Source organism: Protopterus annectens, chromosome 5.part1, assembly GCF_019279795.1.
Source record: "Protopterus annectens isolate FY-2018-M chromosome 5.part1, PAN1.0, whole genome shotgun sequence".
In the NCBI taxonomy this organism is placed as follows: Eukaryota; Metazoa; Chordata; order Ceratodontiformes; family Protopteridae; genus Protopterus; species Protopterus annectens.
Genome location: NC_056736.1, coordinates 460,620,944 through 460,693,032, shown reverse-complemented (window position 1 = coordinate 460,693,032; position 72,089 = coordinate 460,620,944).

Genomic DNA, 72,089 nt, shown 5'->3' with positions numbered 1-72,089 from the left:
GCTGCTATGGACCTTTCCTATACCCTTCCTGCACATGCCTAGCTATATTCCCTACTGTCTTTCCCCACTTTCCTATCAACCCCTTTTTCTTTTATTTCAAAGATATTAGTGCGGGGGTAAGTGGCAGTCAGCACTTTTAAGCAGTAGTAAGCGGGTTTGCGCGGGCTTGCACGGGGGCAAGCTATGCCTACACAGGTTGAAAAATCAGAAGCCAACTGACTGTACGAAACCATAAGTGGAGGTTTGCAGTGCTAACCGTCGTGCAAACCCGCAGACAACTGCATAAAAGTGCCTTAATCCCTCTCTAGCCAACGTCCCTTGTTCTGCCCAACAACAAAATGTAATGCCTCTCCAAGGCTCGAACCCAGGACCTTGCAATCCATACACAAAGTTATCTACCACTAAATCATGGCAGATATAATAACCTGATGTTTTCACAAACATATCATCCAGCACAAGCAGTCAACAGTACAGAAAATGTAGTAATATCATACCACACAACACTTAATGCAAGAATTCTGGACAAAGTGTGCCAAAATGTGGGTACAAGTAGGGATATATGGCAAATACTGCTCTAAGACACCTAAAATGTTGCTAGTCACACAGTGATATGTATTAGAACACATATCTTGAAGGAGATGAAGTCTGAAACACAAATGTGTTGGCACTAGTTACTGACTACAGTCCTGTGATCATCCATGCCAGTTGCCAACAGAATGAGGTACAGGCCAAAAATATGATCCGAACATGCATGGACATATGGACAGATATATATCTGGAAATGTAGACAGATAGTGATATGTATATATTTATATATATATATATATATATATATATATATATATATATATATATATATACAGATATAGCTATCCACAAATATATATATATCTATATATCTATATATATATATATATATATATATATATATATATATATATATATATATATACACACATATATATATATATATATATATATATATATATATATACATATATATATATATATATATATATATATATATATGTACGTATAAATATTTCTATAGATGTATATAAATATAGATACAGATATAACTGTGTATACCATTACTACATGGGAACAAACACCTGAACCACTCACTACAACATAACAGACCATATGCACTGTTAATAGAGGTGGGGGCTCAAATGAGGGATACCTGGTAATTAGTGCTATGTTACCCCCTCCACAGCCCTAACGGATATGCTATGCAATCCAATACCCAGCACATGCATATTTTGGCTACAGGACCCTCCACGACACAGCCACAATGCTTTCACAGTAAGCCAATGCACCTGTAAATGTCAGGGCGATATCTGTAACATAACATGCAGAAAAGTCATTCTAACGTAGGGAATGTATAATGTGGAAGGGGTACACATCACAATGGTTCAGATATGCACACACAACTATACATTGACAAATATGTTCGGGTATATATATATATATATATATATATATATATATATATATATCAAGATATATATATAGATATATATATATATATATATATATATATATATATATATATATATATATATATATATATATAGGTACATACACATATACACAGACAAAAGGTATTAGTAACCATACATATGTAGGAGTAGTGTAGAAGTACTGGGTACAAAGTATATCCCTCAACCACAAGCCCTGTAACTGGTACCTGTGAAATGTGTAGTATGGCAATTATTCCCACAAATGAGAATAGTTACATTAAACATATACCCACTCACAATTCAAAGGGCATGACAAGACACACAGGTATGCATACACAAAAAACCTTTAATGTGTACTATACAATAATGTATGCCATTATTTACGTAGGGAATGTATAATGTGGAAGGGGTACACATCACAATGGTTCAGATATGCACACACAACTATACATTGACAAATATGTTCGGGTATATATATATATATATATATATATATATATATATATATATATATATATATATATATATATATATATATATATATATATATATATATATATATATATAGGTACATATAGGTACATACACATATACACAGACAAAAGGTATTAGTAACCATACATATGTAGGAGTAGTGTAGAAGTACTGGGTACAAAGTATATCCCTCAACCACAAGCCCTGTAACTGGTACCTGTGAAATGTGTAGTATGGCAATTATTCCCACAAATGAGAATAGTTACATTAAACATATACCCACTCACAATTCAAAGGGCATGACAAGACACACAGGTATGCATACACAAAAAACCTTTAATGTGTACTATACAATAATTTATGCCATTATTTACGTAGGGAATGTATAATGTGGAAGGGGTACACATCACAATGGTTCAGATATGCACACACAACTATACATTGACAAATATGTTCGGGTATATATATATATATATATATATATATATATATATATATATATATATATATATATATATATATATATATATAGATATATAGATATATATATATAGGTACATATAGGTACATACACATATACACAGACAAAAGGTATTAGTAACCATACATATGTAGGAGTAGTGTAGAAGTACTGGGTACAAAGTATATCCCTCAACCACAAGCCCTGTAACTGGTACCTGTGAAATGTGTAGTGTGGCAATTATTCCCACAAATGAGAATAGTTACATTAAACATATACCCACTCACAATTCAAAGGGCATGACAAGACACACAGGTATGCATACACAAAAAACCTTTAATGTGTACTATACAATAATGTATGCCATTACTTACAGCACATGAAGTCTGATATATGTAATCAGTGATGAATGCAAGGCCCACACAAAACAGTACATGCAAGCAATGTGGATATATAACATATTATGCTGTCCAGGCCAAGGCCTTCAATTAGTACAATAGTAGACAAAGGATTTGCCTTCAGGATAGGTAACAATCAACAATTACTGATGTATTTCAGCAGCCTCCAATTACACCCTGTAGTCAAGCCCTAGAGGGGGAATGTAATAGTTGTGGTAATGTCAATGTATCGGTCACATGTATGGACCCTGACCAACATATTTTGTGGGAGTCAACGATATGACTGGGATGGTAGCAGGAATGCTAGCAGTAAATAATGATAGGCCATTACCCAACAACCCCTAACTGTATCACAGTAGAACAAAGCCTGCCATATAAGTGGAGGCCAGAGGCAGGCACACAGGGCCATACTTGCAATATTGCTGTTACACATCCTGGATATTGCTGGTGTTACAGGATTTGTTGAAACATACCCTTATGCAGGAATAAGACATCAGAAACACAAATGGATGTAGCTATGTACTGATAGCATGCAACAAACAAACTGCCAATGATATATGTAAGGCAAGACCTGTGTAGTGCACAGACCAAACCAACCACACAATCCACTGGTCATCATCTGGATAGGCCCACAATTGAGAGCTATGTAGACAGACTGCATTCCATCCTAAACAACTATGTACACACAAACACTGCAAGACCAGCAAAATACAATGCACATATGAACACTACTCACTCTGTCTAAAGGTCTGGAACCTCCTATAAATGTGTAATTGGCCTCTGTCTGCAATTCCTGCTGTAAGAGGTATTGCAAACTGCTGTCTGTAACACTGCTGCCCACATACAGGAAGGGTGTCCTCCATACTGGAAAGGTTAAGGGACAATGCCGACATGAGTCAGTATTTTATAGTACTGGGTTGCCATGACAGTGGTTATCTGAAGTACTGGACAGCAGGCTGCATGCAATTAGCAACTGTTGCACACTGATTGGTGCAGAGTCCATCACCTGATCATGTGCATCACTTACAAAAGCCATGCTGCAATCCATTCAAACCAGCTCAATCACTCTAGTGGAGAGAGATAGAGAGAGAGAGACACAAACACACACACACAGTGAAAAGAAGAAAATAAAATAAACTTTAAACAACAACAGGCAGTCACAGATGTTAGGAAAAAAATGACAGGTATGTAAAACATATATGTATATAACTGAAAGTAGCTTGTGGTATAGAATAATAGGAAATATGGTGTGGAATGTTTATATGTGCCATCTGTAGTTGTCCCTGTAATGAAGTTCTGCTGAACAACTGCTCTGGACATTACTGTCTGTCCCTTTAGGCATTGGGACATACCCGCTAACTGTTTCAGATCAGCAAGGAATGACAAAGATTTAAGCCATAATATTTGTGTTTGGTATGTTAGTCTGGGCAATAGCTGGTGGTGGAAGTACTGCCATCATGATAGACACATGGGTGTCAGAGCACACCACATGCAGGATAGTCATGTTAATGTCTAATGCAGCATGCACAAATGCCATAGGTGTATAATAGGCTTACCAGCAATCTCTCACCATATATACCACCCTAATGTTAGTCTGTGTTCATATGTGACACCTGGCTGTGTTGCAGTAAGGCAGAACAGTGCAGCTGTGAATGAAAGTCAGTTACAGAATGTGGACTAGATGTCTGTATGCACCCCACAAATAGATAATTATCTGTGTGATATATAATTAGACAGGTATGTCTACAGATATACAGCAGTCATATAGATGTAGGTATATAAACACCCACAAGATATATCTACACATATATATATATATATATATATATATATATATATATATATATATATATATATATATATATATATATATATATATATATATATATATATATATATATATATATATATATATATATATATATATATATATATATATATATATATATATATATATATATATATATATATATATATCTATATTGGCAATGAAAATGGCATGCAGGTGAAATAGTCTGTAACAGGCCAGCAGAGATAGTGTCCCAACAGGGAGCATGGCTACCAACACATAGCACAAAGTATGGCACAAACACATAGCACAAAGCTTGGTATAATACAACATATGTCCCAACGGTAGGTAAGCAGCCGATATACCAATTGCATTCTATGAACGGTTTATTGTAGTTGATATGGTGGGGGGAGACAAAGATGTGTATTAAGAACTATGGTAGCCCTGCTGTATGAGTTGCACTGACCTGTTTCCATCTTTATGTCTTCAAGGGAGGATGCCCCATATCCGTCTGCCAACCTACAGTGCTGCAGAGACAGATGTCATAGTATCACATTTAGTGCAGCACTATGAACAGCTGTTTAGACGGACAGCCCGAGATCAGCAGGAGAGGACCGCCCTGTGGAATGAACTAGTCCACAGGGTCAATGATATCGGACTGCATAACCGCAGCTATGAGTAGGTCTTGCATCATTGCAGCGATCTGCTTCTCCGTGTACGTCGGCATGCTACTGCTGTATGGAGAGACCACCTCACAATAGGGGGATCAAGCCGTCCATCCACCCCTCACCTGTGTAGAGGAGCTACTCAGGAGCCTTGTGGCACCTGCCCACCTGCAGCACCAACAACTGACAGGGCGCATTGTGGAGGTGGGTGCCACCAACACACTGGTTGAGGAGCATGCAGGTAAGGCCCCAGGGCACATCAGTACACCACTCATGTGTATGCATCTGCATCTGTACAGGTACATCATGCAAATCTGAGATGTCATATACATAGTCTGTTGCTGTGTAGTAGTAATAAACAGATGTGCATAAGCTGTAGTATTGTGGACCCCTACTGTAGATGTAACTTAATATTGCAGTCACCCTTAATGAATGCCACAGCTGTGGCCACTGACAACAACATTCTCACACTCTTATGTAGGTCCATCCGGGATACCACCACAGCAGCAGCCTGTAGCCGGTGAGTATGGTTCATGTTCATGCATGACAAGATACTGTGCATGTAATGACTATGGGATATTCCATGCACACATCTAACATATCTACCCATACTGCATGTTGTACACATTCACGTTTTGTTGTTGTGAAATGCATTGCATCACAGTAGTGACCATGCTGGGGTATTGGAAGGGTACAAGAGACACATGCAAGATACCTAACATCCTGTCATTATGCAATGTGTCCACAGGGATGGGGAGTATGGCAGGACACATGGCCTACAGTAGGGACATGTGTGAAACACCACCCTCATGGCTGTAACTGCACACAATCAGGTTATGTAACTGTAGCAGACGTAACCCTGACCCAATAGCAATAGTGACAGGAGTGTGTGCACTCCAAGGAATGTGCACAGGAGTAGACTTTGCAACCATGCAGAGCTCTGGGACATGTGTAGGGTACCCCCCACAGCCATGGTGAAGTCTGGTGGGTGTCAGTGTAATAGTCCTGTACTGGTCATACATGCTGATGTTGTGATCTGTAAAGCAGACATCAGGCATTCACAAATTATATCCATTCACATATCATCCCAGGTATGAAGTGCTGTAACACATAGGGGCTGTGAGCATTGGAGCTGACATAACAGACACAGTACTACACAAGCAGCAATGGTTTGTACACCTGTGTGGTATGGTACACAGTACAAGGCAGGGTGCAGAACAGGTCGACAGTAACACTTCGTACATGGGTGCAGTGTTAACAAGGGGAAGGGCCATCACCTACCACCACAGCCCATGTATCACACACACATGTATACTGCCACTGTGATGAGGTCACTATGGTTGCACTGCATGCTGTTTAGCACCAGATGTAATGCATGCTGACAGAAGGGTAATGGGAGGACTGTGTGTACAAAAGGTGTGCAACGCCACACGTAGGTGTGTTTGTGTGTGGGGAGTGTTGAATGTGTGTGTAAGTGCAATCTGGTGGAGTGTGGTTGATGCATGTCTCATGTGTGTGTACATGTGTGTCTGTTTGTGAGGGTGTCCATGTATACACAGGCAATAGTGGGATTGATTACATGGCAGTACTTCTCCTTGGGATTGTGCTGTAGATGTAGTGACATATGAGACACCAGGACAGCCTGTCCGATATGTGAACACAGGACAGTTGATAGCATAACAAGGTCTGTAGCACAGAACATGCATTGCGAGGGAAAGTACATACCAGGTATACACATCATAATGCCAGCAGCAGATAGATAACCGGCTACCCACGTATGCAGCACTACTAATGCAATGGAGAATTACCAGACCACATCAGTGAGTGTATCCAGGTATTACTGGTGTCCGCATGATGGGTTGATTGTTCAGCAGATGTGGCATGGACTGATCAAGACTGTAGTATGAGGCTCCGTTGTGTGACATATGTAGTGAATGTAGCGGCTCCAACCATATAGGGGCCATGTACACCATGACTGGACATACACAGGGTATTGCTGGATGAGAGCAGTGAGGCCATGTACTACCTCTTCCACCAAAGTCAGGGAGGTGATGGAGTAACAGGTCATGTGTTGTGATCACCCGTGTACGTATGGAGAGGTATGCTATGTTAATGGGTAGTATTAATGAGTGTATGTTAGCAAGTGCCATGCAGGAGGGGGAACATCTGTAACTGAATGTGGGACTGTCTGTAAACCCAGGGTAAGGGAGGTAGTAAGGTGGACTGTCAGTGTTTGTGGATGTACATGTGTGTCTGTGTCTGTGTGTATGTGACTGTGTGTGTGTGTGACTGTGAGTGTGCGTACTGTTATGCAATTCTGTACAGGTCGTAACGTGTGTGTTTGTTTCCCCCACAGGTGGCGAGGTGGGTCAGGTTCCCTCCTGCATGCAAACTGAGGTAGGTGTCCGTACAGACACCTATGATGATAATGGTACTGGTGAGGCACAGGTGGGGTTGTCAGAGGCCGACACTGCGCCTATTTGTGTCATCACCTTCCAAGACACCCCAAGCCCACACACAGTTACAGTGCCCCTACAAACCCCATCACATGTGGCCATAGCAGAGGGACAGTTGGTGGTTGGTGCCAGTGACCAGGAAAGTGTGGTGTCTATGCCAGCTGTGTCGGGTCACAGTTGGCATAGCCAGATGTCCAGCAAGCCACCACATCGGCAGATGTACAGTGGTGCTCATGGGAGGGTCACTGGTCATCATGCCCCTGGCAGAGGTGCCACAACTGGTACCACCAGGAGCATGTTTCAGGCTGTAATGGAGGCACAGACACGTATGGACATGCACACCAGACAGGGCCTGAGGCTGCATAGGGCTGCTTTCTCATTTATAAGTGGCACCCTCCATGACATTGCTGCTGCCCTCCATGAACATTCCGAGGTCATGGATAGACGGTGGGGTGAGATGGTGGGCCTCCTTGACTGCGGAATGTCCGTGCTTGAATGTGTGGTGGGAGTAGTGAGACATCCGCGTGGACGTAGACTAGAAACACCAGCAGCTAGTGGTCAACATGGACATGCCAGGACACCAAGCCACTCCCGTAGTGGCAGTACCAGCCCCAGCACACCACTGGGTGTGCTGTCCCCACCACACCACAGCAGGCCTCGTGCATGTGGCCCTAGCCAGTCTCAGGTGGGACATGGTTCCAGCGGACATCTGTCATCATCGGGGGGGAGTAGCACCTCAAGGTCTGTACCTGCACGTGCCCATGGAACCCCTGGAAGGTACAGTCAGTGTGTCCGTGGCCAGAGGCACTGAACTGCACACCCTGCCAGGAATGGTCTGTAGCTGTCCAACAACACCTGTTTAGGGTGGCCACATAGCAGGATTATGTGCATGCATACCCACACACTATGCAACCACATTTAGGGTGCCCCATACCGACACACACCATATCACCATGCCCCAATCATTGAACCAAACCACTCACCCACAGTCATGGTGACACATGTATGGACCACCCTCAGCCTCTGGCAAACCAGCAACACACCCTGTGCATATGATGATACCTGTGCCATATCCCTGTCATCCATAACATTGATGCAGGGACAGGCTAATATGGTTCTAATGCACACGATGACTGTTATAGAGTGCTGTAATGTACTGCAGTGTAAGATGTTGTCAGGGGTAATGTGTAATGCATACATGTCAGATAGTGTAGCCATGCAGCTATGATGCATTTCATCTGTCAGTAACAGTGATTGTTATCTCCATAATGTTATCCATTTGTGTTGCAGGTGTACATGTGTCAGCAGGAGGATGGTCTGCAGTCATATTTCACAAGGCATTGTGGTGACATCACGGTGACTGCCCACGGGTGGTAACCTCAGTCCCACTGTTACCACTAGGGGACTTGTGGGCTTCCGATATCTCAACACTCCTCCCCATCAAGGTGTTCACCCCCACATGTGTCATATACCGCCCCTGTATGCATCTTCTGTGTCATGTCTGTTAACCTACCCATCCTCCCTCCCCAAATATACCCACAGCCCCTCCCCAACATCCCACTCCCACCTGAAAAGATAATGGAAGGGCAATAGTTTCCAACAAAACAATCTTGCCCCATACATGGCTATCCATTCCACACATGTGTCCACTGGACACATGTAATCTGGTCTAATTGGCATCACAATGCATTTATGTTGTCCTCACCCCTCTCCCAGGTATTTGAGGGTCCACATCTACCTCCAACTTCAGTGTTTATACATAGCTGTTGCTGTAGCATAAATGGGCAGCTATGGACCTTTCCTACACCCTTCTTGCACATGCCTAGCTATTTTCTCTACTGTCTTACACACTTCGTGCCCCTTTTTCACCACTTTCCTATCAACCCTTTTTTCCATTCCTTTTAAAGAGGTTAGCATGGGGGTAAGCGAGAGTGTTCTGGAACTAACAAAATAAACTGCCTCTGCAAGGCTCATACCCAGGACCCTGTAAACCATACACAAAGTGATTTTTCACTAAATCATGGCAGATATACATAACCCTGATGTTTCCACAAACATATCATCCAGCCCAGTCATTCAACAGTACAGAGAATGTATTGCAACATATAGATGTATGTGTGTGAGTAAATTTATTTATGTCTAAACAGGTACAACATATTGATATATGTATGTATATATATATATATATATATATATATATATATATATATATATATATATATATGGATATATGCATATATAAATATATATGAACATATATACATGCAAATGCCTACATCTATGGATATATATATATATATATATATATATATATATATATATATATATATATATATATATATATATATATATATATATATATGTCTACATCTACATGTGTAATTATACAGCAGGTCATGTATATGTCAGCAGATATATACATGTACATATATAGGTGTATATGGACAGACATCTGGTGATAACAATGGGGATATAACAAAAACATATATGTCCTTATGCAACATTAATGGCGTTCAGAGGCCCCACACATTATACGTCTGGTTCGAATAGGTATACCCCCCCAGCCAAGCATGTCCCCCCTGTAATACAGTAACAAGAGTTGCAGATCCCATAACCAGGGCCACACATGACATGACCATCCTAGGATACATATAGACAGACAGATATATGCAAATACAGGCAAATATATAGATATATATATATGTAAGTACACAAACACACAGAGATATGTACAGTATGCTACATATGAAGTACGTGCACACAAATTGAGCAGCCAGTATTCCTAGAGTCACCACCTTACCAACTGGTGACTGTATATGCCACCCATACAAACACATACCCACAGAAATATCAAAGGGTATAACACCACACACAGGTGCCCATAAATGAATGTGAAAGCTATATTTGTGTACTATGACAGTTGTGTATGCCATGTCATATAGCTGTTTAGACAATGACATCCATATGAACAGTGTAATGCAATTGTGAAACAGTTATACTGAGATAGTAGTCTGGTAAGGTTGACACATGTTGCTCTCCAGGCGGATGTCTTCTAGTAGTACAATAGTAATGACAGACTGGCCCACAGCATACCAGGCAATCAACAATACGTAATGCAGATGTATAGGTCAGCAGCCTCTATCTACACTCTGTACACAATCCCTAGGGGGTACAGACCCCAGTTAACACAATGATATGTATCTGTTTCATAACAAGACATAACTGACACCATCACAATCACACTGACAAACAGAACAGTCCATATAGCAGGAGGCAGTAGGCATGCATTTACCCATGGTGGACTGTATGGTAATGGACATCCAGATACCTTAAGGCAGCTTACCCCAGATACCCACACATGTTGTTACAGCCTAAGTTAGTCATGGTGCACCCCCCCCACACTCACTACTACTTGGCCATATACTATGGTTATGTACACTGCCCTCTGCAGTGCATTAGGGCACACGTGCATTGTGTAGGTGGAGCCACACATATATGGCCCCAACCCCCCAGTATGTGTGGGGGACACAACAGCAGTGGAGGGATGGCAGGAATGACAGCCTGACATACACACAGCCCACTACATAACAAACCCTGACAGCATGTCACATGTGCTACGCCAGGTATGTAGGTGGAGGACAGAGTCTGGAACACAGGCACATATGTGTACAACTGTTGTCATACAGTAAGCAAGATATGTAAATATGTACATATCTATATGGATATATGTATAATGATATGTATATATATGTTTGCCATATGTCCTGCACATGGAGTGGAGCCCTACCTCAGCCCCAATAGTCCCAACCTCTCAGTGCAAGGGGATGTCATGTATGTATTGCAGGTATATTTGTAGACTATTGCTACTGTAATAGGGATCATCTTCACAGACATGGTGCGTGTGGGAGGCCACATCTGCTGTGGACATGTGTGCCTTTGGCTACTGACAGACATCCTAAGGTCATCATAGTACAGTACCACTGCTAGCACAGTAATGCTCCTGTGGACTACAGCTGTGATACGCCCAATATATGTGGACAGTCTGACACATGCTGGTCAGTCCAGGGGTATACACAGAACCCCTTCATGCAAGACATGTGGACCAGGCCTGTCAATGTGGATGTTAACAGCCATGTAGATGGGTATAACACGTAAATACTGGTATACATTTGCCCCCATAGGTTATGCATTCATACACCCCTGTCTGCCCTGACACATAATAACCACTGGTACAGAGGTGCCATGGCCACATACTACCCACTAGTTAGTGACATACATCTGAACAGCATCCCATTGCTTTGTCTGACATACATGACTGTCATGGTGGCCCAGCAGAAGTACATCAGGCAAGTATCTGGACATGTCATCTTACTGGATAAGTACAGTAATGTGCTAGGCATGTAACAAAGCACAGTGCAAGCTTCAGGCAGACTGACTCAACACTGGGCTACATCTCCCATGTGGGGATACACATGTACCTGCATAGATAGCAGGCTCTACAGGCATGTCACATCACAGAGTAACAGACACCTGTGTGAAAGTGCATAACCACAACCAATTTGAACACAGCCACAGCCAGCTATGGTAAGCTAGCGTACTATTACAGTATATGAACTATCTGACCTACACCATCCTCATATGAGCCACTCACACAACACCCCTACATATACTGGGCCACTGGACAGTGTGGTCCGATGCCTATTTGTGGTATGGGACATGTGTGTGTTCGCCCCTACAAACATGTAAGCTGTGACATACAGAGGAGCAGCATGTAACATCAGATAGAACAGGACTAGGAACAATGACATCTACAACAGTTTCTACACAGGCCAAGGTACATATTCACTATACACACACTGTCGACAATTACCAGACTTACACATACCTCAGTACTGTACACACAACCGCACAACACCCAGGCTATGTCCTCAAGTATAACCCCTACTATACATAACATGTGTAGCAGTCTGATATCTCATTGATTTGTTATCAGATATGCTGTCAATGACTATGGAGTACAGAACATATGCACTCCCTACTGCATGACATATGTACAAAGGTTGACAGAGTTGCGGCTGGAGGCACAAACACAGGGCCAATATTGACATGTCGCTGTAATACCCTCATACATATACTGTCATAACAAGGTTTGTTGCACCATATGGCCTATGAGGGATGTGACATCGGTAATTCTCCTGGCTGTCACCATCTACTGACTGCTATCCTCACACTACCTTCTGCATTCCACAGATAGGTGCACCATAGCTGACACATGAAACCAAAGGCACAACACTGCCCAGTCTGCGGATGACCCCTGCGGATGGGGACCCCTCATATACATAGGACTGACATGGCAGGTATTGCGACATGTATGACAGGCATATCCAGACAAACACTGTTACACCAGCAGTACTCCACATGCAGCATAGCAGCACTTAACAGTCTGTAGTCAGGTCAGGCACATCCCCCACCAGTTTGTTGCCCTCTTTCCACAGTGTATATTGTTAGAGGTAAATCCCCAATCCATCTGAGATGCTGTTTGCCAAACAACAGATCGAGTTCCTGCTCACAGTGACTGTAAACGGCCAACACCACCACCATGTTGTTCCTTGGTACTGGATTGTGTTTCCATGCAATTGGCTAAGGGACTGTTACCACAGCTGTTCCACATGCAATCAGCTAGGGGAGGGCTGCAATTTGTTCAGAGGCCATCAGCTGATCATGAGCATCACTTAAATTACACATGCTGCTGCCTAAGCATAGCAGGTGTGGGTCTCCAATTCCACTGGAGATGGAGTGGGGGAGGCAGACAGAGGCAAATATATGTCAGGGAGGGGTGGTAGAATAAAACAGAAGCATGTTTGTGTCACACTCCTACCAGCACAAGGTATCAAACCCCTGACAACTATGTAGTGCTATCACAGTTCAATGCACTTATTGGATGCGCCACATGTGTGACCTAATGTGGAGCACTCAGAGCATATTTGTGATGATGAGTGACATCTGCAACAGGGATACGGTAGATATATGGTAGGTGATGTACACATGCCTGTCTGCATGAACAGCTGCCAGCGTCAACACAGGCACACTCACACAGGGACGCACACACATTGACACACTTGGCAGGGCCAGGAGTGCTACTCATCACTAATGGGATTGCCACAACACATCAATGTGCAGGTATCACATGCACCACACAGGTCATACGGAGGTTGTATGGGCATAGAGTATGATGAGGTGTCAGACATCAAACAGCATGCTTCAGTATGCCCTGGGGGGTTATAGTGAGTATGGATGTGGCCAGATGCACCATACAACACACATATGGACACACAGGGTGCCAGTCCTGACATGCATGGGTGCATGTCTGCATGGGAGTGTGGTGGTCAACTGTGCCAGCAGGCTGTACAAGGGTAGGGGATGGGTATACCTTGGCATCAGGCCACATGACGATGGTCTGCATTGTGCCTCAGGCCTGTGGTTTCTGCATCTGCCCACACAGGTGGGTATTGCATCCCCCATCCAGTCACCTGCGTGACTATTGTGTGTGGCCAATGCTGTGCATCACTTGCCATATATATGTTCCTTACTCCATGACATGGATGGTGTCTGGGATGTGCACACCTCCCACATGGATGTACAGTGACATGTGGAACTGTACCTGGGGTGTCTGGCCCATGTTGTGAACACAGATTATCATTGAATGTGCCAGTCTTGCCCACCTGTGGCAGGACCTGGTAATGGGCAGCAGGTTTACCCTGCACCTACATTAATAGTATGCTAACAGCATTCCCTGATATCAGTGTCATCTGTCCATACAGGGCATGTTATCAGGCATGGTATGTCCGTTGGGTGCCGCATGTGAAGGTACCACGGGTGGTGCAGGTGTCCATTTGGGAACATGGTGGAGGTGCACTGTATGCATGTACATGCATATTGGACAGATGGGCAGGGTAACATGCCCTCTGTAGCCCACTGCTATCACAGCAGAGTTACTATCAGTGGCCAATATGCAGTATACTACCCACATATTGGCTGTTACCTAGGCATGTGTGTGTGCTCTGGGTAATAGTGGGGTTGCTAACTGTGACTGGCTGGCCTTGATGTCACATGTCTGGGTATGGCTTTGCACCCCAGCCTCTCAGCTAATTTACATCTGGTATCTCTGTATAGTTGACATGGTGATATATATTTGGGCCACCATAAAAAGAACTGAGCAAAACCCCTTCGACATTGGCCACAGGTGTCACACACTCACAGCCACCTCTGCACAGGATGTGTGTTACACACGCACACCTGCCATGTCTGGGAGGAGAACCCCTATTTAACTAGTTTCTTACACTACACAGTTATAGTATGCACTACGGGCATTACTAGACTATTGCTTCCCCAAAGGTGTATTTCACAATGTAAGACATCAGCAGGGTTACCAAAGTAGGGCATTTCAACTGTACAGCGAGTGACTAGCCTAAAACGCATTGCTCCCTACACAGACAGTGAGACACACAAAAAAACATCCACAACTGACATGTGTGGGTATAGAACCCCTGACAGAGGTCTATATCACACTACAGCATGGGGCTGTTATAGGATGCACAACAAGGATTACAGATGAACTGTCTCCCCAAAGTTGTATTTCATGATGGGTGACATTAGCAGGATTGCCACAGTAGGGCATTTGAAATATACTGCAAGTGAGTAGCCTATAACACATTGCTCCATAAACACAGATTGAAACCTACACAAAACATCCAGAATCGCCATCGGTGGGGATAGAACCCTTCCCCAGTTCTAAATCACACTAGAGCAGTACGCAATTGCAGGACGAGCTACGGAGATTACTGGGCTGCTCTCTTCCCAGAGGTGTATGTCTAGGTGAATGACATCAGCAGCCTTGCCAAGGTTGAGTATATGAATTGTATGGAGTGTGAGTAGCCTAAAAAGCGTTGCTTTCGACACAGTCTGACACACACAGCTGTCATGTCTGGGGTTAGAACACCTACCAAACTACTTTATAACACTACTGCAGTACACAGTTACAGGATGCACTACAGAGATTACTGGACGTGACATTCCCAGATGTATATTTCTAGGTGAGTGACATCAGCAGGCTTGCCAAAGGTGAGTATATGAATTGTACAGAGTGTGAGTAGCCTAAAAAGTATTGCTCTTTACTCAGTCAGATACACACAGATTCATACACTTGGCAGGTCTGGGGTTAGAACACCTACCTAACTACATTATTATATTACAGCAGTTACAGGACACATCACAGAGATTATTGGGCTATAACTTTCCCAGAGGTGTATTTCTAGGTGAGTGATATCAGCAGCCCTGCCAAAGCTGAGTATATGAATTGTACAGAGTGTGAGTAGCCTAAAAAGCATTGCTCTCTACTCAGTCCGACACACACAGTTGCTAGTTCTGGGGTTAGAACACCTACCTAACTACATTGTCACACTACAGCAGTATGCAATTACAGGACATGTCACAGAGATTACTGGGATCAAATTTTCCCAGAGGTGTATTTGTAGGTGAGTGACATCAGCAGCCCTGCCAAAGTTGAGTATATGAATTGTACAGAGTGTGAGTAGCCTAAAAAAGCATTGCTTTCTACTCAGTCAGACAAACAGTTGCCAGGTCTGGGGTTAGAACACCTACTTAACTACATTATTATACTACAACAGTATGCAGTTACAGGGTGCACCACAGAGATTACCAGCCTCTAACTTTCCCATAGGTGTATTTCTAGGTGAGTGACATCAGCAGCCCTACCAAAGATGAGTATATGAATTGTACAGAGTGTGAGTAGCCTAAAAAACATTGCTCTCTACTTAGTCAGACACACACACACAGTTGCCAGGTCTGGGGTTAGAACACCTACCTAACTACTTTATCATACTACAGCAGTACGCAGTTACAGGACGTGCAACAGAGATTATTGGGTATGACTTTCCCAGAGGTGTATTCCTAGGTGAGTGATATCAGCGGCCTTGCCAAAGTTCACTATATGAATTGTACAGAGCTTGAGTATAATAAAAAGCATTGCTCTCTACACAGTCAGAGACAGACAGATACACACACAAACACACACTCACACAGTTGCCAAGTCTGGGGTTTGGACTACTACCTAACTGATTTATCACTACAGCAGTACGCAGTTATGGAACGTGCCATGGTGATTCCTGAGCTACAGCTCTCACAAAGACGTATTTCACATTGGATGACTTCAGCAGGCTTGTCCTAAAATTACTATGGGGTGGGCAGTGTGTGCATGAGCCAGAACCCATTCATGTAGGGGTTGACATGCCAGATGCGGGCACACATGGGGACATATGTCACAGGTACGTGTATACAGCTACTAGATGACTACTTCCTTGTGCAGTCATGCCGCACAGCTGGCACGAGCACCACATAGTCTGTCATGCCAACAGATGCTGATGGCTAGTATCTGCAGTGAGTGCATCTGCACCTCATGTGGATGTGGGCCTTTGGCTGTGTGCTGGGTGGGACAGTCCCGGATGGGTCCTTGTCACGGTGACCCTGCTCCACACATCTATGTCCATCTACATTTGGCTTATTATAGTGTGTTGTCCTTACATATATGTCTGTATTCCTATCCACTGTGTGTGCAAGGCAGGAGTGGTGCATGCTAACATGTGTCTGCACTAAGAACTGCGACTGCCAGATATGTCTGGTCCACTGGTGTTTGCAGACATGGCCTTCATGTGTTTGTGTGAGCATGCCCAGTATGACCTTTCAGTATGCTATTGACTGACGTTGTCTTCATTCCTCTAAGTGAGTGAGTATGCCCAGTATGGCCATCTGTATTGCATGTGTGGAGCATGTCCAGGTTGTTTGTATTGCGGTGCTGACCTTTGTGTTGTAGCATGCTGTGTCTGCAGGGTATCCATCGGTCATTTGGCATGTACTGTTGCTACATAGCGTGGGGGGGGACACCTGACTGTTTCTACATTTCTACACAGGAGTGTGGGGACACACACCTGACTGTTACTATTAGAGTACGTAGGATGGGCGGGCACACCTGGCACTTCTACACATTTGCTAGGACTGTACTGGTATGTCGGGTACACCATTTCAGTCTGTAGTCTTGCCTATCGTGCTGGCTAGATGCATACCAGTGTACTACAGATCCTAGCTTTCACTGCCTACATATTAGTTTCAGACTTCCTAACCTTCACATCTTACATCCAACTGCCTGGCCTGCTGTAGTCTGTCTGTGTAGGCCTGGGGGGGGGTTACACATAGGGCTCATTCAGAGGCCATAGTGCAGCATTGTTTTGTGTTTGTCTGCACCTATCCTGCTGACTGTAACAGTTGTTGGGTACGTGCCCCCCCCCCCAACTGGCATGTGTGAGTCACTTACCTTGTGGGTGTCCCAGTATTGAGGGTGTTGTTGCAGAGCTGCCTATGTTGGATGCACAGAGTGCGCTCCCTATATATGGTTGAGCACAGGTAGTGTCATGTTTGGCATCCCTTTTACTGTATGTGCGAGTTGGAGAGAGGTGACATTCCCTGGGTCCCTACTGTGTCAGTGCATGTGCTATGCATTGCCTCTATGCCAGGGCCAGGGCATACTGGGCACGCCTCCTTCTGCCTATTGGGGCAGGCTCAGGTTGCTCCTCCTGCAAGTCACTCTGTGCCTGTGTAGGCCTTGGCAATGGTGGGGGACTGTGTGGCCCTGCCCCATGCTGTTCCTGCTGCAGCTATTTCCACAGGATCATATTGTGTAGCATGGCACATACGAGGACAATTTGGGTACATGTAGTTGGTGTGTACTGCAAGGCTCCAGCAGATGTGTCCAGACAGCAGAACCATGACTTGAGCATCCCAAACACATGCTCTATTATGATTCGTGTTTGTGTGTGCACTTCATTATGGAGTTCTTGTTCGGGTGTGTGTGCATTTCTGATGGGTGCCATCAGCCATGGCTCCAGTGCGTATCCAGCATCCCCCACTAGGTGACCGTGTGGGATGTCCCCATTGGCAAATCTGTGGTACAGCTGCGTCAGATGTCAGGTGTGGGAATCGTGGTAGCTTCCAGGGCAGCCAGCACACACATTCATTATTATGCCCTGGGCATTGCACATGATCTTGAAGTTGATGGAGGGGAAACCCTTGCGATTGATGTAGACCCTACCCCGCTCACCAGGTGGTGCTTTGATATGTATGTGCATGTAGTCTATTGCACCCACTACTTCGGGATATTCTGCTATTTGATGGAAAAGACGCATATTGCTGGCCAATGCCTCATGGGTGATGGGGAGATATACGTGCTCAACAACATGTGCTGACATGGCAACCAGGAACTGGTGGAGTACCCTGGATGCTGATGCCTGTGATATCCCCAGCATATCCCCAGTTGGCCTTTGGAAGGTACCTGTAGCTAGTATTCATAGGCTACACATACCTTGGTATCCACTGGGTTGGGTTCCCCTCTGTTAGTTCTGTGTGTGATACGTGGCCAGCACAGCTCAACAATCTGCTGTGGGAGGTCCCAGTCCACCCTATAGCACTCCACTATCTCCAGCACATGTTGCCCTTGGTAGGTTACCCTTGGTCTGTACACTCTTCTCCTTCCCCTCACTGTGGGTTGCTCAGCAGCATTCACATCCTCACCACCCTCAGCCTCTTGCACATGCTGGTTTATGATAAAAGCAGCCCCTAACATTGTTTCTCCTGCTTTCGTTTTCTAAACTTTCCCCATTTGTATACACCGGTGGTGCAGCGTTATTAGGAATAAGAAGGGGGAAAGGTTTTTGCATAGTTTATAGTGGTGTGCTAGGCTGGGCTGGCCTGCTGCCTGTGTGATTGGCTGTTTCTGATACATTTCACATGTCAGCTAAGCTAGTTCACCTTGATTACCTTCCTACTGCTGTTTTTCCTTCCCATTGCCTCCCTGTTTAAGCCTGTGTGCTAGCCTCACAAACAGAGTGCTCAAATGTGCACAGAGCTGCTATTTCCTGGTTTAACTTCCTTTTTCTTCCTGTGAAACCTGGTTCACGGCACGCACACCTGCTTACACTTTGTAAGGAGTGCTAGGCAGCTTGGACACACCTCTAGCTTAGCTGTGCTAAGCTAGGAGCTGTCCCAAGCCACAGGGCTCCAATCCACTTACAGTATTCCTAACATACACCCTCATGATGTCACCTATATCCTAGTCTTGAACCCAACTATTTATAGTCTTACACTCTTGGGACCTACCTCACACCTTGGGGAAATCTGGGATTCACTATCCTTCCCCTCATTTGCATAGGATTGCCTGCTAATGCATAGTTATATGTCCCACACTGAGCCTTCCCCCTTAGCAACCATTTCTCACTGGCCAGGTTGTCTTATGCCTGTCATACTGCTTTTAGTTAGAATGCTTATTTTTGGTTTATTTTATTATTTTCTCACCGATCCCATTTGCACGCCACTGCCCTATGCTTAAACAGGCAAGATCGGCTAAAAATTTTAAAAGTTGTTTTTTTTTTTTATTTTTTACACATTTTTCAATGCCAATGGCCTTCTACTTGGCCATTGGCATGCTTCATCAATGATATGGAGCCTTTATTTGGAGCTGTCATAGCTTTGTTTTGTAGTTTGCAGAAATGTACTTGGTTACTAACCGAGTACATTTCTGCAGACTGCATTCGTCCTGCACTGACAGCTGCCTGCTTCCCGGATCACAAATTACTCTCATTTGCATGGTTTTCACCTGCAAATGAGGGTAATTTGCATACAGGAGCTCAGTCTGTGCAGGATTAGCCAGGAGCTCATGTGCACGTCCCGGGTGCTCGTTCCTGGATCGCACATCAGCCATATTGCCGAAAATAGCTATTAAACTAATCTTGCACGCTATAAAGAACTTTGTAAATCTGGGGGTATGTCAACTTTTCTTTTATCTCTCCTACTTTGGCTAATTACAATGATTACATTTTTTTAATTCCATACTTTGATGCCAAGAGTTTATAGATGTATATAATGTATAAAATCATAAATGGAAATAAAACATTTCTGCAATGGCATAGAATTTTACAAAGAATGATGTGAAATGGAAGTATAAGTGATAACAGCATTATCTCTGAAGCTTTACAAAGTTAAACTTGGCTGTAGTTGACTTGATTTACTCTTATGCCTAAAAAAACATACTAAAAGGGGCAAGATATTAATAATCAATATGTTGTACAATTATTTAATATATAAAATATTAAATGAAGTATATATAGGTAAAGGAAAGAGGTGAAGCTTATCATTCTTATTCCAGTTTTCTTTTTGCTGATATTTTTGGTAATCATTGATAAAACTGGTAACTGAAACTACTAAATAGTTAATAATTACTACTGAAAATGTTTGCTTGATTTATTGTCCTCTTTATTTGTGTGTTGTAGCATCCGGGGCTAGAGGTATTATATAATAGATAAGCAGATGTAAATTGATTAGGTTAAATGGTAGTTTGTTTAGGGGGCCTTATGCAGATAGAAACCCACCAGCAAATATGCTTTGGGTTAGAGTAATAGGATTTTTTCCTGTAGTTGCAAAGACCATGAATCGGGGGGAGCTTAAACTCTCCATGGAATCCATGGAATCATGTACCTTTGTTTCCCTCCCCCACATGGTTGTCCACATATGGTCTAATACACCAGTGTTCATCCCAGTAGACCCTCCATGGTTTGATACTTCTTCTGTACTACCACAGTCACATCTTCCTTTCTTTCATGCATTTTGTTTGCCCTCTCCTTTGTGGTCATTCAAAGGGGGTATAGTATACATCAGCCATGGAAAAGACAGTGGACAGTCTTAACATCCTTGCCAGGGGACCACCTACATTTACCCCACCAAAGCTTTTTATATTGGCTAAATCTTTTTCCACCTCTTTGGTGTCTTTTTAGGTGACATCAGTCTCCTAAAACTTCCAAAATAACAAAAGAGAATCCTGATAGCATTAAGTTATTACTGCTCAATGCCAGAAACTTTAACAACAAAAAAGTCCATTCCCCTACAAGCATTCCTAGACCGGGAAAGCACTGATATATGCATCATCATTTTGACCTTGTTCAAGACCAATGAGATCCCTCTGTTACTGTAGGCATTCAGTGCCTACCTTCTGTCCCACTGCACTAGATGAAGGAAATAAAGGTGGTTACATCTCCACATTCTTCAAAATAAATTTCTCCTCCAAACTTGTTAGATAAGATAATGACCTGGAACTCCTCCGTGTCCACATTACTATCAAAGAAAACCATTATGATATCATAGGTAACTATAGAACCCCTCTATGGCCCCCTTAGCCCTTACATCATGGCTAAATAGTATGGAATCCCTATGCAATAAGCTAAACACCATTCCCCTTGGTCAATTCAACTACATCCCCTTCAACTTGGGAGACTTACTCATCCTCAAACATGTAGAAATTTCTGGACATCATCAATACAAACTTGCTGGACAGACAGTCTGCTCCCACAAGGGCGATCAAATCCTAGACTTGGTCTGCACCAATAATTGCAACTTCCTCCTTAGTTAAATTGGACTACAAATCAGTAAGATTCACCATAAGACTGAAGCCAGAGACTTTTGCCAATAGCTCAGTATTCAAAGACTATGCTATGGCTGATCTACTAAAACTGAGTGATGACTTGGTAAAATTCAAAATTCCCTTCCAACCTAATGACCCTGCTGCGTATTACTGGCTGTGAGCTGTAGTTACTGTGGTACAAAGTTTGATTCCTTCTATGCTCATTTGCCTACTGTGAGATCTTGATCAAGTCATTTAATCAGACATTATTCCCAGGTCACCCCTGAAAAAAGACTTTATGTCCAATGGGCCTGTCTGGTTAACAAATGGGAATTGTTACTATTACTGTTATTACTGTTATCCTTTACCACCAAATTCAACGTACATGTAAATAGCTGCATAAAAGCAGCTGTCCCCCCTCAAAGCAAATACAATGCCAAATTTAAAAAATAACCACCTATGATGGAACACAAATATAAATAGGTTCTGTAATTAAAGAAAAAGAAAAACAATTGTTGCTAGCAAATGCTTTTGCTAAACTTAACAGGGAACTCTGGACCCTAATCAAATCATCCAAAGCCAAATTTAAGTTATAAAGTAGTCACACAGGTGACATATAGCTACAAATCTTTCTCAAACTATGTTAGAAACTTCAAAAACAATGCACAGCACTGCAAAAAACTAATAATAAATGATATCACATGCTGATATGCACAGGACATAGACAATCTACTGGTAGACAAGCTCAGCTCAGATTTTAACCGCCCCCACCCCCACTCCATGTTGCCAGATCACATATCTGTATGTACAGGTTCCTCAAATCTCCCAATATCAAGTCCTCATGGCACTATCCAAGTCCAGGGACATTACTTTCATGGAACCAGCTAACACACTGGATAGCCTGAAAAGGACTTGTCAGACCCCCTACACTCACTATTCAGTATAAGCCTTCAAACAAACTGTATGCCAGATGAATGGAGGACAGCAGCAGTCATGCCCTTGTACAAAGGTGGGGTGTCAATGGACTCGGGTAATTATACATCCATAAGCTTGACCAGCTTCATCTGTAAAAATTAGTAAATGGGGACATAGGTAACCTGCAAACTCTTAACCCAAAACAGTTCAGAATCATTAATGGCAGATTCTATCTACTTAACCTGGTCACCCTCTTTAATGAGGTTACTGAAGCAATGGATGAGGGCAAATTAGTACATATTGCATATCTATACCTTGCAAAGGTATTTGACATTATCCCACACTCAGGAATTGTAGATAAATGCTCCCTGCTAAATATAAATCTTTATGTAACTTGCTGGATGTCTAACTGCCTCACAAATAAAACTGAGGAAATTAGGGTAGGCAGATGTACATCCTCCAAAAGACCTGTTATTACAGGAGTATCAGACTGTTAAGTCCTTTAGGAATCTCATCTTTGGCATTTATTTCTCAGAAGTTAAAGCCAATGTTAAGGATTTATGGCTGGCCAAGTGTACAGATAACTGTAAACTTGGTGCTGTCATCAGCTCTACAGAGGTCACCAACATTCTCCAAAAAGGGCTTTCTCAAACAAAGCAGCTGTTGTCAAAGTCTTGGACTAAAACTAAATGCCAAGAAAAGTAGAAGAGTATCCTTCAGCAAGCATGACTTCTCTTGTGACTATCACATCAACAATACCCCCCCCCCCGAAAGTTAATACTGTAGTTAGGCATCTGGGAACTTATGTAGGCAACAAACTGCCCTTTAATCACTACATATTCACTATCATAAATGAGTCATTTTTATCACCTAGCTTTTATTTAATAATCTGTATGGTGTCCAGGTCCAAGTCTGTAATAATTCTACTGCACTCAGCTCTAATTAGTCCAATCATTGATTCTAATGCCCCTTTCAGTAAGCACCTGTTCAAACACCTGTCAAAACTGGAAAAAAATAACAAAAAAAAAACAAGGGCCTAAATCATAAAAAATTATACAGACCATCTCAACATCTTGTCCCTCTTCTCAGTATCATACAAGCTGCTAAGAGGTAACCTCTACCTTGCACATAGAGGTTTAATAGACTCTACCCTTTATAGCCTGTTAAACATTTGCAAGTCAGATGATTTTATTATCACCCACACAGGGGGAATTCAATCTCTATTGCAACATAAATAGGACATGTTGGAATGATAACTATGTATCACAGAGGATAACTCTTCTGTGAGCTGTCTTCCACTTTTCATAAAACAAAGCACTTCTCATACTCAATTCAAATGTAATTTGGCTGAATGGATTTTAAACCACAAACTAACCACTAGTTTATCACCTATGTCCCTCTTGGATGAGGCAACAGGTAAATGTCCCAGCATATCCTTGTTCTGCCAGCCTCTGGATTAAGAACATAAGGTCAGGCTGCTTAAGATCTTCACAGTTCAATAGTCTAGTAAGTACCTGTAAAACTATGAACCTATGAAAGACGATCAATGGCCTAGCAAATACCTATGAAACTATGAAAGACATTGAAGAATGGACACATGAACATGTGCATGCTCCACATAGCAGTGGTTATGTTTTACCATATGTGTGTATAACACTCTCTTCCTTATTTTAATGATTGTCACATGTTGCTCATATCATCCAATCCACTTTGACGGTGTAATGAACGGTATTGGCTATGACTGTGTTTTCCCTGCAATTATCATACCATGTGGAACAAATCTCACACCCTGATATTGCTGTCACAGATGTGAACTAATGCAAAGGGAAATAATAGTAAGGTGATTGGAGCAAACTGCTGCTGAGTACACCAAATGACAGACCTATAAACAATGACATAGCATTTTAGAATATGACATACTGCTTATGTGTATCTGCATAAATATCAGTAACTCTGATAAGGGGACTGCCAACCAGCAACAGCAGGAGTACATAAGTAGGAACCCTTAAAGCTTGGGGTATAAAACGTTGACATACTCTCATCATAATCTCTTAATCTCCCTACCATGGCACAATCCAGGACAGTGATTTGCAGAGGTGCATAACAAAAATACCCATTTGATTCACTTAAATATTATGTAAAGGACAATTACGTTTTAAAATGAAATCATTTCACGCAGGTGTTGCCAAATATCTTTTCTTTATTCATTTATTTGTATTTGTTAAATGAGTAGAGCGTTGATTCACATTTACTCAGCATGCAGTCAAAATGACCTTTAAGAAGTATAGCTGAAGCAATCGAAAATACTTGTAAGTGTATGAGCAAATTAATCAATGTATTAAATACATCAGTCTAAGAGAGCCCCTCTACATAATGCATACCCCAGGAATGAATTTGCGATTACCCATCCAATCACATGAGCCACAGCCAGACAATCAACCCTTGATTGGATCCTAACATCCCCTCCAAACAAAATCTCATCCAATGGAACTCTGTCATACATCCAAAGTGATCACTTACCTATTTACATCATAAGGTACCAAAGCAACAGTCCCAGAACATATCATTACAGCCTGGTAAGAAAACTTAAGTACTTTTCATAAAGACTTTTATTAATACTCTACATTGTCATAACTGGGAGTCATTAAAAAGACTCTCCCTATAGATAATGCAGTCTCTGAGTTCAATAAAATCATCCTAGGTGTTCTAAATGCACTAGTCCCCCGCAGAACAAATGGAGTCAAAGCCAACCCTACCCCATGACTATCCTTATCAATTAAACAACTCATGAAACAAAGAGACAAAGCCTAGAAGGCCTGGACAAACAGCTCCAGCTTTACTAGCTTATAGGCAAATAAGAAATCTAATGAAACAACATATCACCAAAGATAAGAAACCATATTACTCAACCAATCAAAACACACACACACATACACACACACACAATCCAAAACTGTTCTGGACCTTAGTCAATAAACTATTAAGCCCAGGCAAGCTACACAGCTAACACCAAACACACAGGAACAAAATGACACCATAACCAACCAGTTTGGTACCCACTTGTCATTAACTAACCAGGCTACTAATCAAGTTCTTGATATCCCTACTAAAGCAAATAACTTCCTTCAGCATTTCTCATTCCAACCAGTTAGCAGCAATACCATCATAAATACCTCAAAAATTTGAAGACTATTGCAACTGCATCTGATAATTTACCTGGAGAAGGAATATCTTAAAATAACAACTGTGGATATTGTATATCCTGTCTCAGTTCTGATAAACTGATCCATATCAGAATATAAAGACCCATCACCATGGAAAAAAATCCTCCATTATTCTGTTGCATGTGGGTGTAATCAATATAGATCTTTCAAAGTACAGGCCAATTGCCGTTTTATCTTCCCTGTCAAAAATAGTATAAAAATGCATTCATACATGACTTCTTAAATATCTATTGCATAGCCAGTTTCTGTCTTCACTCCATGGCATCTGTCCTCAGCACAACACAGCTACTGATTTGCTGAATTTTATCAAGTATTTCAACACCCATAGAAATGCCAGAAGCCTAGTCTGTACCATCTACCTAGACTTACCAGCAGCTTTTGATACTGTCTCCCACCAGAAACACTTACTTAAACTCCGATCCTTAGAGCTTTTCAGCTCTTCACTACAATGGATTCACAGCTACCTCTCATAAAGGGCACAAGCAGTGAAATGGAAAAATGCTTTCTCCACTTTTTGCCAGTAACTACTGGTGTCCCACAAGGATCTATATTAGGCCTCACACATTTCAACATATTTATCAATGACCTCTGCACTGGTATAAAAATGCTACCCTAATTCAATATGCTGAAAACACATCTTAATGTGCTCTGCCAAACCTCTCTCAAAAACTCTAACTTTACACAACAAGCCTACTTATCAATCAAAACATGGCTAAGTAATTCACAACTATTTATAAACCCTAAAAAGAATAAAATTACTGCTCTTTACCTCAGAACACATATCTATCAAAACAATGCTCTTCACTGTCACCTCTGTCAACAACCATGACAGAATAAGTAAACCATAGAATATTACTGGGTGTCATCATAGATGACCAGTTGAAATTTGGCCACCATGTGTCACGTGGTTAAAAAAAATCATCAAAAACTAGGTACCTTATACAGAGTGAAAGTAACTTCCACACTAACATGATGAGAAGATGTACAGCTCCTACTTTCTTACTGCCATCTCTTCTCTGTGGTGCCCCAATCTTCACTAACCTTCAAGTTTCACAACTATCTAAACTTGCACAAAGTTATATAGCCACATTATTTAACAACAGAACACATCACTGCCTAGCACTCAGAGAATTAAACTGGTAAGAACTAACACACTACCTTGAACTTTCTCAGCTAACTAAACATAGACTCCTATATAAGCAAAAAAAACTGCTCAGCCCTTAATAACATAATGCAGTACTACTCCCCCAGTGGCATTTTCTGAAATAGAGAAAAATCACTAATCACTAAAACCAAATCATCTAATACTGCAGGTGACTCTACATATTCAAATACAGTAACTAAACTATGGGATTGCATCCCATGACCACAAAAATTATTTCAGAATGTAAACTCATTTCAAACACAACTAAAATGTTACCTATCATTTCAATGGATCTGCTGCTATATATTGCAGGATAAATGACACTGTAATCTTCAGCTTGCCATATAGTCAAACCATATCATATCCTTCAGAATTCTATGTCCCAAGAGCTATTTTACTAGTATCTTTCAAATAGATATATAATTTTGTCAAACTGTTTGCCCCTAGCTCTTTGCTTCTAACCTTATGATGCTCATATATAATTGAAAGTGAAACTGATGAATATCCCACATAGTAACTACAATATTAACATATCCCTTCCCTCATGTCCATTTCTTTGAATCTCTAATCTTTAATTCCAAGATCTATTACCTATTTGACAAACCCAATAATATATCATTACAATACAGGCTGTAAACACACCTTCTTTGCAAAGGTCAACACATGGAACCTGTATGTCCACTAAGCAATCCTACTATGTGATATGACCTGTGCTGGATATATTAGAAGATGAAACAAAGACTACATGGTAAAAAAATATATGGCTAATTAGTCCCTAACGAATCCAGCAACATCTGTAAACCTTTTATAGAGTATCAGTTTTGATCTAATATGCCAAAGCATGATATTTGTATGGCTGCAGTAGCCATAGGATGATTCTGAGAAACCAGAAGGTTATTCTGTATCCAAAGATAAGCAACAGCACAGTGATCAATGATTTGGGGAAGTGATTATGCATGCATGACATTTTGTACACAGACCTACAAAATGTAGCACATATGGATAACCTATGCAATGTTTCTTATATAATATACCACACTATGCGTGCTTAGATGCATGGACCAAACAAATGCAACTACCATGGCATAAACCAAAATATGGGTATTTTTGAACAAATGCAGACAGTGGATATACCAAAACCATTTTGTGGCACATCTATATACATAGAATGGACAACTTAAAGGCAAATAAGGTCACCTTTATATCACCCCACTTATGAATATCTGTCTACAAATGGGTCACAAGTTAAACAGAATCTGAAACTATGTCTATGATGGTCAAGATGAGTCTATATCATGCAATTGAAGCATGATATACCAGAGTACTGTAACACTGACACACATAAAGCGAACAATAGGAAAGCAACACCTAAACGATGAAATTCATCATATTGCATCACTATGGTTGGCCAGCATGAACAGAATCACATTTCCTAATCATTGCAAATGATTAGGAAATGTAATTCTGTTTGTGCTGGCCAACCATGGTAAGTTGATGTGATGAATTTCATCGTTTAGGTGTTTCGACTTTCCTACCATTCGCTTTATGTGTCGATGTTATAGCATTTGGGTATATCACACTTCAATTGTGTGATATAAACCCGGCCAAGACAACCACAGGAGTGGCTGTCATGTTTCAGTTTCCTCATTGTATCCACTGTACTGTGCATGTGATGCCTCTCAAAATGTGAGATAAGAATCCGATACAAACAAAGCACTAACAATAAGCAGGTCTGTCAGTAATGCAATTAAAACAGAATGCTCAACATCTTATGTCCTCTGAAAAACATTAGGAATGTATAGCCTATTGAAGGGAGGTAGCATTCAATACAGAGGCCTTGGGTTTGGATTCCAATCTGTAGCAATCTTAGATGATTTGCACCTCCTCTTCCTGTCTTCCCAGATATCCATCACCACTTTCTGATGAATACAGACAGTGTTGTACAGAGGTTAGTGTATTTTATTCCTACCCAACAAATTATATTACAACTATCCTAGTCTGTCTCACACAATTAGAAAAGAAACACATATCAGAAGTTACCCATAATAATTTAAAAGAAAACTATCAAAAATGATTCCTGAAACATGGTAATACTCTGATACTATTCTAGACTTTTTGTGTTTTTCAAAAATGCAACAGCAACTATGCTCAACTACACATGCTCTCAGCCTATAAACATGTATTACAAGGGAAACAATGAACACATTCATAATGTATACTAGTTTCCAGTCTATCATGAGAATAGCAGATGTCATATTTTCATACTAGGATGATGATTTGCACAGCAAAAATAAGCATAACCCATGGAGATTCATGCACATCATAGTAGAACTCGATTGTCCTAAGTTAGTGAAGATCCCAGTATGCCTCCACTTTGCCCCCCAGGGATGTTAAACAGACTGTTCATAGCTGCAGTGCATTACAGAACAGGGATCCTTACATCATTACACAAATATCCTAACTTCTCTGTTTTCTTTTAGGAAACCTCTCTATGAATTCTCTGCTATGCATATCACACTCCACTGTTTATGCCTTTTATGCTTCTTTAGGTGAACCATTATGAAGATCTTAACAGACATGTTACTGTAGAGCATTATAATATGGGGACATGCAATTAGCATAATGACAAATCTTTCTTTAAATGTTTATAATGCCTGTTACATGCCACTTATTGTTATACACATTATCTCTAACACTCCAAAAATCGATTTATTATATAAACAAATAAGTTTATTATATAAACTCATTTGTGAGATGAGAAATGTATTCTAAATATTTGGCCTTAAAAAGACGAAACACTAATGTATGAGTAACGTGGTAATAAAAGGTAAAATCTGTATTCTGCCAGTAGACATACAAATGCCTGCAAGAGAAAAATGTCTTTGAAGATAACAGTATATATACAATGATTAAGGATGCCAAAAGCTGTTTTCAATGACCATCTCCATGTTCATGCAGAAAGCTAAGCAAACAATGGTCATGGTAATATACTACAACTTCCAGCTGCCATTCACAGCCACATTTTACAACCCTGTTTGCCATAATAGCCCTAGTAATGCATTTCATTCTGCTGATTCCATTAATGCATTTATAACAAAAAATTAATGGTGTGTTGCTGTGGACAATGCATACTGTTAATACTACCCATAGGTATACTGGCAACTGGTGTCCTGCTGCAGAAAATAAATACCTGCAAGAAAAAAACAATCTGGAAAGATAAGAGCTACCTTTGGTAATCACTCCTGTAACAAATAAACAAACAAATGCATACATAATAAACAAATACACAAATAAACAACACAAATACATATATAAATAAATTGAATGCCTGAATGAATGAATGAATGAATGAATGAATGAATGAATGAAAACCTTATTGCATCACATGTAAGCATCACTAGCCTAACACTTCAACTTATACAGGGATCAGTACATTTTATTTGGCTGCCCTTAACTTATCCATGAGACAGCTTATACAAAAGTATATATGATATATATAAATATGTATCTTTGGAAGCAAATAAACCATATATAGTATCTGCTTTTGTTTACTGGGTTTGTCCAACAAGGTTTAGTCAAAAACCCATTTTTACTGGGGTCCCAGGAAGAAAAGCTGCAACATATTACAGGCATTTTAAACAGATATTCAGTAATACACATAAACAAACATTAAGTAATATAGACTAACAATTACATATTCACTCACTAATTAGATTGCATTCATATGAAACAAAGGCAACTATTATAATACAAAAGATACTTACGCATTAGTAGATGTGGAACACTGAGCACCTAAAGAGGTGAGTTCATGGGTTTGTCAAATAGATCATGGGATTAGGCTTAGAAATTCAAAGAAATGCAGGTGAGAGAAGGAGCTAGGTGTTAGAATTGTAGTTAAGAGTGGGGTATAAAGCTGAAGATAACAGTGGCATTTACCCTGGAAATATACAGACGCAGATCCATTGATTTGATATGTGAAGTTTTAGTTGGGCTTTAAATGAGCTGGCATTCCGAAAGCATTTCAGTCATAGCAGGATGCAGTTCCACAAGTGTAGCTACAGTGTAAGAATACAGAAAGACACCTGCAGTATTAGATGATTTGATTATAGTGATTCGTGATTCTTCTCTAGAGTGTAAAATTCTACTGCAGGAATAGTGCTGCATTATGTGGTTATGGGCTGGGCCATTTTCTGGCTTATAGAGAAACCTGTTATTGTAGTTAGCTGAGAAAGAGGTAGATAATGTGATAGTTCTGACCATTTTAATTCTGTGAGAGATAGGCAGCGGTGTATTCTGTTGTTATAGTATACTGCAAATTTGATTATGTTGTAATAACATTGCTCAAGTTTGCACAGATGAGAGAGTTGAAGGTTAGTGAAGATTGGGGCAACATAGAGAAGAGATGGCAGTAAGAAAGTAAATGCTATATGTCTTCTGGCTATGTCAATGAGGTAGTTTTTACTCTGTATGATGTACTTGTTTTAACCACACATGATACATCATGGTCACATTTGGTAACCTGTTACTATTTTGTGTGCTTTACTTGCTCTATCATTGTGTTGTTGGCAGAGATGATAATGAATATTGTTGTTTTGATAAGAGATGTGTTTTGGGGTAAAGAGCAGTAATTTAGTTTTATCAGGATTTTGTAGTAGTTGTGAATTATTTAGACATGTTTCAATTGATAAAAGGGATTGTTGTGTAAGGTCTTGAGAGAGAGAGAGAGAGATTTGGCAGAGCAGATTGGGGTTGAGTCATTAGTGTATTGAAGAAGGGTAGCATATTTGCAGAATTGTAGAGGTCATTGATGAATATGTTGACAGGTATGGGGCCCAGTATTTATCCTTACTGCCAAGAAGTTGGAGAAATCATTTTTCTGTTTCACTGCTTGTGCTTTGTTTGAAAGGTAGCTATGGAACTACTGTAGTGAAGGGTATCTACCCTTTAAAATTTTTATAATTGTTTTCTCATTTTCTATTTTTCTTAACCTTAATATCCGCTGTAAAGATAATGAGGTCAGGTATACATATGGATTTTTAAAAATAAGACCTCCTTTTTCTTATTTATTATAAATAATTCTTCTTTTTAATTGGGCTCAGCTTTGATCTTCATAATATATAATATATTATTTGTAACAATTCTTTATCTAACTCTATTGGCAAACCCACTACAGACCCCAAATAACTCAATTTTGCTAATATAACAACATGATTCTTTTTAAAACTTAATATAGCAGTTTTATAAATATTATATAAGAAAATGGCCAACGGGTTTCCAAGAGTAAACCAAGAGGCTAAGGAAACCTAATACAGCCTTGTGCAACAACCAAGGACCAAACAAAATCCAGTTAAAATCACAAAATATTTCACATTGAAAAGGTTGAATTCCACACAACTAATGCTATTTTTATTTCTCATCATAATTTATATGTAGAATTTGTTATAAGTATTTCTTACTTTTCCTGTCTCATCATTCAGAATCAAAGAAAATAATATACTTCCTCTACTTTCTTTTACCTGCCTCTTTTTATACTATATAAGTCTTCTTTCCAGATACTTGCACATATTTTTCTGTTCTTATTTGCATTATTTTCATAGCATTTTAAATAATCAGTATTCATTAAAGTTATCCAGTTATCTAATATTTCTTTATTACCCCCTTTTTCTGCATCAGTTTAATCATCCCTTTACATATTCCTTCTTCAATCCATTCTTTAAACAAATTGATTAACATTGTATGTTATTCTTCTGTCATATTTTTATACCATTTACAATCTAATACACTTGGTCCTGGTACAGAATTTTTATTACATTTTTAATACTTCTTGTACTTCTTCTACAGTTATTCCTCTTCTTAAGGCTTAATTTTCTTTCTCATCTAGACTTATAAATTCAATTTCCTTCTCTTATATATTCTACATTCCTTAAATTTTCACTCAAATATCTTATTACTTCTTTTTTTATTTCATCTTTATTTATTATAGCCTTTCCTTTATACAGCTTAATACTTTATGGTACAATATTATTTTTTTCAGCCTTACTACTTAAAAAATACATTATTTCTTGCTCCTACCTTTCAGCAACAATTTGTGTCGTATTAATATATTCTGCATCCATTTTATTCTCTTCCTATAATTCCCTATTTCATTATTTACTACTATATAGTTCAACATTTCTTCCATTATTTCATTATATTTCTTTCTTTTCTTCATCTAAGTATTTTTTCTCTATCTCTATCTCTATCTATCTATATATATATATATATATATATATATATATATATATATATATATATATATATATCTTTGATTTTTCTGATATATTCTAACCACTAATTAGTCCAGTTATCATAAAAATCTTATCAGTTTATGCTCTTCCCATATAATCTTTTCAAGTAACATTCTAATATATATTCCATTCAACTTTTTAATCCTTTTCCTATTTTTATTACCACAAAATCCCTGTTAGATCAACTTAGATTTAGACAACCAAGGAACAACACTAAAAAAATCTACCACCCTAAATAAAAAAAAAAAAAAACTTTTACTGTCATTTACAACAGAAGCATCAAAACAATCTGCAAAGGTTTTGGGCAGGCATAAATAAACTTATTCACCCAGGGCAATGCACAACTCCTACCCCCTTGGCTACCATCCAAAATCCTTCGGAAGACATTGCCAATTCCTTTAATAGTTTCTTCACAGAAACTATCCATCACTAGTTAATCAACTATCTCCCAGTTGCCCAACGTCTAACACTGCCGCACCTAGTTCTCAACTCCACTTTAACTTTCAACCAGTTTCCATATCACTTATCCATGCCCTAATCAAGAAACTAAAACCTACCAACCTTGCAGTGATCTCTTCCAAGCTGGGTATCTAGAAAAATCTGTGGATGCCATAGCATACTCAATCTCTATCCTGATCAATAGAACTATATCAGAAGCCACTATCCCCTCCATCTGGAAGACATCCCATGTTATTCCATTCCACAAAGGGGGCAGTTCCATTGAACTATCAAATTACAGACATATAGCTATTTTGTCACCCCTGGCTAAAACTATGGAGAAGTGTATCCATAAACAACTCCTGAGCCATCTCATTCAGCACAATTTCCTGGGTAACTCACAGCATGGTTTCAGACCATTCCAAAGTACAAGCACAGCCCTCCTCTCCTTCTCCAATGTTATTAATCAAAAGGACAACAAAAAACTTTCTTCTGCCCTCTTTTATGATCTCGCCAAAGTCTTTGTTATGGTCAACCACCAACTACTCATACACACACTTAAAACTATTCCCTTAGATGTCAAGGTTATCCATTGTTTCAAATCGTATCTGAGTGGTAGACAACAGGCTGTACTATGGCAGAACAAACTATCTTCCTTTCTACCTATCATCCTTGGGGTCCCTCAGGGCTCTATATTAGGACCCCTATTATTTTCTATTGTTATTAATGACCTATACACAGTCATCCCAACAGCCTCCTGCATTTAATATGTGGATGACTCTACTTTGATTTGCTCTGCCACCTCTCCTTTAAGTCTGCAGGCTCTATCCTACAATGTTTTTAATACGGTCGAAAATTGGCTCTGTAATTGACGTCTCCTATTATATCCTAACAAAACAAAGCTACTGCTTTCCTCCCCCACTTATAAAGCCTCATTCCAGCCTTTACTATAAAATCTAACAATGACACTGTCATTGTCCCAGATCCCTATACCAAACTCTTAGGTGTAACAGTTGATAATAACCTCAAGTTTGCTATGCATATTAATCAAACTATTAAAAAAAGTAAAAAAAAAACTTGGCTCACTATTCAAGATCAAACCTTTCCTCACTTCACTAGCCAGGATGGTAATTGCCCGTAGATATCTACTTTCCACCCTCCTTTATGCATCCCCTCTGTTCATGAACTTAAGTAAATCTGACCTTAATAAACTCTCTAGCTGCTTTAATCATATTGCTAGATTTGCAACTGGAGCAGCATACAGAACACACCACTGTCTGAACCTAAAGAATCTAGGGTGGCTAGAATTGCCTATCCAACTTCAGTAGAATCAGCTAATAGTAGCACATAAAATTTTCTACCAACCTGAAAACACACCCTTATTTACAAAAATTATCACCCTTACAGCAACCTCAAGGCACTTCGCTCATTCAACAAATTAATAGTCCAAACCCTCAAAAGCAACAACTCATCTGGAGACTCTCTATATGCTAACTCTGCTGGCAAAATATGGAACTCACTTCCTGCTGAGCTTACTTCAGAACCTGTTCTAACCCAATTCAAAAAAAATCTAAAGCAGTACTTGAAAAGGCAAAGGCTGTGTCCTTGCTTTCATCCTGACTAACTCAGGCAATATAAACATGTGCTAAAGAGGACTTTTTGCCACCCCTACATTGCTTCCTAATTGTTACTCTATAACAACTCAGATTTATATATGACAGAATGAATTAATTTTATCCTATGTATTGTATCTGTAACAATGCTTTAACTCATTGAATGTAGCAGTTTTTCTGTATGTATGTATGGAGCTTTTCTCCCCGGGCCTCCGCTTAAAATGGATAAGTAGCCATCCGGACTATCCTGGTCAACAAATGTAAAATAAAAATAAGAAAATAAATTATTACTGTTTCATCCCTTACAGCTACAGCCCATATACCTTCATAATCTGAAATTTCAGTTTTTACTTTTGCTCTGTTTCTTTCTCTAATTCTATTTCTTTCATAGTTTTTGAATGCATAGTCAAATTTGTCTCTGCCTTTGCATTATTTATCAAATAAGTAAATACATTTTTTTACTTTTCCCTTTTGTACTGTCATAACTATTTCTCTCAATTGTATTATATCTCTTGTATTTTTCCTCTTCATTTTCTTCTATTACAGTCTCCTAACATAATTTCCATATTGCCAGCAATGTACATTTAAACATTTCAAAAACTTTTCTCTTTGTTTTTATCTATATATACATATGCTATTATAATTCTTATTTGCTTTCCATTCATACATAGAGTATAGCCACTAATGCTATTCTTCCTGCTTTCACAATAACACAATCTAATATTCAAAGTGGGTCATTTTTAATCATCATTACTAATCTAGAGCATCTTTCCTCACCTAAACTTCACAATTGTTTCTTCCCTAGAAATATTATAATTATTCACTTTTCTTCTTTTTTATATTTCTCATATCATTGAAATATATGTCTGTTTTCTTTTTCACATCATTCGTAAACCATTAACCTTTTTACATCAACAGTACTATTTCCTTTTACAAATATTACATTCACATTATCTTTCCCTTTTCTTTCTTTTAACTTTTATTACGTCTTTCTTTCCTTTTTACTCTGTTTCTTACAGAATATCTTCATTCCACCTTTTTCAATATCTTTTCACTATTTTATTATTTTCATCCCTTTCTTCATCCAGTATGTTATCTTCTTTATATACAAACTATTTTTGTAGTCTATGTTTTATTTTTTTTTATATTTTGCTCTTCCTCACCTTCATCATTGCCCAATACCTCATTTTCAGCTTCTGTCACACCTTCAGTTATACTTTCTTCTATCCAACATCATTTCCCTGTATACCTTTTTATATTTTGCATATAACCTTTTTCTTTATAAGCCATCAAAAATAGCCTTGCTTCTACCATTTAATAAATGTTCCAACACTATTTTTTTACAATATGATCTTTTTTCCTACATTGCATCAATAGGCCAGATTCATTAACACCTACAATAAGTGTTCACTATTCTGAGTGAATAACTCCCGCATTCTTCCTCCTAATTTTAGTTTTCCTACTGATTTTCTTGCAGCCTTGAATATTGGGGGGGATTCATAAAGGTTATCTCAATGTCTAGACTATGTCTACACTTAGTCTAATCTTTCTGGGTGAATCAACAGCACATAAAATGTGATACTGATGTTTTTGAATACAGATAGTGTACACTTAGGGCAGGTGTTCATGAATCTGGCCCAATGTCTTTTTTTACACTGCTTAATTAAATGCTTTTCAGACCCACAAAAAACATGTCTTCTGTGGCCCCAATATCACAAAACACCTGCATTTCCTTCAACATTTATAACACTTAGTATATGGTTTAAATTCTCATTTTCAGGTTTTAAACTGACAACACAATCCCACTCTCCAGTCTACAATCCTGTTTCTTCTTCTATTTTTAAAGTCATTCAGTCTCACATTTTGTTTTCACAAAGTTGAGTCTTCGTTCTGTATATCAGTCTGACACTGCAATGTCACTTTCCTTTCCAGATCTCAGTCTGTGATGTAATTACATAACTATTCCATGGAAAAATATTTTCCTTCACTTTTTACTGATCCAAAAACATTAACATCCCTTCCCCAGTTTCAAAAATAATATCCAGAAAAGTCTCCTCTCCTAAAATAATCAGTGCTCTTATTCCTGTAACATTAATGAGTAAAAGTTTTATTACATTATCCCATAAGTCATATCTATTTATCACGTTATCAGTTTTTGCTACGATTGTTAATGTGTATTATCTTTTCTTGCTTTTATTTTTGCTTTCTTCTGTACCACCACTTTCTGCCACTATACTTGTGCATGTCCTTTGTTTCTCCTTCTCCTTTCTCACTTCCAGCTCTTCAATAATGTCGTCTTCTCTTTTATTTCCTTTCTGAATTGTATCCATAATTTCACTCTACAACATTCCTTGACACCCCTCTTGTTCTTCCTTTTCCAAAATCTATCATACTATTCCACCCTGCAACTCTTCCGAATGGAGAATTGTAAATGGATGCTCCGCCTCCTTATTATTCTCCTTTTCCAGTTCTCAAATAATTTCTTCTGGAAAATATCTTCTAAATTCTCTGTGATCTGCTGTCCTTTCTCAGCCTCTTCTCTGCTCTTTGTCATACTGAGCTCACACTTCTATTCCTAACCACAATGAGAGATGTGGAAGATCCTGTTGTAGGAGAAGTTCCTCATGCCCTTGACAAATTTCCCCTTGTAGTATAAATACCACCTTTGGTCTCCACACTGAAAAAAGACCACTAACCTAGTCGAACTAACCTGGTCAACAAAGGATAAATAAATAACTTTTTTCCTCAGTTTATTTAAAGCCTTTTTAATTAGAATTATAGTTTTACAGTGTATGTGTGTGTGTATGTGTGTGTGTGTGTTTGTGTGTGTGTGTGTGTGTGTGTGTGTGTGTGTGTGTGTGTGTGTGTGTGTGTGTGTGTGTGTAAGTACACCAGGTTTCATTGATGCGTCATTTCAGAAAATCTTAGAAGCACTAGAATACATAAGTCAAATATACCGCTCTAAAAGGTACACTTTTGTGATTGTTACATCCCAACATACATGCTTACTAATGAAAGTCTGATGGATTTGAAAACATCACACAAAACAGTGATCACAAATCCTCAGAAACAAATGAATGAAAAACAAGTTCAAAATTGAAATACCACACACAAATATTTGTGCCATATCTCTATGACTCTTCACACCCCTGCCCCCACTACACACTCACATCACACACATATTTAGCTATCTTTTTTAACACATTTTTTCAGAAAGCTAGTAAATAGATCTATATCTCTATCTATCTATATAGCAATTCCTGCTACTATATCTACCACCTCCAAAATTGCTCTGTCTTAGGGAAAAGGGAAATTTTCTGCTCATTCCAAATCATTCATGCAATTTCCCTAGTACCTGCACATCAACACAAACACCAAACCAAATCAAGATTATACAAGGACAGATGCATCTAAATCTTTTCTACTATTTCTTGAAGACAGTATCAGAACTTGCACTTCTGTCAGTAACCAATGTAAATTAAATGAAAGCACAGGCATATAGCTCTGGTAAGAAGCTGTTCTCCAATGGCTATGACAGCAAGAAATATTGCTACAGAATTTTCCACTCCTGATATTCACAGTAGTGCATCAAATGGAGGCTATATCCTGTAAAATTCAACTTCATACACCCTTACATATATTAACTCCATGGTCACACAACTGCAACCACAAGGAATGTACTAAAATAGTGCTATATTGACAACATATCAATAATTATGGCACAACTTGACTAGTTGTGATGTTGATATATAATGACAGTTCTCAAACCAATCAACAAATTGCTCATTCAGAGAAATGAACCACAACCATGTCTACTGTGGGTTCTTACAATGCACCTTATATTAAACCATCTTAGCAGCTATGTTCACTTTGCTTAAATCTGGGTTTGTTTACATCAAGGGGAAATAAAAAGAGGAAAGAAACACAGTTCACCATACACTTTTCTAACTCAATGCTTCATTACAGTACTGTTTAACATCCAGTCTTTTGGAAAACTGGTAATTTAAAAATTCCAGTTTTTTATGGTACACCCTGCACAGGTTCTTAATCTCTTCCAGTACTTACTGGTCAGTTTTCCATCAATTCCTTCTACCATCAAATGTTCTCACTCCTTTACAAGGATACCCTTCTAACTTCAGCCCATGCTGACACTTATTCTCAAGCCTTCAGGTGTCAGTGCAGTCTCTGACCTTAGTACATTGCCACTCTGGTGAGAGCTCCCACCAGCTTCCTTGTCATCTCCATCTTTCTCTCTCATTGTTTGTTCTCCTCTCCTTTTAATCTGATGGCTACAAGGCTTTCTTCATTTAGTATTTAGGAGTGGATACTCTCTTCCACAGTGTTAAAACACCACAGCTTTACATATCCCACTGGTAGTCACTAGCGCTATGCTCTCCATTAATTATTTGACTTTTTTCATATGTGTAAAAGCTAGGGAGAGTGCCTTAGTTACTTTTTTGTTGCCGTTGGCCCATTTGTTGTAAAATCACATTTCCAAAAGAGGCCTCAATTATCTTTTCTACAAATGTTTGTTTCTTAAAAACATCTTTTCGCTTCACAAAACAATGTTTCCTTCATTATCATTTACTCCAGCTATCTTTAAATCCTTGGAGCTTGAGTCACCACTCAAATATGGTTGCACTTTGCATAGTGCTAATACTTGTATATAAATACTTATTTGCTTATTATTGGGGACATTTGAATACAAACCATACTCACTCTGCTATATCATAGCACAGTTTCGTAATTGACCTTGTTAACAACACTTTATTTTATGATTCCATGTTGTTGTATTTCAGCAGATCTTAGCATATGTTTACTTTCCATAATAGTTGCTTACTTGTTTTGCTTATTACCTCTTTTACCACTCATTTGCGTTCAGTATAAACAATTGTATAACTTTATAATCACTTCAAAAGGTCTGATAAGAATTTCTTTCCTGTAGTAGGAAACTATAAACCCCCTTTTCACTTTATATGGTTGAACTTTCAGAGGTTATATCTCATATAAACATAGCCTTACAGACTGCTTCAAGAACTATGATAAATAGATTTCATAGTATGTAACCTTTTATGTTGTAAATTTAGTATTCAAAGTAACTTATTTTACATTAAGACTCATATTTTTGTTTCTAGAGCAATTCCCTGCATATAGTAGAGTAATTAACTTTCTTTTAATATATTCTCAGTATAAATATTGTACTACTTAGGAAGACTTGCATTTTACTTATCTTCTCAAAATTGTTGCCACTGATTTCTCACTGTTGTTCACCAGAGAAAAGCAATTCAGACAGCAGTTAATATGAATGAGTACTGTTTAAAGTCCCACATTTTGTAAATGATTTATACACTCAGCCCATCTATTTCTTTAGCTTTTTGATATTCCAGCAAGCTAGACTTATATGCAAACCTATCAGTTAAATGTAGGTTTAGTAAACAACATACTTCAATAGAAGTGCAATTCTTTTTTAACTTCAGAGAACATTTACAATTTTCTAGCAGAACTTGCTTCAATGCAGGATAATTCACAAATATAAGAAATGTCTAGTTCATGTAAGCAACATTTTTTCTTTCACTGTTCAATGCATCATACTCTAAACTTAACAGGTTCATAGGTAAGTATAGGCTAGCTGCCCTTGTATGCAATTTTAAGTCTATTCAATTACCCTTAAAGGGCAGAATCAAACCCTGTACCTCTAACCACCATGCTGACCCCTCTCGCCATAATAACAACCCATCTCACTTGTCTCTGATAAACAATGATCCCAGATTTAGAACCGTGAGAGACATGACCATCCTCTAGCTGCACTGCTGCCATTTGTTCATTAAAACTCCACTCTGCAGACTATGAAACTATCAACTTAGCATTCAGAACTTGTTTCTCTCTTTTCTTTACTGCAAATGTTCCCATGTGCTTGTATTCCCTTTGACAATACATGCTTTACTTAAATGCCAAAAATCTTCCTAAACATACTTTTCTCATTTGTTACAAGGTAAACAGAGCAAAATAGAAATATTGCTGGATTTACATCTGTGAATTTGTACTCTTGAGCTGCTTCAGAAATGCCATAATACAAAACCTGTGGCTTATGAATCATTAGCACTCCCCATACTCTTTAGGTTTTAGTTTGAATCACGCAGTGCTGTCACCGTTTTCCAGAGAGCAGAATTTAGATTTGTCTGACATATTTTCTCAGAAAGCCAGTACAAATATTTCCTCAGTGCATTTCATTCACCATTGTTGCTGAATGCATATACTTAATGCAGTCATAAAATGTTCCTACCATGTTTATATCAGTTATTGATTTGCTGTTTTAAGGAAACACTTTTCATGTTTTTCATATTCAAATGACACATTCTTGTAAGGGAGATATCCTGGCAGCTTTCCCCAAGTCATAACTAATTTGTAACCACAGTGCTTCATAATTTATTTGTTTTAGGAGTCAAACAGTTACTGTTTGCATTTTGAAAATTCATCATAATTTCAGTACTCACTTCAGTCACATACCTACCTTCCCCAACTTCCAGAATCAACCACTTTCTTAGTGATATTAACCATTGCTTGTAATTATACCAGTTTTTCTCATACAATTCTTCTGAACACTTGAAGCTGCAGCAAAGTTAAGTAAGTGCTCATGATTTACTGTGATGGCAGCCATTTGAAAGCCTGTATGTATAAACAAAGGGTTTCTGGCTAGTTGCAGGTGTTAGTGGATTGCTGACTTGAAAGTAAGTAGTATTATTTTTAATTCTGGTAGGAAATATGATTTTTTTGGAGGGAGGTTGGCCACGTTGTGAATGGAAACAACCTGACTTTTTTGTTTGCTCAGAGTAAAGTTTATTAGGTTTTTAAATCTAAATCAGCCCTGTAAGCTGCTTAGTTCCAGGCCACAACACACGTTTGGTATGCCCACCAGTTAGCTACCCAATGCTATTTCTCTTCCAATACGATCTAATCCTTCCCTTGCAACAAAGTCGGATGAAACCACTGACCTAAATGGAAAGCCACAACAGCTATAGGTGTGATTGGCAGCTATGTATGTTATCTCTCACTGTCCATGATTAGAGCTGTACTCTGTTAAGTGAATAGTAGTCTATAATATGGGTACTGGTGTTATAACCTCTTCCGTAGCTGCAAAAGCAAACTTTTATAGCTTTCACATAGCCAAAAGTAATGTAAATAAGTTCTACCCTGCATTACAGAAGGCATACTTGCCTGAAATCAGCTAATCAATAGGTAGTTTTTTTCTTAGTAATAAAGCATTACTAGCTGCTCAGCTCTAGAATGTCCCTTCTCTCTCTTACCTCTATTTGACTGGTCCCTGCAATCGATGTGACCCCCTCACCTGCCTGATGTCTGCATCAAGGTTATTTTACTTTCTTTGATTTTGACTGGCACAATTTTTAAAACTAAATCTACACTGTATGCTGCTCAGTTCCAGGCAGCAACCCAAGTTCAGTATGCCTGCCAGTTAGGTAAATAATCTATTTTATTATATTGTGATATACCTTGAAAATGTATCTTTAAGAATTTACTAATGCAACTATCAAATAGTGCAGATACTCTTTAGTAAGTTACTGGCCTTGTCTATTGTGTCGACTGATAGCTAGCATCTCGGTTTAGTTTATTGTGTGTTGAACACCAACTGACTGATCAGCAGGGTCATGCATTCTTAAAATACTGCTATTGCTCCCCCTGTATACTGTAGCAAGTTGATTGTTTATCTATCCTCTAGTGTGTAGAACTCTGACCAACTGGTTAGCAGGGTGGTGCATTTCCTAATAATGCCACAGACAATGTTGCTTTTAGCTGCAGCAGGTAGAGTGTAAAGTAATGTCTGCTTTATTTTTATATACCTGATCATGATATGTTTTGCTTAGTTTGTATACTGTTGATTCTATATAATTAGCAACTGTAGTTCAGTTTGCTGTATGACAGTATATCATAAGGCACTGCTACTGATAATGTCTGTTCCTTCTCCCTCCTAATTTCTGTGCTCACTGCTGTTTTTCCTCACTTCCACTGCTACCCAATGCTATTTCTCTTCCAATACAATCTAATCCTTCTCCTGCAACAAAGTCTGAACTGGATGAAACCACTGATCTTAACAGAAAACCACAACAGCTATAAGTGTGATCAGCAGCTATGTATGTTATCTCTTACGGTCCATGTTTAGAGCTGTACTCTGCTAAGTGAATAGTTAGTCTATAATATGGGTACTGGCATGCACAGCAGCCAGGGTTGCTAAAATCTGGTCTTTCTTGCCCCTCCTTTTTTCTAAGTGTTACAACTTCCTCTGTAGCTACAAAAGCAAACTTTTATGATAGCTTTCACATAGCCTACAAATAATGTGAATAAGTTCTACCCTGCATTACAGAAGGTATACTAACCTGAGATCAGCTAATTAACAGATATTTTTTTCTTCCATAATAAAGAAATGCTAGCTGCTCAGCTCTGCCCGCTGCATTCGTCTCCATTCCGCTCTCCTACCCTACCCCCATTCCAACTCATTCCTGCCTCACTAACATTTATCTCTAATCAAACCACTCCCCTTTCAGCCATCACACCAATTAGCACACACATCCATTAACTACATCCAGTTATTCTACACCACTCCACCTTACTAACCACCCCATCCCTATCCCTTCCCAACTTCTATAACCTAATCCATCCCACATAACTGCACCTCCCATCTAGTAGCACATACTCTCCATCTAATTGCACCCACCTACTATCTTTTTCCCAATCAAAACTAAAGAACTGAAACACATTTAAGTGTTAATCTGACCACATATCAACCCATAAGTAAACATTAACAACAAACTTATCTTAAGTCTCTTCTAGTCTTAAACAGTTCATACTAACCAAAATTCTGACTCAGTTCAGCATTCTACTCTTATTTCTTTCCATAGCTGCTCAGCTTGCAACATATCATACTCTCCTACCCTTCCACCAAATGAACTTCAAAGCTAAAACAACCAAACACTACCATAACGGAACCTCTCACTTCAAAATATCTTTACACATCTCCAAAAACTTATATTTTGACCATGCCACCCTCACAATTCCACCTTATACACATCCTCCAAAAAATATCTTCAAACTCCCATACAGAATAGCAAGCATTGCTAATAAACTAAAACCAAGTGGCAACATACACCCACACTCCCTCAACACCTTCTAATACTCAAAACACATTCAACCTGCATCAAAAGGCTACTGACCTACTAATTCTAAACTTAAACCTTCAAAGTATTGTCAAAAAAGTACCAGAACTTCATGCCATCCTCTCCCATTACTCCCCATATATAGTTATACTTACAGAGACATGGTAAAAACCTCACATCATTGGCAATGAAATCACTCCCAGTTAATAATATACTTAGGTTTGACAGAAAAGAGAAAAGAGTTGGAGGGTAACTATACTATTTAAAAACAATCTTAATGTACAAGCCCTAAACCTAAACATAGCTACCACAAACAACACTGGGATACTTCTAACTAAATCACAAATAAATCCCAACAAACATATTACCATAATAGCCAGCAGTATCCCCCAGGAATAATACTGTAAAACTGAGCCCATCCTACAAGCCATTTCAAATTACATCAGCTATGAAACTATCATAATGGGGGACTTCAACACTGACTGGCCGGAATGTAACTCTAATAATCCCAGCAATTATATCAACCTCCATAGATTTTCACAAATTATCCAGTCCCCCATTAGAATTGATCGAAAAACAAACAGTCAATTCTCAACTGGACCCTGACTAACAAACCATTAAACTATCAAAATTCAGGCTACTTACCAGACAGTCTCAGTGACCATACACCCATCTATCTGCTCAGGCAACGTACCAACCCTACTTGACTTTCCATATAATACCAAATACATAATAAGAAACACTTCAACCCCCCCCCCCAAGACCTGATCAACACCCTCAGGAAAATCTGTTGGAACCCTCTGAAAAAACTTACCCCTAGATTCCCCTCTAGAGCACTTTAACATCACTTTCCTTAGCATCCTCAATACACTGGCATCATCCAGAACAATCCACTTAAAGTCAATCTATATCACTTAGCTTACACAAGAAACAAGAACCCTTCTCAAACTAATGATAAAGTATGGGCAGCATGGCATACCAACAAAACCCAGTCTAGTTGTTTAGCTTACCAACAAATTAGAAATAAGGCTAAACCATCAAATCAAACTGGATAAAAAGAATTACTACACCAATATCCAACTAAAACACCAAAGGAACCCACAAAAGGTTTGGAACACTATAAAGAACATCCTACAACCAGGTCAAACCTCTACCCCCTACTCCCACTATACCTAACAGCTCAGGTAACATCGCTGAGCATTTCAATAAATATTTTACCAAACGTATCCTATCCCTGACCATAAACAACCAAACAACAAAGATCTACATCTACTCCTACCAACTATAGCAATGAAGCCTTCTATTTCCAACTCATTCCCATCAGAACCATATTAAAATTACTCAAAAAGCTCAACCCAACTGCTATTACAGCTGCCAACCTACCATCTGAGTTCCTAAAAATAGTAGCTGAAGCCATTGCCTATCTAGTATCAATACTAATCAATCAGTCCATTATTGAAGAATATGTCCCCTCCATCTGGAAAATCTCACATGTAATATCCCTACACAAAGGTGGAAAATCAACAGAACTAACAAACGACAGACCAATCACTATTCCATACCCTTTATCCAAAATCCTGGAAAGTTGTGTAAATTCCCAACTTCTGCAATACCTCATCAATAATCTTCTTGCCAAATCCCAGCATGGCTTTAGACCCCATTCTAGCACCACTTCCACACTCCTCAGCTTCACTAACACCATTAATCAATATAGAAATTAAGGGAAAATAGAAGCATCTGTGCTCCTGGACATGTGAAAGGTTTTTGGCACTGTAGATCATGATAAACTATTACATTTTCTCAAAAAGTCATCAGCAGGAAGTAAAATGGCAGCAAGATCTCTTCCCTCTTCTCCATGCTCAACAGGGGTTCATTCTTTGTCCCCTTCTTTTTAGTATCTTTACCAATGGCCTTAGTACTACCAACCCCCCAGCCACCACAATTCAATACACTGATGATTCTACTATTACATGTGCAGCTACAACATTACTGCAACTTCAAAACATAACTCAGAAGTCCTTTACTGAAAGGTTAGCAAACAAGCAGCTCATACTTAACCCCAACAAAACTAAACTTATGATCTTTCAACCTACCAGGCCCTCAGAACTCCCTCCCAACTTCTATATCACTGCTAGGGAAATACTAAAATCATCCCAGAATTGCAAACAAAACTGCTAGGAGTTATAATAGACAACAGGCTGAGATTGAACTTACATATATCCCAAACCATTAAAAAAGTTCACAAAAAATGGGAAACCTATACAGAAACAAAAATCTCCTAACAGAAAGTTCTAAAGAAACTATTGTAAAGACCCACGTATTATCAACTCTCCTCCATGCCTTACCAATTTTCACAAACTTAAAGTCTGACATAGGGAAATTAAAATCATGCTATAACAAAACAGCAAAATTTGATAGAGAATCTCCATACAAAGCACACCATTGCCTCAATCTTAGGAAACTCTCTTGACTAGAATTACCTCAACTCCGTGCTTGCAACCAACTCACCGCAGCCCCCAAACTACTTTGTCAGCCTGATACAACTGCTGCTCTCCAGGATATACTTCATCCATACTTTAACCAGTGCTCACTGTGAGCAATGAATAAAGCATTAGTAGAAGTTATAAAGCAGGCAAATACTGCTGGATACTCTCTGTACTCCTTCCACATAGCTAAATCCCAGAATTAATTACCTCACACCGTTAGAACCATTTTTATTTTACTGACACATGGCTCTGCTCATGCAACACTCCAGGCTAACCAGGAATACTCACTTCTCTCCCTACCATTTGTTAACTTCACCTATAGAAGTAACAACTGTTTAACTGTTTAAGCATGCCATGAATTAATTTTCTATAAATTTCATGCTCAGACATGTCTTATATAATTATATAATCTTATATAATTCTATCTAAGAAATTTTAACTTATGTATTTTTCTTACTATTGTGTAATGCTTCTGCTATGTTATGCGATCAAACTTTATTACCTTGTCAGCAAACTTTTATTGCATTGTATTTCTTCTGTGTGGAGCTTTTCTCCCCGGGCTTCCACAGAAAATGGATACTACCCAGTTTGACTTTCCTGGTAAACAAATGTAAAATAAATAAATAAATAAATACAGTCTAACATGAAGGGCTAGTGTGCATTTGTGTAAAGTAAACTGGATTATTTATTCTCTCTTTTTTTAATACAATGTCAGACAATCTTATTTTGGGGAGAAGCTGTGCAGTGGATGAAGGAAACAGGTTCACTTCATTTGCTTAGTTTAAAGTCTGGCACTAATGGATAGTATGCATTTATGTGAAATAAATTGGAACACTGATTCTCTCTCTTTTAATGTGCTGCTGGGTAACCAGATTAAGAGTGGTAGTTATGCTGTGGATGAAAGCAACTTGCCCTCTACATATTTTCTGTTTAAAGTCTGGCATTAAGGGCTATTGTGCACCCATGTGAAATAAGTTAGAATATTTACTCTCTGACCAATCTTTGTAACATGCTTGAAACAGCTCCTGATTTTGCAGAATATCCTTGCCTTTGACTCTATATTAGTCATCTGCAACTTACCCTGTTATTGTTTGTCCACGTTATAGTCTTGTATTATACGGTGGAATATATATTCTCTAGGTTCTGACTGTGCAAAACCAACATGAAACTGTTCAGGATTTTGCAGAATGTCCATGAGTTTTGATGGTCTGAGATTCATAAAAGTTGTAGCTTTCTGTTTGTCACTAAATGGGAGAGGACTAGATGTGGATGAAAGCAACTTACCTTGTTTTCATTTGCTCTGCTTACATGGTGGCTTTACATGTCTTGTGCATATTTATATGAAATAATCATTGGGTAATGTTTGTGTGAAATCAAGTTGAATCTGTCCATGATTTTGCAGAATGCTTACGGCTTTGCCCTCCTTTAGATATGTTCCTCATAAAATTGTGGTTTTCTGGCAAATAATTTAAGATTGCAGCCACTAAATAATGGCAGACATTTGAGTTTCAGACTTCATCTTTTGTTTCAGAAAAATGAATGCTAATACAGAAACTTGTATTCTATCAATTTAAGTATATAACAATAATATTTAAAACCTGTCCCTGATTTTCAGGTTTTGTCCTGCATTATTGGGTTTATTCCTGATTCTTGCTGTAAGAGGTTGAGAGGTATTTTTTACCAAAATCAGATGAGGTACATGCATTAAAGCAACTATAACTGCTTGGTAGATGTGGGTGTGTATGTGGATGAAACTAACATCTCTTTGTTGTTTATAATCAGTTTAAACAGTCTGACTTTGCAAAACTAGCATGAATGCATGTGAAATAAGTTGGAATATCTGGGCTGTTTTGTGTTTGTGTGAAGCAAAACCAAAATATTTTATTCTGTTCATAATTATTATTTTACCACAAACAGACATCTGAAGTATATATGGTCTTCAACAGGGCTACAAATGCTTAGTATGTGAGCAGTATGTGATTAGGAATAGCTTTCCTTGTTTTCATGATTAAGTGAAACAGTCATTAGTCTGGATTTGCAGGGCTAGTATGCATTCATAGGTTCATAGGTATATACTAGGCTAATAATCACCAGGGCCTTTATAAGCTTAACACCCAATCCAGCCCACTTGCATCCCCTGGTAACATATGCATCTTAACTGGGGGAATAAGTTTGTTAGGAGAGATAATATTTGGAGGGGTATGTTAGTTATGAGGGGGTATGCAAGTTAAGAAACTGCTAAAAAGTTATGTGGGGAGCATTTCAGATAAGGAATGATTGCTGGTGACCTCAGTCTGTAAGAGGCAAGGGGACCAGCCCAAGAATAAATGTATTATTATCCATCCACTGTTACTTAGGGAATGTTTGCTGTCACCCTCTGCCTATGAGAGACATGGGGGCCAGCCCAGAGATGAGTTTCTGATTTCCCATCCAGTGGTCAGAGTTACATGTCAGTAAGGTTAGGGTTGGACTCTGCATCACTTGGACATGAAGCTTATACCAGCTAACCAGAATATTCTATTTATGTTGCAAGCAAAGTTCAAATGTCTGGATCTAGTGTTTCAGGTGCTGCTCATTTTGTAGATGGGCAAAAGCTCCATCAGAACTGGATCTAAGGATGCTTTATATGCCAATCACAGATCACTTCTCAACAACCTGTAGGGTGTCACTATAGACACAGGGCTGTAAGGCGGTCTATACAGGAAAGTGTGTTAATACCTTGGATTCTGTGGGAGTTCCATCTGTTGCATATGCCTAGTCAGGTACATGCCAATGGGGGGATTGTATTCAATGCCTCTTCTAATAAGAGATGAGCAGAGTGGTACTACAACTTACTAGGGTCTGAATATTATTGCCATACTAATAAGTTGGGTGACATAGAATGATTTTCTTACTACCTTGGCTAAGTTTTGGTCAAAGGCCAGATTACTGTCTACATGTGTTCCTAGATCTCAAACATTTCACTTTGTAAAATAGGTTGAAATACTTTACTGTGGTCATTTTTATTTATCTCAGTCGGATATTGTATGCAATCAAGTGGTTTTAATTAATGGGTGTGAACATTGGTGGATTATTATGACAGCAGCTTGAGTGGAATTAAATCAGGGAGATGAATCTAAATGAACACCTGCATTTAAGCATGGTACCCTCCCAAGAAGGTAGGTTTGGGGGGTGTAGTTCCTATGGCTTGAAAACTGCCCAGGGCTCAAGGTACTTGTAATCAGCCACTGACAGCACATGTCATGATTTTGCCTTAAAAGTGTTCCTGTGTTGCCTACAACAACTGGGCTGTTTAAATCTGCATTTAATATAATGCATTGTCTATAACAGATGAGCTATGCAATTCAGTTACCTTCTATATAATGTACTTAACAAGACTAATCTTAGAATGTCTGTCAAGGTGAAGTAGGGATATGGTCCTACATAAAAGAAAAAAAATTATGTTATACTTCAACTTTAAGACAAATTGTAGTTAAGGCTATCTTCTGGGATTATGGCTATTAATTTTCCAATAAAAATATTCAAAATCATTATTATATTATATTTTAGGTAATAAGACAAAGCATTGTAAAAATCAGTATGAACTCACTTACTTCCAACTGCATTATTAGTTTTAAGTACCAATTAATAAATGAAGCTGTGGGGCATTGGTATCACTGGTCTAGCAGACTATTCTTGATTGATTTCATTTAAAGTAGGAAGTTTACTAAGAGACACAAAAATGGACTTCTAGACATAGTGCTACCAGGCCATAGAAGAATGCAACAGTTGGAATAAAACTGGCCTGACAAAATGTAAATGACTCACACAAAGCATTCATTTTATTGTCACACCATCACCAAGAGTATTCTTTCGAGTTTTTATTTTTCTGTTTTGTCTGCCATCTGCCAACCTACCCCCTGTTGGTCTTGAGCATATTCATTCACTACCAGTAAGTCTCCAACATGATCCTGAGACCTGCCCAGAACAGCCATCTTACAGATAGCCATGGAAGTGTGTTTTGTCCTTGCCAACATAGCAACAATGAAGGTGTTTCTATGTAAGGCCCTAAACCATCCACTGGTAGCCGACATGTGCAGCCTTGTGATTACAGGACATTCTAGACCCTCACTGTGCAAATACAGGCTTTCACCTGCACATTAATGAGGGCTATCTGCACTGGTTTGGGATCATAAAGTCTATGATCCCTAGGCATGGATCTTCAGTGTTATACAAGCCTCTACTTGGATGGCATTAATCAAATGACCAGAATAAACCACTCACTCTCCCTGAATAGGTAAACTAGCATCACTCACTTATTCCCACCATCCAATGCCAGGCTGCTGCAGCAGCCAAGCAGATATTTGAACTCAGGTCATCTGGGCCATCGACATACTTTATCCCATTATACCACAGGTCAAGGAGCACCTTTAAAAATATTACCTGTCTAGTATGCCTGGAGACAAATATATTGAAAATGCTTTGTCCTAGCTGGGATTAGGAAAACTTTCATGCAGACTCTGATGAAGCATCAAGGTGTTTCTGGTATGTGTAAGCCAAAGACGGGCCTTCTGGGTGTACAGCTGTTTTATCTTCAACCTTCAAATACTCACATTCTAATCAAATGATTATAGAGTCAGGATAGATGTAGCTAATGATTTAAAAACATGAATGCAAGTTTAGTCTTTAACCAGTTTCCCAAACAGTGAAACAAAGCTTCAATATCAAAAAATGGTTCCTGGTTAACAACTTTGCAAGAAACTACAATGGACACAGAGGGGCGCCTCCCAGAAACAGAGTAGTGAGTTGAATTTCTTTTGAAACAAAATAGTCATCTGTTCATATTCTCCTCCAGTGGCTTTACTCCATATAATAATAACAATGGCAGCCATCATTTTGTCTCCCCACCTGTGCAAATTATAACAACTGTGCCCTGCCCACCCTAACTTGTATAGGTACAATTTGTTTTGAAGCACAGAGTGTTCATTCTATATACTGCCTTGCACAGAGTGAATGCAACAAAGTATGCAAGATTTTATTCTGTGTTGGCTGTGTCATAATAGCTGTGAACCAGTTACCACCTCTTTGCCTGTATCACAATGTGTTGCACCTGCCTGTACCTTGCCTGTGGTATTACTGCTTCCTGTTCATCCACAGATCACCACACTGCCCTTCTACTGCTGCTACTCCTTCTGCTACTGTGGGCACTGCTGGGCTGTTCTTTTGCACTAGCTGGTTCTGTAGTGTCATATTATACAACATTTCCACACCATGAAGATCAAGTCAAAGAAAAAAGCACCAAAGGAACCATAGAAACTGTTTTTTTAATACAATAAAAAATAAAATCATCCAAAATAATTCATGTTAAGCACTTTCATCACATTAAAATGACTTCATCAGAACAACTGATCAAAATACACTTCACATTTAAATACTCTCCCACCAAACACTGCCAACCAATTAATTAACTAATTAGTCAGCATTTGAACATTTAAAGCACCAAGTACCACAAATGTTGAATTCTACACATGAAATATGTGTACATCAAATAAAATTTTCTCCATTTTTTATTTATACATTTTTTGTATATGTTATATATGTATGTTCATATAATTCATGATTTCATCAATCTAATATAAAATGTGTATGAAATTTTATCTATATAAAATAATACATAGTTGTAAAAATGTATTCAGTTTGAAAACAACTAATATGCCAGTGTCAATAAACTGAAACATGCCTTTAAATTGGGCTATAAACACTATCTAATTTGGTTAGCCCTTTCCTTTAAAACTGTAAATATGGATATGTGATCATTTAAACCAGGATAAAAATTTGCAGCCAACCTAAGCTGCCACATTAATTCCTTCTTGTATAAGTGATTTTTCCAATCACCCCCTCACATCCAAACTCACTGAATCAACAATGGCAAACTTAAAACCAGTATGTCCCCTGCAAACCTGAGTATCTCTATAGAGGGCGTTTGTTTCCTTTTGATGTCTGATTTCATACAAATGCTCATATATCCTACATTTCAGGGCTCTCTCTGTTTTCTCATTGTAGAACCCATCAAAGGTATTACACAAGGTAATATAAACTATCTTGTTAGTATAACAGTTCCCTTTCCTCAAATGTATTACACTTCCATTTCTATTATTTAAGGTTACCAAGGGTACCTGAAAGATGTATCCATGATATGAACAACGTCCACAGGGTTTAGTATTTCCTCCATCATGTGCCCCATCCACTCTAGTTTTCTCCAAATTTGACTTAATGTTACTACCAACCTTCATGGAAAAAATTGGTTTCTCCCCTACCTCATTGTAAACCTCGTTATTCACCTTGAAAATACCCCAGTTTTATATAAGATCTGTTTAATCTGATTAGACAAGGGACTGTGTTGAATAACACATGCCTGACTGTAATTTATAATGTTAGAATTCAAAAGGATGTCCTGTTCTGGTATAGCCTCTGATTTATCCATTCCATTCCCAACTCCATCCATTTTGTATCCACCCACAGCACTAGCACTAACCAATAGGGGCTTATATCTCTTCCCCCAATCACCAAGTACCTCCACAATAATGGTTTCAACTAAGTGGAGGGGGTGATATCCCCTCTCAAAAAACATGTTCTTCAAAAATTCAAGCCCTTTTATTACATCTTCTCTATCTGAGGTCATTCTAGCCACCCTAATTGCTTGACCCTTAACTATACTTTTTTTCTGATTTTTAGGGTGGTGACTCAAATAATGTAGGTAAGCATTACAGAATGTTGGTTTCTGGTATACATTAGATTTGAAACCCTGTTTAGTCTTGGAAATCTTCACATCCAAAAAGCTTGTTTCTGATTTATTCACTTCATAGGTAAACTTCAAAAATGATGTGGTTTGATTCAAATATTCCATAAACAGGGTGATATCTTCTTCCTTTCCCTTCCATAGAATAAAAATATCATCCAAAAATCTTTGATACATGAGTATATCAGCCCGAAATTTACTATTAAACATCCATCGTACTTCCCAGCCAAACAGGACCACATTGGCATAAAAAGGGGCACAGGCCGCTCCCATGGCAACAGCCCTGATTTGTTGATAGTATTCGCCCTCAAAATATATAAAGTTATCTAAAACATGGGCCATAATTTCACAAACCAGTTGGAGTTGTCTCACCTCCTTGGTAGAAACCAGTAGAATCAGGCCTGGCCACAGGGAACATGACCTGAAAATTTAACTTTCTAGTATAAAGATGTACATTCAACATGACCTCTGCTAAATCTGGAACTTGTGTGGGGACAAATTTAAACCCCTTGGAGAATAAAGTAAAAAATTCCTTTTTAATTTCCTTAGAGGTATAAGTATAAATTTTGAACCCACAATGAAAATTAATGGTATTATCACTGTTTGTTTTCTCTCTGTTCAATAGAAATTCCTGCCCCTCCCCCGGTTGCCAAATCCTTTCTATGGATCCCCCTGGTAATGTGTGTTTTTCCTTTCCATGTTGTTGCTGGCTATTCACTTCAAGCATCTGGGAACTTGAAAATCCCCCATACTAGGGTCATTGTTCCCATCTAAACTCACATAATCCTCAACCCCTTCATCGCCTTCATAAGCTTCACTATGAACTGAGTCAAAGTGGGATTTTTCATTCTCCCTCACATCTACATTTCTCTCTATATAGATTTTATTAATGGGGTAAACCTCGTGGAGTTCATATTGTCATACATCTCGCTTTAATTTGCTTTTTTCCTTGTAAAACTGTCCATTGCATTTGTTCTCCATTCTGTTAATTACTTTAGCATATAACCTTTCATATTGTTGGAACAGCAAGTCATCTGATATGCTTTTATTCATTCTATCTAACTCATTTTCCAATGTACCTTTCATTTGTTCCTGGTAAAAAAGCACTTTTTCCAACAATTCCAGACCCCATTTATCAAACAAGTCCTCAAAATCATTAATAATATCAGTGTCATAATATAGACCAAAGGGAAACTTAAAAAGACATAAACCTTGTGGTACAATTTTCAAATGAATACACTCATTAAAATACATCATTTCAATCTGCAATGTTTTGTGCTTATAAAGTTTCTTTTCAAAGGCAAAAATTAAATCCTACAAAGAATTATAAATGGGAATAGAAGAATTCACATTGTTCACTTTCTCATTGTAAACATTTTACACTTCCTGAAAATTATAGCTCTTTTTCAACAAATTGTCATACTTCTTAAATGTGCCAGCATCTTGTACCAAAGATTGACCCATTCTGCTATCATGAGGAACACTGCTAGGCTCTACAGTCCCCGAAGGAACAGTCTGCAAAGACTTAGAATTTATAGTACCTTTTTTAGATGTTCTAGACGGACTCCCTGCCACCATGCCATCCTCAACTTGAATGACTTCAACGTCCTCGCCATGGTAAACAGCTCCATTGGTCAGGGAAAAGGACTGTATCTGCTGAATATTAGAAAAGACTTTGCCCTATTGATTAACATGCTCCCGCAGCATGTTGCAACCGCCATGATAAACTAAAGCAGTCGTGATGACATCATGGCGTTGTCTTCATTCACGGACCTCTCCATCAGAAAGAATGGGGGTTTCCTCTTCAACACAGGTGCCTACATTCCATATCTCACTGCCGGGAACCATCTCAGGGGTTCAAAAACAACCTGTTTGTGCCCCATAACTGGAGAGCAGCTCCAATAGTTTCAAAACCTCTCCTCTCAACTCCGCGACTTCCCTTTTCGGATCGCCGATCTCCCCTGCCTGCACAGGGTTCACCTCGGCTGATATATTAGAAGAGTCCAAAGGATCCATAGGTCCCCACATCACAAGATATGACAAAAAACAAAAAATAGATGTATTGGTGCAAAATAAACCATAAACCAAAGAAAAAAGCATGACAGGAACTGTAGAACTGTTTTTTAATACAATAAAAAAATAAAATCATCCAAAATAATGAATGTTAAGCGCTTTCATCACATTAAAATGACTTCATCAGAACAACTGACCAAAAATACAGTCTCCTACCAAACACTGCAAACCAATTAATTAACTAATTAGTCAGTATTTGAACATTTAAAGCATCAAGAACCACACATGTTGAACTCTAAAGATGAAATATGTATAAATCAAATAAAATTCTCCTACATTTTTTATTTATACATTTTTGTATATGTTATACATGTACGTTCATATAATTCATGATTTCATCAATCTAATATAAAATTTATATAAAATTTTATCTATATAAAATAATACATAGTTGTAAAAATGTATTCAGTTTGAAAACAACTGATATGCCAGTGTCAATAAACTGAAACATGCCTTTAAATGGGGCTATAAACACTATCTAATTTGGTTAGCCCTTTCCTTTAAAACTGAAAACACGTATATGTCATCATTTAAACCAAGATAAAAATTTGCAGCCAACCTAAGCTGCCACATTAATTCCTTCTTGTATAAGTGATTTTTCCAATCACCCCCCCCCCACATCCAAACTCACTGAATCAACAATGGCAAACTTGAAACCAGTATGTCCACTGCAAACCTGACTATGTCTGTAGAGGGCGTTTGTTTCCTTTTGATGTTTAATTTCATACAAATGCTCATATATCCTACATTTCAGGGCCACATCAAGACAGCAGAAGCAACCTTGGAGTTGTCTGAACACATGCTCTACAACATTCAATGTTTCAAAATTTGCTATCTATGCCATGGTCTGGGAGCTGTAGACAAAGATGTCATCTAAGGCTATAGATGAGATCCATCATTACTTGCAATATGGAACAGTTACACTATTATCTGTGGCCTGCTTCCTACTTGCATGATAACCGTGCATAATGCCCTGTGTAACATGTCTGTCTGCAGGTTCTCTACATTTCATTGAACATCTGTGTGATCAATTAATGTAATGGCTGCTGCTTTAAACTGAATGTACAGATAGCTGGATTGTCAAAATGCCATGAGCATGTTTCACTGAGACAGATTATAGAGTTTGGAGGTGGTTAGAGTGTTTCTGTGTGTGTTTGAGAGTTAGGGTTAGGGTTAGGGTCAGGATAGGTATTGTGTTTTTGTGGTAGTATGCCTCTTTTAGAGTTAGGGTCAGGGTTAGGTAAGAGGATAGATGTAGTGCTTTTTGTGTGTATTTGTGCATGCTTGCATGTCTGATTGTGTATTTTATAGTGGCAGTGGCCCCACTGCTCACCTTAGAAATGGGTGCTGCTCCTTCCCCCAACCCTAACCCTACACCTTACCTTTAAAAAACTTTCCATAACACTGACACTATTCAGACAAATTTGTGGAGTTACAGGAGGGGGTTTAGTGTGAAGATTGGGAGAGGAAATAGTTTTCCTTTCTCAGTCTTTTGTGGGTCAATCTTTTGGGTGTTCAATATCCTGTATGTTCAAACATCTTAAAATTGGTATTTTCATTCTACATTAAGAATGTTTAATTATACAAAGTAGAACTCTATGTGCACACCTCTTGACTCTATGAGCCTGTGGGAAGTCCACATGCATGAACCATTTATATATCTCAGATATATACTATATGCTGGTAAAACCAAAACAAATGCATCCCAAGGGCCTGTGATAGGCCCTCTTCACTTCACTCTCTTTGCTAATGATCTCCTCCTAGAATCACTAAATCTTAAATTAATAATGTATGCAAATGATATGCTACTTTTGAAATCCAGTACTAACCAATCCTGCAAACCAGGTTTCAAAACAATTTCAATCAGTTATGCACCTGATCCAATATTAACAAACTACTAATTGTCCTTAAGAAAACAAATGTCATGGTCCTTGCTTCAGCCAAATAATTACCCACTATTCCTCCAATGCTTTTAACAGATCTTAATGGGAACATAATACATAAGATCAGTCACCTTCTTTCACCCACTGCTTGTAGGGCCATTGCTAAAAATATTTTAATACCCAAACTTGAATATGGCCTTCCTTTTCTCATTATGCATTCAGCCTACAATACCCACAGAATACAGACTGCTGAGAACAAAATGTGCAGATTCATTCTATTCGCAGACCCCCCCCCCATATACCATTGCAATTTGCTACAGTATTCCAAATTGCTTTCAGTGTCTCATAGGGCCACTATTCTTTTACAAATTCTACTTTACAAGGTGATAAAATACCCCTTTACAAGACAACTCTTATGCACTTAGAAGTGCAGAGGACAATTGTTTCTCTTTGGTATGGCTTACATTTAAAACTGCTTTAGGTCTACTGGGGTCTACTACCTGGAACCTCTTATCTACAGACATCAAAAATCTAGAAATCATTAAAAGCTTCAGAGATACTCTTAAAGAGCATCTCTTTACTGAATATACCTGCAACTGCTACCATAGCAATGTTAGGTCATTTGCCATCCCATATCATGAATAATAGAATACATTTAACAAACTTTTCTCAGCCTCTTAATGTGGCATCTTACATGCAAATATATGAAAAGGATGTAGGAGATCATGTATTCTTTGTATGATTGCGCTGTATTTTATGTGTACCTTAGTTTGCCTTTTGTATTTTTCTTTTCTTTTCTCATTGCACTCTGACTGGATATTTTAACGTTAACCTCTTTGCTTTCAGTCTTACTGTGTTCTGAATTAAGTATTCATTTTATTTTTAATATTGTTGATTGAAAGACAGCATTATATTTTCTGCTGTTTGGGCTCGGGTCATGTCTGAAAATGGTCAATTGGTCCATCCACTTATCCGATAAACAAATAGTAAATAAATAAATGGATCACAGGAACTGCCTCAAGGGTACACAGCAGCACTTTATGTAATCCCCTGGGTGTTACATACCTCCTGGCAATTCAGGGAGTCAAAAACCTTCTTGTTGATGTATATAAGCCCTTGTGGACCAGGTGGGACCTTGATGGTGACATATGTGCAATATATGTTTTCCAGTATCTTAGGGAAATGGGCTATATAGTAAAAAGGCCCACATAATGGTGGCTATCTCCTCTCTAGTCCTGGGGACCCCGATATGCTCCTTCATATATTGCATCATAATGTGAAGGACATGGTGCAGGATAAATTAACTTGTTGCCTGCTGTAGCCCATAACATGTGTCCTGTAGGTCACTGATAGGTCCCGGTAACTAAGGTAATGTTATACATGCCTTAGTTTCCAATGGTACAGGAAATCCTTGCATTCTTCCTTCCCAATTTTGCTTGTAGATGACACAGTTTAACTTGGTCAATTATGATCTGCCTATCAACATGGAAATGGCTCACTATCTACTGTTCTGTAACATGGTGACATGTCAGCTGCAGACAGTACTGCCTGTGATGATGACACAGATGGCCACAATGTTCCATATCAATGGCACTGACTCCTGTAGTGGCCACTAATACATTTTTTCTGTTACAGCTTCTACTATTCTTAACATCTCCACATGACTGCATGCTATAAATCTCTGGTATTCAGAAAATATTTGTGCTGTATTACAGTGCATCTGTTTATTAGTTTCTAAATTGCTCCACCAAGCTTGATGTCATCTTTTTCATAATACATGTGCCTCATTTGCATGCTGTTCCTTGTTTCTTTATCATTATACAGGCATTCACGTGCTCTGCTTGCGCTACTATTTTCACAATTACCTGTGTCTGAATTTCCCATACTCCTACTCATTGCCAATACCTGTATTAATTTGCACTGCATACCACATTACTTGACAAATAAATCCTGGCCAAAATCTTTCTCTAACCCTGTGATCTAAGACTGTACTACTAACAATCAGTGTCAAGTTTTGTAAAGTTTAATCTAATCAGTCAATACAGTTCACCAGGGATCACCTTCTCAAATGAGAAGATAAAAAAGTGGCACTAAAACTTCTATTAATGTTTTGTAATGGTTTGTTGAGTGGCCACTGTAGTGCAGTGGTTAGCATTGCTGCCTCACAGTAAGAGGTTCTCTGGTTCGATCCTTGGCTGGTGTACTTTCTGTGTGGAGTCTGCATGTCCTCTCTGTGGTTGCATGTGTTTCCTCCGGGAGCTCCGGTTTCCTCCCACATCCCAAAGACAGGCTGCAGGTGGATTGGACACTCTAAACTGGCCATAGGTGTGAGTGCGTGCATGTGTGTGCCTTCTGTGAAAGGTTGGGTGCCGGGCTGGCAACTCGACACCATAAAACTCCACTGTCAATCATAAGCAGACAAGGTGATCCGCCTTGGCGACCCCTAACCGGGAAAAGCCAGAAGAAGAATGTGAACATTTATTAATTTAACTATTGTTTACTTCCATGATTAGCTGCAGGATCTGCTACCGATTACAAATATAGAAACAAGATATTGGTGAGTTTTCCCACAAAGGTGCTAGGCAGTCCAACTGGACCAGTGGCACTGTTTGAGCCCATGCACATAAGTGTGCTCTTAAGTAACTGCTTTGGGATCTGTAAACATCCAACCTCAGGAATATCAACTATTTTAATGAAAGCATTTGCAATATCCTCATTATTTTCAATATGTTTTCCTTGTTTTAATAATTGACTGGGGGCACTATTCTGGATCTTCACTTATTGCTTTACTCAAAGAAAGTATTTTTATAGTTCTTAAATTTTTCCACCAAATTATGCTCATATAATGATTTACTGACTTGTGTTTTGTTCAAGTTGGTCTTAATGACTGGTAAAGACTACTTCCATAAGAGTTTCATTAATCTCCTCTTCCAGTTTTAAAGTTTAGAAACATTAATATTCCAGTAAAGTAGAATGACCTCATATCACACCTTAACTTTTTTTGTGTGGTACATGTTTATCAATAACCTTTATTAAGAAGTCTTGAAAGTCATTCCAGGACTCATTATGGTTATGTTGCAAAAGTGTCCTTGATTTATCAGGCTACTAAGTCACAGTCATCAGTGCAAAATGTCCTTATTGTTCTGGATGACTATGTACTTTGAGAGAGTGTGATTACACTGTGAACACATACATCAGAGGTATCAAATGGAGAGAGAGAGACATGATCCTGGAAACATGGAAGCTTCAGATAATTACAGACCATGCAGTCATGGATACATTCAAAGTCCACAGTTATTTTATTTATAGATAACATTGATTCTTGAGGGAAGGAGAGCTTCAGTTGCATGTTATTAGCATAACGTAGAGGATTATGTGTGAATCACCGATCATAACTTGCTTATGATGTGTTTGAGACATGGGTGCCAAGAAATTCACCTCGAGAGCAACTGATGAAAGTAAAGAGGTGTGATTTTTCCACTGCTTGGGAAAACATTTGTCCTAAGTGGGCAAGCCTGCTGGAGGACTTGGATCTAGAATTTTTACCTCAGTTTATTATTCGTTTCTTGTGAACAAAAACGTTATGTGCCTGAATGAAGGTAAAGGCTGAACAGGCAAACATGAACTATGTTTGTTGTGTTTAATATGGACAAGTCATAGTGTTTTCTGGTAAGGTATCAGAGAAAATTTAAATTCTTAGCTGCTTTCTTTTTATAAACTAGAAAAAATTTCAGAATGGTTTTCATTAAGTTTTTTGTATATGGATGTGGCATTTGACACTTTACAATATCACTGGGATCACATTGGATAGGAAATAAAGGGAGTAATCACTGCTGCTGTTAGTATGCGAATGATGAAAAAGGGCAGCATAAACAGAGGTGAAAGTTTTTGTAAGTGTATTCTGTATTATGATGCATGGATCATTCAGCTTTCATGCCTTCATAGACAGAGAGTACTCAGTGAGAAGGTTAGGGAGAGAGAAGTCTTATTGTGTTATGTATGGCATGCAGTTTCCCATTGCTTCAGTAAGACCTAAATATGAGTAGGAGGACAACTGAAGTTAGTGTTCAAAGTATTATATTTGATGCAAGGATTTGAAAAATATGGAGGAGAGGGAGTATCAATATTTGTCAAAGATACCCACACCTCCAGGTTGGTGGCACAGCACGAAGCATCAGAGACTATCCATGTGCAACTAACAGTGGGTAAAACTGCCTTCCAGTTTATAGCCTGCTACAGACCACCCTACCTAACCCAGGAACCCCACTCAGCCATCCTGAGAACACTGGAAAATATGAAGGTCTCTTCAAACGCCATTATATTGGGTGACTTCAACTACCCAAACATAGACTGGGAGCATAACTCTAGCTCCAACACCCTAGCCCAAAAGTTCCTAGAATTTATAAACTCAAATGCTATGGAACAACTTGTTACCACTCCCACAAGAGGGAAAAACATACTGGACCTGATCATCACCAACATGGGGACTCTATGCTCCAGACCAGAAGTGTATCCCTCACTGGTAAGATCAGACCATAAACTAATCTCACTGGATATTCACATCCCGATCCCACCCCCTGCCCAGAAAACCACAGTGAAAAACTTCTCTAAAGCAAATTTCACACTCCTCAAAACTGAGGTGGAATCCTTCAAAGCCCGGGCCTGAGGAAAATCTGGCCCAGACCGCAGAATCCTTTATAAATGCATTCTATGAACACCTTCAGGAATGCATGGATCATGCGATCCCAAATAAAACCAAGACCCAATCCTCCAAAGGTAGACGTCCTGTCTGGTGGACCCCAGTCATAAACAAACTATACAATAGAAGGAGGAAGCTACTAAATGATAGAGCAAAATTCCAAAAAGGGAAGGCATCTCTGATCAGTATTAGCAAAAAACTATGGGCACTCATAAAATCGTCTAAGGCCAGCTTCGAGAGAAAAATTGCACAGGACACTAAGGATAATCACAAGGCTTTCTTTAGTTATGTTAGGAACCTGGGTGGTAATTCCCAGATATGCTCAGAACTAGTCCAAAATGACAAAAAATACACCGAACCCACAGACATTGCCAACATCCTAGCTGACAGGTTCAGTGCAAACTCCCCCCCCTCCCCACCAAAAGGGCAAATATCTATCTCAGCAGACTGCTGCCCCCCTGACATCTCAGATGCTCAGGTAAGAGACGCCCTCTCCAAAGCAAAAAACACAGCATAAATGGGACCAGACGGTGTCCCGGGCTGCATCCTACATGAACTCCAAGAAGAGCTAAATCCAAACATAAAACTACTGTTCAGTCTCAGCCTTACTACAGGTTATGTACCCAAAGAGTGGTGTACAGCAACTGTGTTCCCTCTCCACAAAGGCGGTGCCTCAACGGATCCTGGAAACTATCGCCCCATAAGCCTGACTAGCTTAGTCTGCAAAGCTATGGAAAGGATCATCATGGACCTCATAAATAAAGATATTGGCGACCTACAGACACTGGATCCTACCCAGTTCGGTTTTTTTAGGGGCAGATCCTGCCTCTTAAACCTGGTTGATTTCTTTGAAACAGTCACCAAGGCCATTGACGAGGGGAAGGTGGTACACAGCCTACCTGGACCTCGCAAAAGCCTTCGATACAATACCCCACTCGGGCATTATAGATAAGCTCCTATGTCACTAGATGGGTTGCAAACTGGCTCAAGGACACAACCCACATGGTTAGAATTGCTGGAGCCATGTCAGACTCCAAACCAGTTACAAGTGGCATCCCACAAGGCTCAGTCCTGGGACCTCTCTTGTTCGGTATATATTTCCCGGAGGTACAGGCCAACACGGAAGGACTGTGGCTGACCAAGTTCGTGGATGACTGCAAACTGGGCGCCATAATCGACTCTCCAGCTGACACAAGCATCCTCCAAAAGGGCTTCATAGAAACAGGCAACTGGTGCCAGAGCCATGGCCTCAAGCTAAATGCCAAAAAGTGTATAGTCATCCCCTTTGGCAAAAACAAAGTGCCCACAAATTACCACATAGGTGGTAATCCATTAAGTACCGAAGAAGTAATTAGGGACCTGGGGACCCAAGTTGATAGCAATCTCTCATTTGACAACCACGTGGCTAAAGTGGTTAGAAAAACATTTTATATAGCCTACTTAATCATGAAGGGATTCACATGTAGAGCAGGGGAGGTCATCGTGCCTCTTTACTCATCCCTCATCAGGCCCATAATTGAATACAATGCCCCTTTTGGGATGTACCTTACCAGACACCTGCAGCAACTGGAAAGACCCCAAAAGTACCTCACCAAGAGGATCAAAGGGCTCAAACAGATGCCATATGCTGCCCGGTTAAAGAAACTCCAGCTCTACTCAGTGGCATACCGCCTGTTCAGAGGCGATCTGTGCCTGACGTATAAAGCCATGTCCAACCCAGAATTAATGGACATGTTGCACCTCAGAAAATCCAAATCCCATCGAGCTACGCACTCGAGAGACTTGAACCTCAGCACTGAAATAAATAGGACATGCTGGAGGGACAGATTCATAACCCAGAGGCTCCCTTCACTCTGGAATAAAATCCCAGTCCAGGTTAGGCAGAGTCCCTCATTGACTCTCTTCAAGAGGAATCTTGATGAGTGGATGGGAGATCGTAGGTTTACCCCGGGTATCACTTATGTGTCATTGTTAGACAGAGGCACAGTATACTAACCTCAAAAAAAGGGCATAGCAAAATTCATTTAAAATGGGTGGCGAAAGCCAAACACATTCTGGCTAGGCTTATAAATGCCCTAGGGCAGATAGCCTAGTATGAACCTATGAACCTATGATGGATGGAAATTTCACAGTGGGGCTCAGAGGGAGGTTTCATCAGAGGTTGCACTAAGTAAAGATGCATAGGTGATGGTGGAAAATGTGGAACCTAAGTATCAGTATGCAGAGCCAAATCATTCTTGAATGGGGCCCCAAGTGGGGTAATAGACACCCATTTGTGCAGCCATGCGAATACCCCATTACATTGCAGTGTCTCTCCAATTACCATAAAACACTGTTCAAACCTGTCAGTGTGAATATTATTTTTTTTTTTGTTTTACTTTTACAATGATCACAGAGATTTGGATTTAATTTAAAACTTTTATTTTGAAATTTACATAAAAAATAGTGACATCCATTTACTACACAAAATAAAACAATCTTGCATTAAAAATAGACTTATGGGGTGAGTTTTGCATAACAATTAAGGTTTTCACCTCATAAACACAAAGTACAGAGTTTGATTCTATCCTCGGTAATTGGCTAGGCTTAAAATAGCCCTTCAGGGCAGTTAGTCTAGTATTCATATATGAATCTATGAACAGTAAACTTCTCCTAACTTAAAACTCACATTTATTGAAAACAAATCTAGCACCCCATTAAACTACAAGACATGCTAGGAATCATCGTCAAATGGTATTTAGTGAAGCACCAATTAGAAGTTATGTAAAGGGTGCAGGAATGTAAAAGACAAGCAAGTAACACATTTGCTAACAGCATAGGGCAGCTCATTGGATGGAGGTGTCCTCGTACGTATGGGGATAGTTGAGGAGCATTGTCTAATAAACTGACTTGGCCATAGTCACATAACAGATAAATGAAGTCTGAGAGAATCAAACCCTGCATACAGAAGCAGTTCATTAACATCTCACAGCCTTACTAATCTGCACTAAGTAACAGACAGACCGTTGTGGCCCAACATAGGGCATTTCAGATATGTGTGCCTGCAAAAAACAAGCTACATTAAAATGTAGTCACAGTTACAGTATTAACGTTATAATCCTAGACTTCATGCTGTCCACTTATTTACTACCAAATGATAAACATATTGTCAACAGTCAATAAAACAAGGAAACTATGGATCACACCCAAAGATCACAGATCATATGATGGTGCTCCTGTATTTTTCAACAGATTTCTTCCTTTACACTATAACTACTGTGAATTGTATGTGTGCGCACACACACACACACACACACACACACACACACACACACACACACACACACACACACAATTAAACCACTGATATGATTGTACACCTCACATAACTGCTTGAGATCAAGTTAACACATTCATAAATAATCAACAAGAAATGTATCTCAGTTCTGTCAGAAGCATACAGTGGAACACATTGCAAACTCATTCTGCGCTCCCAACTTCTTAGCTCAGGAATCAGAAACACTGACCCAGAAATCAGGAACATATTTTGAAGCTTTCTGTTATATACCAAGAAAACTGCTAGAATAATGCGCTTTTTAGGAAGCATTTTGTGAAGTCTGAAACTCACATGCCCAGGCATAGCTGGTCCAAATAGCAGTCTGTTCTGGTCCCCCAAACTAGCTCTCCACCCCCTCAACCCTCAGCTCTTCAAGTAAAGAGCAAACAATAAATAAATAAATAGCAGGTCTTCTGCAAAACTGCTGCAGTAATATACTATCCAATCCACTTGCCCCAAACCCAGCAGCTCTTCAAGTGAAGAGCAAAAATTAAAATATAGAAAGGTCCACAATCTGTTGGTTGATGCTCACGTGCAGGAGCCACCCAGCCAACCAAGTCCTGTTTCTACACTGCACACCCACACCTCCTCAGCTGAGGGGCAATTAAAAAAAAAGTCCATGATTAGGTACCTGGGGCTTCTGAAATGCAGAAGCCAATCTGGTACCATTTCTTTGCCTTGCCCCGAACCATCCTTCTTCACACTTTACCAGGTATGGCAATTAAAGAAGTAAATCTTTTATTTTTGTTTTAAACTGTAGCAAACTGCTAGCTACATTTGTAGCAAACAGTTTCTACAGTTTATACCCAGCAGGGACTGCTACAGAGCTCAGATTTTAGTTAAAAAGAAGATACATTTTTTTTTAATTGTAACAAGCTGCTTGCTACATTTCTAGTGAGCAGTTGTTTACTTTTATTATAATTTAGACCACACAGGTAGTGTTAAAGCACTTAGGATTGACTGGAAATGCAATCTACACAGTAAAAGAGATCAGAATCAGTCTTGGATAGCAAATCATGCTCTGCCATATATATGCTACTGCTCACATGCCTTCCATTTTTTAATGAGAACAATCCACAACAGTTTACCAGAAAGCCACAGATTTTACAAGGAATGAACACGAATATTTCTCAACTTTCTTGGACAAGAATTGTGAACAAAGCCAAAACTAAAGAGGAGGCAGTTTTAAACAGTATTTGGTTTTTTTTTTTTTTTTTACATTTATTAACCAATTAAACTCACTGAACAAAGTGTCACTTTTTAGGGGTGACCCAGAACTACTGAGTGACTTACTCCAATTCACACAGCTGGGAGATGGAAACATGCCAAGTGTGTGCTGTTTTACTACAGAAAAAGTACAGTTTTGTACCTACCATAAATGTAGATGTTCGAGGATCTCCATTGCTGCAGTCCTGACATATGGGGTATTCCGCTGTCCACCATCGGCCCGAATACCAAAGGTCTAGAACCGGCGTCGGTCATCGGCACTCGAGACTGACATCAGTACGTGCCAGTACAAATGCGCATGACCGACGCCATAACCTCAGTCTTTCTTGCCTCAGACGTCAGAATGCAAAAAACACCACCCAAACCCCAACCTAAAAAGAAAAAGGGGAAAGGAGGGAGGGAAAATTGGACTGCAGCAATGGAGATCCTCGAACATCTACATTTATGGTAGGTACAAAACTGTACTATGTTCTTCGTCTCCCATTGCTGCAGTCCTGACATATGGGTAGAATCCCAGAGCAACGGAAAAAAGGGAGGCTGGTCAACTAAATAGCATTAGGAGCTGCTGACATGCCCTGGAAGATTGCAGTGGCAAACCCAGCCCTAGACCTAGAATAAAGAGGTAAATGATAATGCTTTGTAAAGGTATGTACAGAACTCTAAGTAGCTGCTTCCAGAATGTCTTTAGTAGCTACCCCTCTCAAAAAAGCAGTAGAAGTGGCCGTAGCCCTAGTAGAATGAGGCCTGATCCCAGCTGGAACATCCTCACCATGATGAGAGTAACAAAAAGCAATGCAATGGCTAATCCACTTGGAAATAGTTTGTTTCGAGACAGCTTTCCCTCGTGAAGTCAAAGCAAAAGAAACAAATAATTGTTGAGATCTTCTGAACTCTTTGGTTCTGCTCAAATAATACCTCAACTGCCTATGTACATCCAAAGAATGCAAAACTTTTTCCCCTTCATTTTGGGGGTTAGCATAAAAAGTAGGCAAATGTATAGATTGGTTCAATGCCACATTAGAAATCACTTTAGGCAGAAAAGTAGGATTAGTACGTAAGGAAACTCTGTCATTGTGAAAAATCAGAAAAGATTCCACTGCCATGAGGGCCTGTAATTCAGATACCCTTCTAGCAGAAGTAATAGCCAACAAAAAAGCAGTCTTCCAAGACAAGAACTGCAATTCAGCTGTAGCTGCAGGTTCAAAAGGAGGCAGAGTCAGCTTTTCCAAAACAAAATTAAGATCCCAGGTAGGAGTAGGAGCCCTCCGTGGGGTGTGATATTCTTTGCCCCTCTAAGAAACTGTTTAACCAATGGATGTGAAAATAAAGGAGGGTCACAATCATAGTGAGCAGAAATAGCTGCAGCATGCACTTTTACAGAAGAGAAGGACAAACCCTTGTCCAATAAAACAGTCAAATATTGCAATGTACAACTCAAATTAGGCAATTCGACATCAAAGCCTTTAGCTGAACTCCAAAGAAAAATCTCTTCCATTTACCAGCATAAACTTTTCGAGTACTAGGGCGCCTGGCTTCCAAAATAACATCCAAAACTTGTTGAGGGAGCTGAAGGTCCTCCTTCTCTAAAACAGAATGCGCCAGGCTGTCAGGTGCAGGGATTGCATCCTGACATTGAGAAAATGATTGTTTTCCTGAGACAATAAGTGAGGAATCTGTGGCAATGGCCAAGGTGGTACATGAATTAAGCTCCTCAACAGAGGGTACCAATGCTGACGAGGCCAATCCGGTGCTATAAGGATCATGCAAGGTTTGTCCCTCCTGACTTTCAACAGCACCTTTGGAAGAAGAGGCAAAGGAGGAAAAGCATACACGTGAAGGTTGCTCCAACTGAAGGATAGTGCATCTATTTTCCAGGCTTTCGGATGAAATAGCCTTGTGCAAAACAGTGGCAGTTGGAAATTCAGAGGAGAAGCAAACAGATCTATGTCCAGAGTTCCCCAAGCCATTGTCAACTGAAGAAATACCTGAGGGTCCAATTTCCATTCGTGAGGATCCACCATCTGTCTGCTCAGAACATCTGCTAAAGAATTTTGTGCTCCTGGCAGAAACTGTGCTCGAAGAGTGATGTGCAGATTCAAAGCAGTTTCCCACAACAGCATTGCTTGTCTGCAAAGAGGGTAAGAATGAGTTCCCCTTGCTTGTTGATGTACCACATGACAGTCGTGTTGTCTGTTCGAATCAACACCAGTCCTGGTTGAAGTAGGCTTTTGAATCCTTCCAAAGCAAATTGAACTGCCAGCATCTCTTTCATGTTGATATGCAAGTGAAGTAGCTCTGGGGCCCAAAGGTCTTGAATCCATTTTCCTCTGAAATGAGCTCCCCAGGCTGACTCCGAGGCGTCTGTCGTTAATATCTGACTTGCCTCTGGTTGGGTCACAGAGAGCCCCTTGTTTAGGTGACATTCCTGAGCCCACCACAGAAATTCTCTCTGAATGCAAGGTAGAATCCGAATGACAGTGTCCAAATCGTGGCAGTGTTGAGTCCAAACACTCTTGAGATACCATTGTAGCTTCCTCATATGCAGTTTGGCATTGGGAAGTACTAGAATGCAAGATGCCATGAACCCCAAGGCTTGAAGGACTGTCCTTGCAGTCAGCCTGGACATTACTGATAGCTGTTGGAAGTATAGGTGAAGATTCCTTTGTTTGTCCGGGGTAAGAAATGCCATCTGAGCAGCTGTATTCAGTTTCACACCCAGAAAACACATCTCTTGTGAGGGTACTAGACAGGACTTTATTTCGTTCACAGAATACCCTAGGCATCTTAAAACTGTCATTACATACTGCAGATGTTGAAGAAGTTCGTGCTTGCCTTGAGCCAGAATCAAACAGTCGTCCAGATAAGGATAAATTTGAATTCCTGCTAGCCTGAGAAAAGCTATAACTGGAGCCAGGACTTTTGTGAATACCCTGGGCGCAGTAGACAAGCCAAAGGGCAATGCAGAGAACTGATAATGCAAATTCCCATTCCGAAACCTCAGGAATTTCCTGCAACTGGGCCTGATAGGAATGTGAAGATAGGCCTCTTTGAGATCCAGAGTCACCATCCAGTGATCTTTGCCCAGCATAGGTAACAGCTGTTGCAGTGTTAACATCTTGAATTTTGGAATTTCCAGAAAGGTATTTAGAATGGACAAGTCCAGAATTGGTCTCCAAGTATTTCCTTTCTTTGGCACTAAGAAAAGACGGGAATAAAACCCCGTGCCTCGTTCTGCAGAAGGTACTTGCTGTATTGCTTCCAACTGAAGCAGAGAAGAAATTTGAGTCTGCGCTTCAGTCTTTGCTGACGAGGCACATCCGGCATACCTTTGAAAGGAGGGAATGTGTGAAAATAAAATTTGTAGCCTCGATTTATTATGTCCAATACCCATTTGTCTTGGGTAACCAAATGCCAATTCCTTTTGAAAAATCTCAGTTTTCCTCCTCGAGGGGCTGCCAGCAAGGCAGAGTCCGGCAGCTGAAGACACGGGTCATTGGGTCTGTTTCCGAAAGGACTGACCCCTGCCCTCCCCAGCAGAAGGGGTAGAAGAACTCAAAGACCTAGAAGTAACAGGGCCCTGAGAGGAAGCCCTACCCCTACCTTGCCTCGACCTGCCCCTAGACTGATAATCCAAAGAGGGGAAAGACCAACCCTTAGCAGGCCAATTCCTACTGAACTTAGGGGGCTGAACCTGTAAAAAATCCTTAACTGTCTGCATAGACTTAGCTTTTTCCTCCATTTTTTTCAAAACTGATTCTACTGGAGGACCAAAAAGAACATCAGATTGTAGAGGAGCATCCATAATTCGAGCCTTAACATGCTGTGACAAGGTCTGATCTTTAAGCCAAGCATGCCTACGAATAACTGAACTAGTAGCAGCCACCCTGGAAGAAGCCTGTAAAGCATCAAAACCACACTGCAAAGAATGCTTACCAACTTGGTCTGAAGCATGCACTAAATCCTGAAGCTCCTTACATTCAATACCTTCAGCTAAAGCATCTACTTTACATTTCAATTGGCCCAGCAAATAATTTTGATACGGAGCATATGAAACTGACAATTCAAAGCTCTCATAGCCAAAGTGGAAGAGGTATACAGTTTCTTACCCCACCTATCCAGGGCCCTAGCATCCTTGTCCAGAGGAACTGGATTTCTAACCACAGAAGCCCTAACCCCTTTGGGGCCTTGAGTAATAGTTTCTGGATCAGCCCTAGGACTCTTATACAAGTACTTGTGAGCTTCCGGAACCCTGTAGTATCTATCTGGTTTAACCGGGGCAGGAGGCAGAGAATCTGGGTTAAGGGCAGCCTCAGAAAACACATCCTGAACAACATCCAGTACAGGGGGAATAGCCAAGGGCCTATGCTGAGGCAAAACAAGAATTCCCTTAGTCTTTTACGAGAATCAGAATAATCCTGGCCCTCCCATTTGAAATGTTCCCTCATGGAATGCAAAGTCTCAGAGAAAGAAAAATCTTCCGGAGGGGACGCAGAGGGAGTAGAGTCCTCAGCCTCCGAATCAGAATAAGGAGGGAAATCCTGAAGTTCTTCTACAGAGGAATCTGACTCATTGGAAGACTGAACCAAACCCTCCAACTCTGTCTCTACCCTGGGCCT